This window comes from Suncus etruscus, chromosome 1, assembly GCF_024139225.1.
Source record: "Suncus etruscus isolate mSunEtr1 chromosome 1, mSunEtr1.pri.cur, whole genome shotgun sequence".
Taxonomy (NCBI): domain Eukaryota; kingdom Metazoa; phylum Chordata; class Mammalia; order Eulipotyphla; family Soricidae; genus Suncus; species Suncus etruscus.
Window position 1 is genome coordinate 9,103,515 of NC_064848.1, and position 70,433 is coordinate 9,173,947.

The 70,433-nt window shown below is 51.4% G+C and overlaps 1 protein-coding gene across 8 annotated transcripts; it reads right to left on the bottom strand.

The window, feature by feature from the left end:
* Positions 1-5,044: 5,044 nt before the first annotated feature.
* Positions 5,045-46,179, bottom strand: TLE3 (TLE family member 3, transcriptional corepressor). Of its 8 annotated transcripts, none has more exons than XM_049777808.1 (20): positions 45,963-46,179; positions 44,982-45,082; positions 44,407-44,470; positions 43,456-43,500; positions 26,635-26,697; positions 25,026-25,130; positions 18,135-18,339; positions 16,366-16,382; positions 13,257-13,376; positions 12,892-12,942; positions 12,116-12,268; positions 11,544-11,649; positions 10,826-11,025; positions 10,305-10,381; positions 9,314-9,563; positions 8,947-9,194; positions 8,098-8,245; positions 7,418-7,568; positions 6,841-6,917; positions 5,045-6,060 (listed from the first exon to the last, which is right to left on the bottom strand). In XM_049777808.1, the coding sequence occupies exons 1-20, from the start codon at positions 45,984-45,986 to the stop codon at positions 5,953-5,955; spliced, it is 2,313 nt and encodes a 770-aa protein (XP_049633765.1). In that variant the 5' UTR covers positions 45,987-46,179; the 3' UTR covers positions 5,045-5,952. The 8 variants fall into 8 exon arrangements, with proteins under 8 accessions (XP_049633765.1, XP_049633780.1, XP_049633749.1 ...); XM_049777823.1 differs by having other exon boundaries at positions 25,056-25,130; positions 45,963-46,178; XM_049777792.1 differs by having other exon boundaries at positions 10,826-11,037; positions 11,517-11,649; positions 25,056-25,130; positions 45,963-46,177.
* Between the last annotated feature and the right edge of the window lie 24,254 nt (positions 46,180-70,433).

A 70,433-nucleotide genomic window follows, 5' to 3' on the forward strand; every position in this document is an offset into this window, starting at 1 on the left:
GTGATTTCTGAGCATAGAGCCAGGAGTAACCCCTGAGCGCTGCCGGGTGTGACCCAAAAACAAAAAACAAACAAACAAACAAATAAACAAAAAAGATCACTTTCCTGCTGAATTTAAGAAATATCTATAGTATTTCCTACCCAGAGGACAAATCTTTCTTTCTTATTCCTCTTAATTAAAATTTTATTATTTTTACTTCTCTTGGATTTGGGGGCCTCACCTGGCAATTCTTAGGGTTTTCTCCTAGCTATTTGCACAGAGATGATTCCTAATGGTATTAGGAGACCAATATGTGACATCAGGGATTCCAGCCAGGATTGGCTGAATGCAAGGCAAATGCCATACTCTTGCAGTATTTCTCCACCTCTTATATTTCTTCAAAATGCAACTTGCAAGTCTTAGTCCTTTGCTTTTCATAAATGTATATATGAAATATATATGAAATATATACATAGATACATGTGTATACATGTGTATATGTATATATATATTCATATCAGCTTATTTAGTTACATAGATAAAATTGATTTGAATTTTGCTAGATTGCTGGAAAAAATAGTTTACTTCAATCATCCTATTTTTTTAACTTATTTTTTCTAATGGTATTGACTAGTCTCCAGCACTATATTGGAGAAAAAAGTAATAATGAGCATTATGATTTGTCAATGACTTAAACAAGAATTCTTGTAAAATTTAGCTTTTATCTATATGGGGCCTGCTGGTCTGGCCTTGCTCCATTGTCTGATTAAAGATCCCTCTTCAAGTCCTAATGTGTACTTTAAGAAATGCCATGAATGGAATTGAATTTTGTAAAATGCCTCTTCTGCCCCTTTTGATCAGAAAGACTAAGTTTTCCAAGAGATGCTGCAAAATAATGTGGCCTCTTCAAGAACTGGCTGTGCAGGCCTTTGAGACCACGAATTATGTTGCTCAAATCTATGTCCTTACACATTTCTCTCAGCTTGACCTACCAGTTTCCTTTAGTAGCATGTCAAAGACTCCCATGCTATTGTCTTTCTCTGTGTAGTTTCAGGTACTGTTCTGAGCTTGGGGGCTTCTCACTCTGCTTTGAAAGGCTTTTTCTTTATGACATTAAAGGATCCCTTTCCTCTCTTTCAAGAGAGGATCCTTTCATTTGCATGAAATTAGATGAAAGTTAGTCAAATTGCTTTCATTTAATTTCATGCAAAATATGTGTAAGTCACAGAACTGATGGAAATCCAGTTGGAGAAAGGGTAAACTACACTGCCTGGACTGATTTCCCCAAATGACATTCTCTCTGCTTCTCAGCTTCCAGTTTCCTGAATGAGTGACAGTAGGTAGTTAGAGGAGAGGCCTGAGTCTAATTTCATTCAGTCCAGGGGGCTGGAGAAATAGTAGGTAGGGTATTTGTCTAGTGTGAGGCCAACTCAGGTTTGAACCCTGTCATCCCATATGGAATCCTGGGCACCACCAAAATTTATTTCTGAATGCTGATTCAGGAGTTAAGTCCTGAGCATCACCAGGTGTGGCTGAAAAAAAAAACAAACAAAAACCAACTTCACCCTAGGCTGTGACTCACTAGGTATAAACTTTCAAGTATAAGATCAGGGTTTTAAGATAGATGAACCTTCAAATATGAAAAATATTGTAATTTTAAAATTGTTTTTTGATGTCTAGATTGGACCTGAGGTCTTTTCTGTGTGAAACTCAGTATCTACCAGTGAGCTACATCTCTAACCCTGGGTGCAATATTTTCAAAAACTTCAATGGGCCAGAGAGAGAAAAAGTATAGGGGTTAGGGTCCTTACCTTACATATAACCAATCCAGACATGATCTCAGATACTGCATGGTCTACCAACCACTGCTAGAGGTAAACCCGATGGTGGTTTGGCTCCACCCCAAACCAAAATAAACAAAGGAAAAAGTAAATTTACATGGTTCCCGGAACACCACCAGGTGCAAACCATGCACCCACTGGTGTCATACAAAAATTACATGTTTTGTGGGACTATAATTAAACATTTTTTTTTCCTTTGGGCCACACCTACCAGCTATCAGTTATTAATCCTGGCTCTGTACTTGAGGAACCATATGGGATGTTGAGGATTAAACCTGGATCAGCCATGTGCAAGGCAAATGTTCTACCCACTGTGTTATCACTCTAGTCCTTAACACATTTTCATATGTACACAGAAAACATCAGATGTTAAACCATGAAAATATGCAGAGGGGACCAGGTATGTGGCTCAGTGACTTGCATGAGTGTGAGAACCTGAGTTTGATGTTGGCACAGCAAAATCTAAAAAAAAAATTTCTTAATGAGGGCTAGGGGGAGAAAAGGCAGTAAAATTTGCTACATTCTACATGAAAAGTAAGGTTTATTTGTAAACACTGTTGTGTGTGTGTGTGTGTGGGGAAGGTCCCTCTTGCACATCCCAGGCTTCCAGTTAGCACATAATTCTCTTGCCTTCCTGTTGTCCAGTTGTTACATCCTGTAGTTTACCTATAGATCCTGTAGGTTAGGAAAAACTCTGTTGGGCGAGAGGCACAAGGTACAAGGGTAGTATCCCAGAACCTGGGGTCAGGGCTGGCTAGCTGTTGCCAACAAGACCTGACTTTGTGGCCCATCCATGTGAAGTAGAATCACAAAACCTGGCCCCCAGTCATGCCCTCCTATTACTCCGCCGCACCCCCCCCCCCCAGGCATCACTATGCTTGAGAAGCAGCAGCATGATGGATGAAAAAACTCTTATCAACCTTGTCTCAGTTTCCCTAGCTGGGCAGGCCAATTCACCCAGAACACAGGACCCTCTCCAGCAGGTAGCCAACCATTGAGGTCATGGCACTTCCCTGGACTAATGGCATGAAGCCCTCCACGAAAACAAGTTTAACTGCACAGGCAGAAGAGAAATGATGCTAATGATGAGTAGGAACTTGGATTGGTTTCACAAGAGGAAAATACTAGAGGTGATCCTAAAAGGCTGAGGAGGTAATAAGGCCTCCTGTCATGCTGATGACCCAGGGGACAGAAGCTGGGGCATGAAGATAGATATGGAGTGTCTAGAATGGATGGCCACCAAAAAGAGACCCTCGCCTTAGACTAGTAGAGTTGTGCTGCCAGGGAAAATCACCTTCTACCACTTGGTTAAGGTGCCAACATGGTGTTTATCCTCTTGTATGAATGGGGTTTGGTCCTCAGCACTTTGGAAATAGGGGTGAGGGATGCTGATTTGGCTTTAACTGCGCAAGTGAGTTCTGAGCTTCTGCATCATCCATCCCCAGGTGTAAAGAATTAGTGAATGGTGGATGTGGAGTGTCAAAAGGGAAAGCCGCCTGGTGCTGAGTCAGCGTTTAGAAACTTGTCCAAAGGCAGAGCATTGGGGCCAGTGCACAGGTTGGCATTCACGCAGAGGGGCTGTGTACTGTCACCATGGTGTGATTGTTTTGGCCTTGCAAAGACCACATCACCTCCTTTTCAGAAAGGCAAAGTTGACACAGCATTCCCCCTGTCAAAACTTTCTCCTGCCAGTCCCAACTCCAGCCTCTCATGGTGCTGATAGGCAGATACTGGCACGAATCATTAGACGATTCTATCATAGTGTCCTCAGGCCCTCCACTGCAACGCAGACTTGGAAAATGAAGAGTGGGGTTCAAGGGATATATATTCCCTAAAAATCCATGTAGTGGATGGACAGAGTAGTGAGTTCAGCCAAAGCTTCTGATTCTTTGTGTTACCTGTTGGAGCGCTGAGCCAAGCCTGAGAGCCCCACATGTGCAATTTCAACCCCCAACTTCTATTAGTAAAATCTTTGTTCTGATTGTACGGTTTCAGTGGTTTTGTTTTGGTGTTCCCACGAATGGAACACAGAGCCTTCCTTATGCATGTGCTCCCCTTTCTAAAGGATCTTTGATCCTTTCTGGAGAAAATGAACTTGAGTTGTGGTAACAAAGCAAGGGGTTTCGATTCAGCTTTGTGCCCAGATCTAGGTAACATTCTCTAAAGGGTCCATGAAATCAGTCTGGGTCTACCCTCTGTTTGAGGTCACACCCTGAGCGCCCCCCCTCCAATCCTAACATTTACATTTGTTATGCTTGAATAAATAATGGTTTTCGAGGTCAGAATGTTCACACTTTGTGATGTCAACTTCATGTTTCGTTCCCCAATCCCAACCTTTACTGTACACTTTGGTGTCAACCCCAGCCCTTCCCTTCATACCCAGATGGCATCCCTGGTAAATGCTATAAAAAACTCTCCTATAACTGCTCTGCCAGTCCCACTGGAACATGGAGGGTTTTGGAATGTGAAGTCTCACACTGTGGAGCTGGAGCTTGGGATGCTGGGAGTCCCCAGTTCTTTGGATGGAGGGGAGACTGCATCTCCGTGGGGAGGTCGAAAAGACAATCAAAACACAACAGTCAAGTCAACCTTTAAATAGGAACTTTTAAAAATATAAAAACAGCTCATTACGACTTTTCATTCTGTTTTCTTCAGGAATTGTCTTTGACCCCTGCCCTCCCTTGCAGCCCAAACCTTACCATGGGGTGGGGATGGTGGGCAGGCATGTGCTCAGGAGACCCAGATTCCAGACACTCCCCCAAACTCAGAAAAGCCCAGAGGAGCCTGGGCTGCTCACCCCAACAAGCTCAGCTAAGGGACACAGGTGACATGCCCCCTTCCTTCTCTCCAGATGGAATTGCGCATTACAAAATAATCCATAAAAATGAAGTATAAAAATTCTCTTCCATATGCTATTCCAGAGCCCCACCACCAGAACTCACAAGGTCTTTAACTTTTCCTTAAAATAAAGGGGATGGAGGTGCAGAGTTGGGTTAAAAAAAAAAAAATCAAAGGAGAAAAAACTAAGAGTCCTAATACTTCGGGACAAGTAGCATCTGTAGGAGACTGTGTCCCTTTTCACTGGGCCAGGCCAGTGACACTGACTGACAGTGGAACCTTGGTTGTGGGTCTCAGCTGTGCCCTGCCCTACTCTACCCCCTCTCGGGAGAGGAAGGGGCCAGAGGCAGGAAAGGAAGGCGTTTATTTTATAAAAAGAGCATCACTTCTAATTCTTTTTATTCCAATTAAAAAAAAAATAAAAATCATATCAGTTACTATTTGTCTCTGGAAGCTCCCTGAGCTGAGCTGCTATGCTTGCTTCTAACTTTGTCCTTTTTAAGTCATGTTCCTGATGGGAAAGGGCGGACAGGGTGTTCCCTTGAACTTGTATGTCTCATCGGGAGGAGTGACTGTGCACCAGAGAGGCAGGGGGAGTGGAAGGGGGCAGGCACCTGAGAGCAGGGCATGGCCGGGCGATGGGTGGTGTGGACACGCCCAGCAGAAGCACCGTCCGGCTACATCCACCATCTATTGGCTCCATGTTCCCGGTGCTGCATTGCAGCTGTCTCCTCGGCATCCCTTCTCCTTTGTTCTGCCCCTCTCCCAGATGGGAACTCGTTAGAAAGAAAACACGAAAGCCACCCCACGCGTGGGTCACAAATACAGCAGGCGAAATACACAGCGAGCGATTCTGGTGCGAGGGTCCTCCCCGCCGACCAGTCCATAGGAGTTTGTTATGTACATGTTTCACAGACCAGGCGTGCTGCCCCGAAGGGCCCACGGGAACCCTCTTTCCCAGCACAGAATTGGGGTCCTCTCTGGAGTCCCCAACCCCAGCCAGAGGGACAGGTCAGAGGGGAAGAAAAAAGAGGGATGGGTGAGGGGGGTGGGATGGGGGCTAGCGCCATGAGGCACCAAAAAAGATCTATGGGGGCTCCTGCCAGGACGGTGCTGTGGAGCAGTGACCCATGCAGTCCATGAGGAGTCCAGGCTGGAATGGACCAGATGGAGCCTCTGGCTCAGCCCACAGAGTGCAGCCCATCCCCCGCAGTCTTCAGGGAGCCCTGGCTGGGTCTGCCTGTCAGAGCAAGTCTGTTTCTCCCACAGTCTGACAGCTCTGTAGAGTCCTGGTTTAGTAGATGACCTCATAAACCGTGGCCTTCTTGTCACCAGAGCCTGTTACAATATATTTGTCATCCGCCGAAATGTCACAGCTCAAGACGGAAGAGGATTCCTTCGACTGGAGAGGTAAGGATGGCAGTGGGGGGAAAGAGACACAGATTTCAGGTTACGCCGAGCATCGCCAGTGCCCACTGCCACCCACTCAGTGGGCCCTGTGGCCTTCAAGCATGGCCAGAATGGGGTACTCGGTGACAGCTGGTACCCCACTCACCCTCATGAGAAAAAAGCTCATAACACACCCGAGGTTCCAGGGGTCTCTAAAGCAAGTTTGTTTTCTCAGGGATCATTCCTGCTGGTGCTCAGGGTGGAGCCCAGACCAGCCTCCTGCAAGACCAGACCTTTGTCTGCTGTACTATGGCTTCAGGCCTAGAGCAAGTTTGTAAGTATGATCAGCCCAGAGTTCTTAGGGCAGGGGTCTCTCTGCCTGGGAATATGAGGAGATGGGGCTCAGTTCTGAGCTGCCAACAGTCCCAAGGTCTGGCCTCAGTCTGAGTTGGGAAAGATCCATACTGAGTTTGGGGTGCCTAGTCTAACTGTAAAGGAGATGATGCTGAATGGGCACCAAGGCTAGTGCAAGATGCCCCCCAAACAATCAAAAAGTGGTTCGTTGGCTTTGAATACACACCAAGTGTATACGTAAGATGTATGCATGTGTGAGAGAGGACCGCAAGAGAAATCTGTACAATATATGTACACTGGATGTATGCATAGTGTAGTGTGTGCATGTGAATAGTGTGTCAGGCGTGTGTGTGTGTGGGGGAGGATGCAACACGTCAGGTCCCATGGTACAAACGCTCCCACTCTCAGGCCCCTGCCCTGCTGGTCCTAGCCACTGTACCTGGAATATGCTGGCTCCGTAGGGCGTCCTCCAGGCATTGAGTAGGTTGTCCTTTCCCGTGCTCACAAACCACTTGCCTGTGGGAAGAAGTGATAGACATCAGGCCACCCTATACTGTGGGAACCCCATTCAAGTCTTTAGAGGCTCCCTCCACCTGGGGGAGACACCTGGCAAATGGATTGTGCAAGCACAGGGAGGCGGAGGATGTGCCTCAGTAGTCCAGGCAGGGGAAGAGCTTCGGCTCGCCCAGCCACTGCAAAAGAACCCAGGGGTTCTTTAGAAAATGATGAAGATTGCTCGTACCATCTGCTTGTGGGCAAGACAGGCCTGTGGGGCGAGGTAGCCATCAGGGCTTGTGGAGGTTCTACCTATCTGCCTAGCCAGTGTGAGAACGGCTGGGTTCTGAAGTAGCTCTCTGTCCACAGAGATGCTGACATCCCAATCAGGGATGTGAAATCCTGTGAACATTCCAACACCTGCCCATGGGGCTGGCCCTGCTCAGCAAGGACTGGCTCCGGCCTGATTGGGGGTGGGGGGATATGAGGCCCTGTGCGGTCACTCCCTCTACCCCACTCACCGCAGTAGGCAAACTTGAGGGAGAGCACACAGCTTTCATGTAGGTGCAGCTGGTACTTGTCCGGCTTGGTATGGTGCAGCACCTCCACGTTGCTGCTCTCCATCCCTACGGCCAGCCACTCCCCCGTGGGGCAGTAGCCCAGAGAGAAGATCTGCAGGGTGGACAAAGGGTGAGCCCAGCAAGAACTGGTCAGAAGCACCCCATCATTTCTCTAAGCCCCCCCTCCCCATCCCATCACAATCCAGAGCTGTGAAGTGCCATAGCCAGGACGCAAACTTCCTGCGAGTCTAACGTAGTCACTTTCAAAGTCACTGTCTGCTGGTTTTGACGTTTCTTTGAAAGACACGGGAGCAAATACAACATTTTAATCTCTATGATCAACATTCACAGCTGAGGGACATGACCACATACACAAGGGCATCACAGAACACTTTCTGTGAGCTTCGTGCTGGCCCGATACCATGGCTCTCCTACTCTCCATGAGAAAGGAGCCAGGCATGGGATCAGAACTGAGTGATCAAGTATGGTCACTCCACAGCCTTGCTACTTCCTCCAGGAAGCCTTCTCAGATGGCTCAACTGGGCTTCACACGCACTCGCAATTGCCCATCTCTGTAAGTGGGAGTCCAGGAGGGGAGGGGAGGGGAGGGGAGAAAAGCGGAGGAAGAAGAGGCTACCCACCTGTGAGGTGAAGTCATGCTGCTGCAGCTGCCGGCCTTCCCGCAGGTCCCAGGAACGCACGGTGTTGTCCAGGCCACCTGTCCACAGCTTGGTACCATCGTGGGAAATGTCTATGCAGCTGGCACCATCCGTGTGGCCCTGAAACTGCCTGTGGGTCACAGGAAGAGGAGAATCACCCTGCTCTGGGCACTGCTGACATGGGCTCCCCAAGGGTCACAGTCAAAGTCAAAGACCCACAGGTGAGGAGGTTGTGAGGGCTCTACTCAAGGCACTTGAGGGCTTTGCTCAGATGGAGAATGGGACTCTGCCCAACAGGGGTGCCTGCTCAGACCTCGGTGACTCTGCACTTGCCCTGGAACCTCGACTAGCTGAGTCAGGGCTGGGCTGGCAGCTGATTGGACCCTCCTGCATAGACAGCAGGATTTGGCTTGGCACCATTTATACTTCCATTCTCAGGAACCACCTCATGATGCCCAGTACATATGGGGAAACGGAAGCATAGCTTGCAGGAGGACACAAGAGACAGGAGTCACACTAGTCACTCTGCTACCATGGCCCCATGCTGGACATCAAGCACCATGGTTACTGTCATCATTCTGATGCCCCTTCTGGGGTGTCACCATTCCCCCCGCTCAGAACCAGCCAGCTCCTGGGCCTCACAGTTCTCACCCTTCAGAGCAGCAGGGCAGGCCCAGACATAGCAGAAAGGCCAAGCGGGATGAGACCCAGGACAAGGCCTCCATGGCTCCTGGCCTCTCTCGACGGGGTATGGTCAGACGGGGTCTGTCTGTCTGTCTGTCAATCTGTCCTCCCTCACAAGGTCATCTGTCCATCCATCCCTGTTCTCACCTGACCAGAGTCTGGTTGTGCAGGTCCCACACGGCAATGTTGCCATCGCTGCAGCAGGAGAAGCAGACTTTGGCGTCGGGGCTGATGGCCAAGGCATAGCAGGCAGGCGCAGAGGAGGTGAGTTCAGCCTTGATGCGGGGTGTGGGCGAGGCCAGGTCCCAGATGGTGAGCGTGCTGGCCTCGCCGCCCACAATCAGCGTCCGCCCGTCGGGCAGCAGCTTGCAGGAACGGATGTAGTTGTCTCTGTTCTGGAAGGACATGGAGTAGGGCTGAGTGTCTGAGTGTCTCCACCCGGGGAGCAGGAGGCACCTCCTGAACAAGCCCATGCACAGGAGTGGGGGGGGATGCCCACGCGTCAGGCCCTCACCAGGCAGTCCAGCTGGGAGATGGGGCTCTTGCTACCCGGCTGGCTGATGTCCCAGATCTTCACGCAGCCTTTCCCGCCCGTGTAGACGTGCCTCGTGGGGTTGCTGATGGTTACGGCGCACACCACCTCACCATGGCTCAGCGTGTTGATCTGTCGGGCGTGTCTGGGGATGCCGGGGCCAGCCAGGGCGTCGTGGGGAAAGGGCACAGGCTGCATTTGCCCATCAGCACTCACATGGAAGGAGTAGGCTCTGGAGAGGGCAAGAGGCATCCCTATGCCATCCATTCTGCTTGTGCCTCCCAGCACCTGCAGGTCAGTGCTGCCCCCGGGCCCCTAATATTAGGCCAGACTCCAGGGCCCCTTTCTCCTGCATGGTAGGATACTCCATAAGCCCAAAATCTTTTGTTGTTGTTGGTTTTGTTTTTGGGTTATACCCAGCAGCGTTCAGGGGTTGCTTCCGGCTCTATGCTTAGAAATCGCTCCTGGCAGGCTCGGGGGTCCATATGGGATTCCGGGATTCGAACCACCATCCTTCTGCATGCAAGGCAAATGCTCTACCTCCATGCTACCTCTCCGGCCCCTCCAGAAGCCCAAATTCTATCTCTGCTCCCTGGCCTCAGACACCCCACAGGTGCCCCAGAAGGCCCCTTCCTAGCTCTCCAAGCCTGCGAAGGAAGCAACCCAAATGCCTTCTGAGGGTCAGTGGTATTAGGGAGATATGCCAGCCACTTCGGCTCTAGGGAGCCAATAAGGAGCTCTTGCAGCAAGAGCCCAAAGGAGCCATAGTGGGGGCCCAGCATTCAGTTAGGAGGCCCAGCATCTAATGTGCTTTCCAGTGTGCGTCCAACGAGCCTAATAACCAGAATCAGAACACTGAGGGTGGCCCAAAACAGTGGTGGACACCTCCAGAGGGGTAGATCTCATAGGGATTCAAAGCACGGATACTCTAGGCCCCACCCCAGACACATGTGCAAACTAGAACAATGCTTACGGCTTCCCGCCAGGAATGGAAGCGAGGCTGGAGGGCAGGCCCGTGGCCCGCATGGGGGGATGAGGGTCGAAGCCAACCTGCAAGGTAACACAAGGCCAACCCTTAGCGAGAAATGCCACCTGCATCCCCCCCCCCCACCCGCTTCCTCCCCACCACTTCCGGGGACCCCCGCACATCCTCGCCTCTGTAGAACCCAGGGCAGGGCGGCCCAGCAGAAACAGTAAAATGGGCCCTGGAAACACAACCAGGGTTTTGCAGGGACCATCCACTCTGCCCTGGTCTCCATTCACAGCCCTACTGCCCTCTGACCTCCTGGGAGACAGGAGTGTCCCATTTCCCTGGTTGGAAATAGGCATCTCTGGGTGGTGCTGTGGTTCATATATGAGGGGAGAGTCCAGGGTCACTGGCTCTCAGGAAACCCTACTTCCTGTCCACCCTATTGCATCCATAGCTCACTCAGGGCAGCTCCCTCCCACTCCTTGCCCAGGTTCCCCACCAAAGGAGCCCAAATGCCTACGTACAGCTCCAAAGCTTGCCATTGGCGACCGGCCATAAGCAGCTGCTGCGGCAGCGGCGGCTGCGCTCATCTGGGGCGGGATGTTGTGTAACCCTGCGTAGGCGCTTGGGCTGGTGAGGGAACCATTCATCTCGTGGTGGCTCATCATGGCGAAGGGAGCCGCATAGGAGCTGGTGATGGAGATGGGGGTGCGCAGGGCAGAGGCTGCAAGGAGACCTGTGTCAGTTGGGATCAAGATGCCTGACGGGGGGAGTGGGCCTCGTTCTTTCTTCCAAGACAGTCATGTCACACGGGGCCCACAGCTGCCTCTCAGTCTCCATCTGCCTGCTCTAAGTAGTCCTCTCAGACTGTACATACTTAACCACCCTCTCCCCTTTGCCTTCATCTTCACAGCCCAACAAAGTGTGAGCTGAGAGATGTGCTGCCCCTTTTCAGAGGGCAGGCACCCAGCACAATGACAAGACCATGGTGGTCCAGATTAAAATGTGGTCTGTAGCCTGTCTTCAACTCCTTTCCTCTGATTAATCCCACATGTACTTGCTCCCACCCCCCAACCCCCCATAAATCCCAGTCAGAGATGTCCTCTTCTCCCCAACACACCCTGGGGCTCGGGCCCATCTGCAAGATTCCAACGCGGCCTGGGAGGACCCTCTCCCTCCAGCACAACACAACCCCAGTGTGCCTACCCATTATACCTATCGGGTCCATGCCTGCAGGTTTACCCGGCATTGACCGGAGCCCTGGGGTTGTGCTGGTGCCTGGAGTCGGGGCATCGTTCCTTGGGGTTGGCGTGTTGGACTTGAGCCCAGGGGTGGAGGACTTGTCGTTCTGCAAAGGGAAGATGCATCAGGAGGTCAGCCCTCCATGTGGGGCACCGGCTGCCACACGAAGCCCAATGCTAGCCCTGGTTCTAAATCTTCTGCCATGGCCACAACTCTTGCTCAACTCTGGTCAGCAAAGGTGGCAAGGTTTGTTCCCTTTTTCACAGAGGCAGCAATCAAGGCTTAGAAACAAACTGCCTGGGGTCACGGGACTAGCTCCACACAGGACAAGGAAACTGGAGTTCTACCTTGGCCCCACAGGGTTCCCTGAGCACAAATGGGAGCCCAAAACTAAAGAAACGCTGACTAGTTTGCACATGGCCAAATGGTGAAGCCAGGATGTGAACCCAGACCAAAGGGCAGCCTCTGTCCTTTCTTTCATTGGACCTCCCTGCCTCTTCCATCCCCACCATCCTCTGCCTCACTGTCCCCAGGCCCCCTGCCTCTGCCGGTGACTGTTCTCCCCAACGTACATGGCCCAGGTCTTTGGTCTTGGAGGAAGGAGTGCTGCTGGATGAAGCAACGGAGGCGGGGCTGGTGGGAGCATCCTTTTTCAGGCCCCGGGCCTTGTCGAGCCCGTTTTCAGGGGGAGAGTGTGCAGGGCTGACCCGGGGGGTGGCAGGATCCTGAAAGGCACAAGTGCACACAGGCGCAATGATGCTGCTCGTGGACCAGAGCATCCTGCTGGGGCTGGACAGGTTCCTACTATGTCGAGTCCTCAGGGCTTAGGGCTCAAATCAGGGCTGCTGGGCCTCATGCAGGTAGGTCCCCTCCACCACCCTTTCCTGTTGGAATTGATCTCTCAGAGCCCTGAATGGTCCCCTCAAGGAAAGGCAGAGTATTCCAAGTCCCTTTTAGGCCCCTTTAAGGGGGTTATCTTTCTCTCTTAGGGAACTATCATTTGTGGGGGGGAGGGGTGTCACACCAGTGGCACTGAGGAATTTACTCCTAGCTCTACATTCAAAAATTACTCCTGCCATGCTTGGGAGACCATATGGAATACCAGGGACTGAACCCAGGTCAGTCATGTACAAGGCAAATGCCCTGCCCGCTGTGCTATCGCTCCGGCCCCCAGGGAACCATCTTAGGAGCCCTCAATACCCAACACCAGGCAGCAAAGCCCCACCTGAAGCCAGGGCCTTAGCCCCTGCCACGCTCCTTGGTTATACAGAAGCAGCCACCAGGCCACTTCGGTCAACACCTGGGGGAGCCGGGCCAGCCCGGCTCCGCACCCTGGGCCAGCCCTCACCTCGTTGGAAACATCCACCACCAGGTCATCGCTCTTGTCCCCATCACTGTCCTAAAGGCAGAGAGAAGGCAGTGAGCAATGCTGACCCCATCAAGCCCACCCCACTTTCAGCGGGCTTCCCCCTGGGGCACAAGCATAAACCCTCACTTTCTCCAGCCCCACTCCACACCGTGTTCTGGCCCAGCACACTGGCTTCCTCGTTGACACCTGCCCCTTCGTGTTACTGTTAAAAAGCACTTGGCCAGAACCTCTTCCAGTCATGTAGGCACAAGGAAGTGGCAGGAGCCTGAGCTAGGCCAGACCTCCCACTGTCCCGAAGCTACCCCACCGGTGGGCCCGTTAGGGAGAAGAACCTCCCGACATACATATCGGCTCAGGCTGTCCTTCTCCTCCGCTTTCCGCTTCTTGGCTTCCATGCTGTAGTCAGCGGAGCCCCGGTGCTTCTCACTAGCCCGAAGGCTTTCCGAGGGGGACACGGAATTATTCTGTAAGCAACAAGACTCAGGATGAGCTATCCATGCACGTGGGCCCCGTGCGTATCCTGCAGGCCTCGGCATCCTCAGAACTGCACACACACACAGAGGCTGTCCTGCTCCCAGGGGAGATACAACACTGCCCTAGCCTCCTGTAGCAACAATGCCACTCCTAATCCTACTCCTGGCAAGGAGCTGCAGGCTGCTGCGTACCACCTGGATAGGAGCACATCCTGCTCATCACCCCTTTGTGGTGCCAAACATAGTGAAGTAAAACTGTCCCTGGGCCCCACCCCAAGCTGCAGGACATAAATAATGAGCCCAACAGGAGCGAGACCCATAAGGAAGAGCCAATGGCAGCCAGAGGCTGAGCAAAGGAGATGCTAGTCTAAGTCTACAGAGTGCCGAGGGAAGGACCAAGGCTGGGCAGTGAGTGCCCTCTCAGAGGCCCCAAAGGAGGCCAACATGAAGGAAAGCCAGCTTAGCTTGGGGGAGCACAATTGGCAGTACCTGGGGATCACATGGGGCTGAGGATAGATAGTCCTAGGCCTCTGGCAGGCCAAGCCTTTAAGTCATATCTCAAAAAAAAATCCCCAGTCAGGCCTGGAGGCATCTCCTAAGCCAGGAAGGCAGGCAGGCAGGCAAGGCATCTGGAGCAAGTTCCCAGATCTCTTGTGCACAAGAAACGGGAGACACAGCAGCTGTCCCAGCGTGCTGACAGTGGCCAGAACAGTGTACTCCTGTAGCCATTAGCACTCACATCAACAACCAACAGGGAAGCTGGCTAGCAAATCTCTGTGCTGAGGCTCCTTGGTGGGGGTAGGGAGACTCCTTCTGAAATGTCACTTGCTTAACGCCCCCTTTTCGAGGGGGGGGGGGCTCAAAAGCCCCGATGGAGGACCAAGGGGACTCTCTAGAACCAAGTGGTGCAGATGCCCATCCACAAAGCCAGGCCGCATTGAATGGCAGTGATGGATATCCACAGACATGAAGGGTATCAAAAGGCAGGTGGGAGGAGCCCTGGCTCCTGCCCCAAAGCTGTGGGTTGCAATGGGCACTTGAAGAAAAAGAGGTTGGGGGCGAGATGGGAAGCATCTCAGAACCTCATTTCCCCCCTACACCCATTTCTGGGTGCCCTTCCCTGCCAAGTGTCTGCCTGCAGCGAATTAAAATGGCAGGTTCTCGGGGAGAGGAAAGACAAAACCAGCGGCTCCAACGGAAGCAAGGCCCAGCCTTCCATACACAGCCGCAATTCAATTAGCCGCTGCGAGCGCCCACCGGCAGAAAAATCACCGTCATTTCACTTCATATTCCCCCACACAAGCGGGCCTGCTTCCAGCCTGGGGAGATGTGGCCTGAGTCCCTCCAGGCGGGCGGGTGGCAAGAGGGGGGTGCTCGCGGCTACCCAGTCCGCAGCTCGCACACAGCAAGCTCTTTCTTCTCCTGCAGTCAGGCTGAAAACCCTCCCTGCTACCAGAGTCATGTCAGGCATTTAGCGGCATCGATCCAGCCCGCCTCTGGCTGGCAGGCTGCCAAAAAGCTAAGTATTTTTTATTGCTTCGGCGAGGCAAGGAAATATGAATGAAGCTGCCTCTAATTGGACTGCAGACGGAGCCCGGTGGGACAGCCGCACAGCCGCCAGCCCCGTCCTTCCTGCCTGAGGCCACATCTGTTGACAGCCGGTTCCGCAAGGGCTGCGGGCGGCCCTCTGAACCCCTCCAGTACTGCATGGCACAGCCAATCCTCACGCCAAAACCTGCCCTCGCCCTCTGGCACCCGGGGATGGCTTCTCGACTAGTTCTCACCAACCACACACTCTGTCCGACCCCCATCCATGGCCCCTCTGAGACTCTGATGTGTGTGGAGAGTGGGGGGGTGGAGTGCAGTGGAGAGCTTGTCTCTTCCTGGGGGGTCCCTGGGCTTCTCTGAACAGAGGGCGTTCATGAAGAGCCGGGCACAAAGCCAAAGAGGAAGGAGGGACATAGGGGCAGGCCTAGGGGGAACCAGACTGTCCTAGGCCAGAGCTGGAAGGGGAGGAGGGAAAGGGGGGCATGATGCTTTTATAATGGATAAAGAAAATGAGGCTCATAGAAGCTCCAGAAGCAGCTAAGAGACAGCAAGAGATGGACCTAATGCTATGGGGTGCCCTGGTGCTATCTTCCATGTGGGCAGGGACCCTGCCCCAAATGCCACTTGGAAGAACACTAACAATTTCCGTTTCTCTGCCATTCACCCCAGGGCTCAAAGGTGGGTCTAATTTCTGAGCATGCGGGGTGGTCCAGAGGGGGAAAGAGGAGAGTTGAGGGGGACGGAGCCAGCCTTGGGGATGGGGAGGCAGGAGGGCCAGTGGGGGACTGCATGCTGAATGGTTAGGCAATCGCCTGACCTTCCACGTCCTGCTTCACGGGAAGTGATCAACCGAGCAGTCCCCACAGATCAGCCGGTGCCAGATCCATGGAGGCCATGAGAAATAAACCAGTTCTGCTAATCGCTGGAGGACTTTTTTTATTTTTTTAAACCCAGACTCCACTGTGCTTATTCACAAGGCTCATTCACTTGAAACAGAATCTGAGCCTCAGTGTGATCAGAAAGATTTATAACAAATCTCGGCGCTGGCACACACGCAGGCAGCTGGCCTTCGTGCTCACTCAAACACAGTTCAGGCAGAGACAGAGAGCACGGGGGAAGGGATCACAGAGTCACGGGGGGGATGCGGAGAATCCCTGGGCCAGGGTGCAGACACCTGAATCCCAGTACTGGGGTCAGTCAGTCTAGTGGCTCCCCGGATCCTGGATTAGCCAGTCAAGCCCTTGGGGTTATCACCTTTCATAAAACAGGGCACCGCACGGGGCTCATTCGGCCCACTCAGTGCCTGCCCTGTGAAATACACACTGGGATAGAAGAGGCTTCCGCACCCCAGGGCCCTCTCCTTCTGACCCACATGGTTCTTCCTCCCACCTCCCACAATCACCACTCCAGTGCACCGGGCGCTGGCACTTACCGTACTGGATTCTCTCTCTTTGGATTCAGGAGGCCAGGACAGGAGGGAGTTGAAGGGCGCGTGGCATAAAGACAAAAAGGGAGAAAAGTCAGTCTCCTGCAGCATGTTCCCTGCTTTGCTAAACTCGGGATTTTTCGGGGGAGAAGATGCAATATTCCCCATGGTGCTCAGAATGAAAGTGAAGCCTGAGGCTGTGGTGTTGTCCGAGTTCTGGGCTGCTGGGGATGACTAGAGCTACACCTGGCAAGGCAGGGGGTAAAGGGGATGGGGGACATGAGGTGAAGTTGAAGGAACCTGATTTCCCAGTTCATAGGCTAAAAGCTGAAGTAGAAACTTCTCAGATGGGACATGGGGCCTAGGCACAGCACATCTTGCATGCCAACAAGAGCATCTTATCCAGAGCACTCAGAATTGGTTTGTGTGTGTGTGTGTGTGTGTGTGTGTGTGTGTGTGTGTGTGTGTGTGTGTTTGATGGGCAGGCACACCCAGTTGTGCTGAAGGATTGGTTACTCCTGGCTCTGCCCTCAGGAATCACTCCTGGTAGTGCTTGCAGGACCATACTGAACGCCAGGTGACAGCCATGCAAGGCAAGTGCCCAATTTATACAATACTAATTGCTCTGCAGGGTTTATCTGCTTCAGTTTGGTTTGGGAGTCACCGATAGCGCTCAGGTGTTACTCCTGGCTCTGTACTCAGGAGGCTGCTTTGGGGGATGTGTGGGGGGAAAGGGCAGTGCCAGGAACCAAACCCCAGGCCTCCTGCCTGCAAAGCATGCGCTCGGTCTATTGAGCTGTTTGCCATCCCCTATCGAGCAGTTTTTAAAGCTGCAAGTCTGAGAAGGCTGGTTCTATATGCAGTATCTGTAAACTTGGGATTGCAGAGGACATTCGTTTGGCTTTTCTTTAAATGGATCAATGAATCACAGGAGTGGAGTTTTGGATGCTTTTATTTTGTAATTATACTATTTTGATCCTATGCCAAAAAATAAAAAAGCAAACAGCTAAGGCCCTTGGAAACTGAAGTCTAATTATTTGCCCAAACAAGCACCCTAACTATCCTGTCTGCTATGGGAAGGGCCTCCTCCCTTCTCAGCAGAGGGAGGGAAAAGCAGCCCCCATCTGTGTGGCCAGGACTGGGGGAGGAGTGACATTCCAGGTCATCACAATGGCATCGAATGTGGCATCCTCCTTCCACACGCCCTGGAAAAACATCTACTGGATATCTAACGGCCACTTTGTCTACCTAAGCTTATACAACATTACAGCCATCACAGCACAATAACTGAAATCTATCCCAGGGCAGACCATACAGGGACAACACTGGAAAGGACTGGCCAGAGGGGAGGTCAGGGGCAAAGTACTGGACTAATGCAGATTTTCCTGACCATGTCCTGCAGTGGCCAGAGCATTTCCTTTGTTGTCAGCCACCAAGTCCAGCCTGAGTGCTAAATCCTATCTGGCCTGCCCAGATCAGTGCTGGCCCAGAAGTCTGGTCCTTTGCTCAGAGGACTCCCGAGCTTAGGGCACACAAACATTTCCCAGGAGGGCAGAATCACCAGGCTCACTAAGTCTTAAATCCAGGAGACCTGCCAAGGCCATAAAGGCACCTCAGATAGATAATGCCAGGGACACGCAGAAATGGGGGTGTCCCAGAGCCAGCATGCAACAGGGATTCAACAGCCACTCAGGACTCTGGCTGACCCTTGAGCCCCTGCCCACCCAAGTGATGCCCCCCAGTCCAGCTCCCCACTGCCCAGCTCCGGGCCCCACCTCGATGGTCGAGCTCATGGTGGTTCTTCTCATCCTTCACCGTCAGATGGGCCTGACTGCCCAGGGCCCCAAGCGCCAGCAGCCCAGAGCTACTGCCGGTCACCGGGGGAATCCCTGGGGGCTGCAGGCCTGATGGGTGGGGTGGCAACTGGACCGGGGGACCGTGCGTGGCGTGGGAGAGGTGCTGGGCCTGGAGCTGCTGCTGCTGTAATGAAGTTTGGGGGAGCAGAGCTGAGTGAGGGACAGGGCTCCCAGCTCAGTCCTGTGCTATCTCGGAATAAAGGCAGTTAGCAGATGATGACTGGGGCAGCATTTTACATCTTCATCCTTGCCTCCCCCTCACCCCAACATTTCCCACTACCCTTATTACTAATGCCTAGGTCCCTCCCCATCTTTGTAAACTCCCGTTTACAAAGTGGCTTATGGTCATGACCATTGGTTTCTGGGGTCTATGCCCTAGTGAAGATGCCCACAGAGTTCTCAGAGTCGGGAGATCAAAGCAGAAAGGTCTTCTGAGAGTAAGAGGGGCTCCAGGCCAGAGGAATAAGCTAGTGCACTAGATATTAGAGGGAATACCAGAATGACAAGATGTTTCTTTCCAAATAAAGATGGATATGAAGTAAAAGAAAAAGAACCAGAAAGAAACGAGAAACGAGTTCAAGTACTCGAACTGGTGCTTACTAGCTATGTGGGTGGGTCACTGTGACCATGTGAGTCTCCAATTTTCTTGCCTCAGGAGATGGCAGTGTCCACCTCGGGGTCACTCCCAAGCAGAAAGCAGCTCTATTTACAGTTCACAGCAATGAAGAGCCCCCCTCTTCTGAGGATCACCAACCCAGTGTCAACAGCAGTTACTTCTAGTAGCCTCACAGACTGTATCTCATCAGGTCCAACCCTAGCAAGGACTCTGTGTCCAGCCAGGATGGCCCAGACATTTCCACCCCACACGAACTTCAAGGTCTCCTCTTTACACCCTTCCTCCTGCCATCCCCTTCAGAAGTCCACATGACTGGACAGCCTTGGCAGTCTCCCAAATGCCCATTTGTCATTTTATGACATGGTCAAGAACCACAGGCTACAGCAGGTCCAAATACTTCTTAAGGAACTGCAGCCCCATGATAAATCACACCCCTACTGACACAAAGCAGCTCTCAGCCCGCACGAGAAAAAGGACCCCCAGTTACTACTCATATCACCCCAAGAACGTGACTCAAGGAGGCCTTCAAAGTGAGAAAATGGGGGTCAGGGGTTGAGGAGGCACGGGGGTAAGTCAGACACGAGAGCGGCAAGGAGTCAGAAGCAAGAGTCTAAGAGGAGGAGCCAGCTATCAGGATGAATGCAATTCCCCTCCCACCCTGCTTTCCTCCAAAGCTGACCCACCCCAAAGCCAACACTTTTGATGGTGTTCAGGGGACCATGCTGTGGCAGAGATTAAGCCCACCAGGGACCCCCACAAATACATAGTCCGCACTCAAGTCCACTGAGTTCTCTTCAAACTCTATCCTTTCTTCCTTGACATTAGAAAATGTAATACAAAAAGCAAGTTACATAAAGCAAGAGGCATGTGCACTGCCAGGAGAGAGTATGAAGTTTTTTCCTAAAACAATCACCCTTCAGGGCGGGAGAGATAGCATGGAGGTAGGGTGTTTGCCTTGCATGCAGAAGGACAGTGGTTCGAATCCCGGCATCCCATATGATCCCCTGAGCCTGCCAGGAGCAATTTCTGAGCGTAGAGCCAGAAGGAACCCGAGTGCTGCCGGGTGTGACCCAAAAAACAAAACAAACAAACAAACAAACAAACAAAATGCCAATACCCTTCGATCCTTCTCCCTAGAAGTAGATTCTATAGTTAATCTGTCTTAATTCTGTTTTATAAAAATCTACACGTGGGGCCGGGCGGTGGCGCTAAAGGTAAGGTGCCTGCCTTGCCTGCGCTAGCCTTGGACAGACCGCGATTCGATCCCCCGGCGTCCCATATGGTCCCCCAAGCCAGGAGCAACTTCTGAGCACATAGCCAGGAGTAACCCCTGAGCATTACCGGGTGTGGCCCAAAAAAAAAAAAAAAATCTACACGTTTCAAATATATTTCTATATAAATGGGTTCCTTCACATCTCTACTATACAACCAGACTCTAACTTAAATATTCTGAAAAAGCAATGGGTCCTTGTTACTTGCTCAAGGCTTACTCCTGGCTCTATGCTCAAGGGAAGTGGTAGGGGACCAAAGGCAGTGCCAGGGATTGAATAGGAATTGGTTAGGAACAAGGCAAGTGCCTTAACTCCTGTAAAATTTTCCTGGTGGCCAATGTGTCCTTTTTATTTATTGCATTGTTTTTGGGTCACACCCGGCGGTGCACAGGGTTTATTTCTGGCTCGGTGCTCAGGGATCACTCTCTGTGGAACTTGGTAACCATCTGGGATGCCAGGAATTGAACATGGATCAGCTGCCAGGCAAATGGCCTCCTGGCTGTACTAGCATTCCAACTGCTCCTTTGAAAAGGCTACATAGCAGTCTCCAGAGTAGCTGGTTTATCCAACTATTTATCTAGTTTTAGTGAACCTTCACCAGGGAAGTTCAGAAAGGAGGTCTGACAGTCCAACACACTGCAGCACATGCTTTGCATGCAGGTCAGGATTTGATCCCTGGCCCCAGGAGGCCTTCCAAATACTGCCGGGAGCAATGCCCATACACAGAGCCTTTGAATACTACCAGATGTGGTGCCCAAACAAACAGAAGGGAGAAAGCCAGAACGGACCTATTCATCTACTTTTTTATAACTTGTTCTGATGCAGAGACTGAACTCACACAGACATACAAGGCCTGTGATCTTTCACTGAATCACAACCCAGGCTCTTAGTCTACTTTCATAGTGCACAGCCCCAAGAAAACCATAGGGAGGAGAAATGGGAGGTGTAGATCTCTCTGCTATTCAGGATGAGAATGACTCTTCCCAAAACAGAGTTTACAGGAGAGGCTATGCCCCTGGAGAGCCATAGTTGAATGGATTCAGGGCTCTGACTTTGACTGTTGTATGGAAGCATTTACCCCTAGTGTCCTAGATCAATGCCACTTCCTAGTCCAGTTCAAGAGTCCTAGCAGACACCCAGGTTATTCCTGCAGCATTGGCTATGACCTTCAGTGAGACCATCACTGCCCTAGCCTCAGTGTTCCCATCTGCACAGTGGATGTCTAGGCACAGTTCATCTCTTTAGGAATACTACTCAAGGGAGGTACAATGAAGAAAGAAAAGAACTATAGAGCAGCAGCACAGACCACAGCATGGGCCACAAACACATAGGCCTCCTCTCCTTGATGTGAAGATGCCTGGCAACTCCCATCTTCCAAACAGGTAGACCCAAGTCTATCCACCCCCTGTGTTCACATGGAGCCTGATACCCTAGAGGTAAGTGAAACTCCAACAAGGTCTATGCAGGAATGCTTGGAAGCAGGAGGCTCTGACCCAAGCTCCATGAACCTCCAGCCCACTGAGCTGTGGCTACAACAGAAGCTGGGACAGAACGTCCTCCAAAGGGAACCCAGTGATCGCCACAGTGGCAGGAACTCAGGATAAAGGTGACACTGGCTGTCAACGCTGCTGAGTCGCAGAGACAGACTAGCAGATTAAATCCCAGCCATGTGTGTGCCGAGGATAAGGGTCTCTCACTTGAGAGAAGACAGGAAAATTGCATGTGACTGTTGTTAAATATGAAATGCATCCATACATAGCTGGAAGGGATTTCCCAGAAATGGGAGGGCACACAGCAGCCTCCAAGGCTCTTGAGGGCTCCAAGGAAGTCTCACTTCCTCACTGGCATGGTTGGGACTGCTATAGGGCCCAGTGGCCTCCCTATCCTCACTGCAGCCCAATCCAGACCAGCAGACAGGACCCTGGCCAGTCTCAGGCTGCAGTTCCAGTCTCCAAGATGATGCCCAATTTTGTCGAAGGAGAAACAGATCAGGCCTGCTGTACTCATGGTCACAGACTCATTTCAGAGTGATGGAATGTCTCCATGCGTGATAAGAAAGGAAGGGACTGGAGGCCTGGCCCCAAGCCCACCAATGAGGGTTCTTGCCTGTGCCCTAGTGGGTCCAGTGGGACCACCTCAGGGCGATGGCCTTGTGTGCTCAGAGGCTCAGCTGCTACCAATGGAGCTCAGAGTTAGGGGACAATTCTAGCCGGCATCACACACAATTGGAAGCACAGTAACATCCCCTCAAACACTTCCAGGGCCATGTCACATTGAGTAAAGATGCAGGACAAGGCCACACAAACTCTATTTTTTTTTTTTTTATCATGAGGGGGGTGTTAGGCCATACTTAGGGATGCTCAGGGGTTACTCCTGGCACGCTCGGTGGACCATATAAGATGCTGGGGGTTAAACCCGGTTGGTCACGTGCAAGATAAATGTTCTCCCCTTTGTGCTACTGCTCCAGCCCAGGGCTGTACTTTCAAATGGCACAAACAGCTCGCTCATGTTCCTTCCTTCAACCTCCTGCAGCCAGAGGCTCCATACTAAAGCAAACTCATTAAGACTGGAGGACAGGATAAGAAACACCAGAGATAAGAAACACCCACCATCATTCCTCCCAACCCATTTCCTTGCTGCCCCTCCACAACCCACTGCCCTTTCCTCTCATGCATGCTATGACCCCTATTGATGCAATTCTCACCTGGGCCCCATTATAATATCCTGAGGCCCACAAAATGCTGCTCATGAGCAGGAATCACCATCCTTCCCCTGGTACCTTCAACTCCTGGGTCCAGCTCAGTCACCAGACCACCTGCTCTTTCCCAGCTTCTCACCACTCACAAAGGGGAGAAGTGACCAAGCCACCAGCACAAATCCCAGAGCTGGAATCTCACTCCAGTGCCACGGGGATGAGGAGTAAACTGGGAGGGCTTCTTGGACCTTTCCCTAAACTGGCTTTAATAGAGGCCCCTACCCTATATTACCCAGAGAACACTACCATATGCTAAGGAACATTCCTGCCTACACTTTCACAAGCTGAGAAACACTCCTCTCTGTATGCTGGGTGGACACTCCAGTCCACGCCATCCACAAGCTTCCCACAGCACAGCCCCTCCTTTCTCCTCCAGGCTGCCCGGGAGGCGATCGGCATGGGCACCTTACACAGCCACTGTCAGGAGCAGCAGCGATTAGGCGATTAGATGGCTGCCTGCTTAATGACAGGGCTAGGACGGCATTCACTTGGAGCCAGAGAGGCAATTACCTTGAAAATGGGGGTCACTAGCCCCACTCGTTGGCTTTAATTGAATTCCAATATCTGCCTTGAGCCTCCTGGACCTAACTTGTAGCTTCCTAAATACGACTTAAAGGAAGTGGAGCTAATCCTCATCAGTGCTGCTTCTACCAATTCCCCACTTTCCTTAGAAGGTCTCCAAACTCCCTTCACAGCTCCTGAATCTCTTAAGAGGCAGCAGCAAAGAGGGAGTGCTGGGTTGTGGGCACAAGAGAGGTGAGGTCTGGAAACCCTGGGGGTGTCTGGAGGTGGGTGGGGGCCACAGGTATAGCCGTTCACCTTGGATGGCCCACCCTGTACACCTCTGTCCCTGTCCCTGTCCCTGGATGCAGAACTAAGTCAGAATCTAGTGACCAGACAGAAGTCAGAGGCCCCCAGGTGGGGGGCCAGAGGCACTTCTAAATCTGTTTTCTTCCTGCACAGCTAGTGACAAGAGTCCCACTGCTCCTGAAGCCACATCTGGAGATATGTTGTTTCGGGTACCCCTACTCTGTTTGGGCCTCCAACCATGGGACAGCCCCCTACAAATACCCATATTCCATACTGCAGAGCCATACAGGACTAAGGAGAAGCCGCACTTTCCTGGGCTTCAAATCCTTCAAAGGGTTTCACTGTCCTTTGTTTATGCTCTCCCACATCCCACACCTAAAGGGAAGCTGTCCCCACTCCCAACCAACCCCATTAAAAAACCTGTTCCCTGATTCCATCCCTCTCAGCATTTAGCAGCTACCCCCAGTTTGAGCCACAGAATTATCATTAAGTACCATCAGCAAGACAGAGGGTCACTGGCATCCCTCCCACAGGTGTAGAGAATCCCAGGACAGAGAAACTAGAACCAGAAAATCAGGGAATCAACTAGAACCAGAAAATGCTCAGGTAAAATGGCCTCAGGGCACCCCTTATCCCACCAGCTACAAGAACATTCCAGATGTCTAAATTCTCCCTTGAAATAAGGACCTCGTGTGAGAATTAAAAAAGGAGATAAAGAGCAAGCAGGACCCTAGAATGTCAGGGCCAAGGGGAGCTCAGTCAGCAGTTTCACTGCTTCCATGCCCAAGTACCCTTTGGAAGGATGCAGAAAGGGAAAATTCAAGAGTCCCACGTAAGGGAGATAAGAATTGTGGGGGAGAGACTCGGGGCCTAGTACTCCTCCCTCAGGTGCCTGACCCTGTGGCCTGCAAACCAGGGAGAGCCCAAGGGGATCACAAAGTACCCCATTCCTCACAGCAGTGGGTCTTCAAGGAAGTTAGGGAGGCCCTGTCTCGCTGCAGCTGCCAGAATCCACCAACTCCCCACCACCACCCAGCACGCTCCACCACCCACAGCACAGCAGAGACAGTTCTGACCCCAAGCAGCCCAAGAGGGGCAGACCTTCCTTGATAAGGGGCTCAGGCAGGCCTGAGGGGGAACCAGCACCCACTGGAAGAGATTGCTGGTGGTAGTGGTGGCGTGTCTGGTGCTTCTGACCTCAGGTCTGAGGCAAGGGGTAGCCAGTGAGGAGATGGGGAGCAATCCTGTGAGGTAGTGGGCATGGGAGGTAAACCTGGACTCCGCCATTCTTGGTGGCCGGCTGAGGTCAGGGCTGTCTCTGCTATGGCAAATGAGAGGAATAAAAGGGCTATACACACGGTAAGAGGCAGATTGGGGAGTCCACGTACCCCGATGATGGCGTTCAGCTCTGTCATGGTGACCTGCTTGGCACGTTCCACAGCCTGCGCCACCTGCTGCTGGTGCTGGAGGGAAAGAGGCAGGGTTAAGTCAAAGGTCAGATGCAACACACACACACACACACACACACACACACACACACACACACACACACAAAACATGGAGGGAAAATACCCAGAGTCCCAGCAGATGAAGATTGGGGGCCCCTCGCTTTCTTCTTTCAGTCTTTTCCAAGAAGCATACAAGACTCTTGTGATAAAACTTCCCTTACATGGTGTTAGGTAAAATTAGGCAGGAAGCAAGATCTGGTGCTCTGGTAGTAGCCTTGCTCCACCACCTTCACCCCCAAACCCACTTTACACGCACGAATAGGACTGAGCTGGGTCCCAGACACTGACTGATGATTAACAGTCAGTCCACTTGGAGTAGTAAGGGGGAACGTGTCTGCCTGAAGAAGACACAGCTGGGGGAGAGAGGAGATCTGAGGATTGCACATTTGGGAGAAAACTATGCCATGATCTAAATTAGACCACAGATTTCAGATCAGTTTATCTGAAAACTAGGGCCACTAAGAAGTATAGGATGGAGGGCACTAGCTCATCATGTAGCCAATCCAGGTTTGAACCCAGCACTCCAAAGGGCCCCCCCCCCCCAATCCCCTCCAAGAGTGATTCTTGACTAGTCACAAAATCATCTCTGAGCACTGCCAGGTATAACAAAACACCCCCCAAATCCCAATCAAATCCTGTCCACTAAAAATAAATGAGGTGACATAAACTCCAAGGTGTGGCTACCAGGAGGAGAAGGTGTGGGCTGGTCCCTGGTTAACGATGCCCCTGGGGAGAGCACAGGGAGGCAGGGCAGGACTGGGGACTCTCTGACCTTCCACTCAGTGTTGCCAGAACCTAAAATGGCTGAGAAATCCAGTCCCTGAGGAAGCCTGAGTACATCTGCTCCCTTCAGCTGAGGAACCTGTTCCACTCAGCTGTCTGCTCAAAGAGCTGAGCATTAGAGCTCGCAGCTGACTTCCGTTGTTTACATATTTTTTATTGGGGGGACTCAAAAGAAGCTTTCAGGCCTAGGGACTCCACATGGTGATTCGTAGCCAATCTAGCCAAATATCAACATGAGGGCATGAGGACCTGATGTTGGGGATCACCTGAGGCACCCAAGGACACTTGGGGGGGGGGGGGAGGCTGTGATGCCAGGGCTCACGCAGGGGCCACGACCCCATTTGGATATGGTGCAATCATCAGGTGCAATCCTTTCCACTGGCCAGGGCACCAGTTGGCTTTCTCTAGCTGTGTGAATTAGGACACATGGAAGCCAAGACTTCCGTGGATGGACTTGGGAGCCAAGGACACTTCCTGTCAATGACTGGCCAGTCCTAAGCCTCCAGAAACGACATGAAGCAAACACTCCCTATGCCCCACATCAGCTCCTGAAGGAGGCTCAGTAAATTCAAGCATGGGTTGCCCAGTGGGGCTGGGGCGCTGCCGATAACCCCACCAGCCATCAGCGCTGATTGAGAAAGGAAAGAAAGTGACTGTCAAAGACGCTCTTTCTTACCTCTTGCGACAGAAAAGGCATGATCTGTGCTAGAATCGTGTTCAGCCTCTTCGCGATCTCTGTCTGTGAAAGAAGAAAGACTGCGTGGGACTCAGGCAAATACCACTCACCAGAGTATTACACAGATGTGGAGGGCACATTGTCACCATATCAGAGACCCACCTCTGCCTGGTCACCTGTGGGAATCGGGGGGACCCACAATCTTTACCACCAGGTCTATGACCTCTCAGAGGAGAGACAGAGAGCCTGGGGCAAGCCTTATTTGTAGTCATGAGAGGAAGAAGGGCTCCCCCAATTTTCACTGCTGACAATCCGCCCAGGCCAACCTGCCTATGTTGCACACCCCACCAGTCCCACAGGTGGGACTGGTTGCCTCTGCCATGCAGAAGCAACTCAGGAAGACACTATGTGACCTTTCATTCAGTATTACCAGAAAGACAGAGCCATTCTGTTTACCTAAAGTCCCAGAAAAGCTCCTATGTGAACCCCAGTTGAAATAAAAGGGTTGAAAAAGAACAGTGCTAAGCAGTTAAAAGGAGTGGAGAGAGAGAAGCCAGAACCAATGACAGGCAGGCAAGGCTCAAAACTGCTTTTCTTTTCTTTTCTTTTCTTTTTTTGTTTTTTGGGGTCACACCTGGCAGCGCTCAGGGGTTCCTCCTGGCTCTATGCTCAGAAATCGCTCCTTGCACGCTCAGGGGACCATATGGGATGCCAGGATTCAACCACCGACCTTCTGCATACAAGGCAAACACCTTACCTCCATGCCATCTCTCCGGCCCCCAAACTAGTTTTCTTAGGGGCTGGAGAAATAACATGGCAGTAGGGTGTTTGCCTTGCATACAGCAACCCAGGGCTGACTTGATTCAATCCTGGCATCCTATTTGGTCCCCAAGCCAGCCAGGAACGATTTCTGAGTGCAGAGCCAGGAGTAACCCCTGAGCACTGCCGGGTATGGCCCCCAAACCAAAAACAAACAAAATAGAAGAACTGCTTTTCTTATCTCCTTCTGAATCCCCCAGGCCTCATGAGGTCCCAGAGCTGGCCTCAAAGCTTGCATCAGCCCATAGCTATTTCAGGGACAAAACCATAACAACAGCCATTAGAAACCTCTGATCATCTGCAGGTCAAAATGATTCTGGAGGAAGAGATCCATTTGCACTTGAAGCCTCACACACAGATGGGGGGCGTAGTGGAAAATGAGGGCAAGCAGTACCCACAATCCACCCCCTACCTCCAACCACGTGCTATATTCCTGAGGCTACTTGGGCCCTCAGGACACTTCGGACACAGGGCTTTGGAGCACCCTAAGGGCAACAGCTCACCCACCTCATTGGAGTTCCCGAAACACCCCGACCTCTGAAGAAAGGGGTCAGGACTACCCAGAGGGCACACCACCAGGCTAGACCTTTGGGACAGAAAGCTTCTTTGCTCTCTGAAGGATTATTCCCTAGTTTTTCAGATTCTGTGTGTCCACTGGAGTCCCTGATTCCAAACTCCTGGCAGAGGCAGAAAGGGTACCAAACCACACCTGCACATCTGGAGTACACACAAGCAAAGATGCGGCATCGCTCCACCTTCTGCAGCCTTAGTGTTCAGGCAAGGGGGCAGGGGGCCAGAGCACTCAGGCTGGGTGGGCGGCAGGCAGCTCTGGCATTCCTGCTCGAAGGAGCCTGGGGAGGACACCATGAGAAGTCGGGGCTGGGTGACTCATCTCGGGGAGCAGAGCGAGAGGAATTCTGCTCCACAACAGGCTCTATGCTTCTGTGCCTTGTCCTCCCCCACACAGATGAGAGGAGAAAGAGGAGGAAATCTGAGCACGGAGGTGGTGTTCACAGAAGTTCCAGAAACAATCAGCCCATCCGTGTCTCCATCCAAGCTGCGGCGGGCAAGCCACACGGCTGCTCGACAGTCATGCACGTTTGTGCCAAATAACAGAGAGATCCAAAGAGAAACAAGCAACAATCAATGAAACGAAAGCAGGTCTTGGATGCTGAGGGCACCCGTGGCTCTGAGCTCGCGCTAAAGATGGGACGCAAAGACAGATGCCGAGTGGTGCCTGGCATCTAGAACGTGTTCTGACAACAGAGGCCCCAAGAAGCCAGCCACACGCACTGCACTTCTCCCAGCCCCACACAGCAGCATCTCCTGCCTGGCCAAGGACCTGGGGCTATTCTCTGGGTGGGGACAGACCAAGCCCATTACCCACGAAGTGGTCAAGTCAGACTCACCACAAGTCACATCATGTGTGGTCTCTTGCCCACTGTCCCCACCCCACTGTTGGAAAGGAGGCTTCATAGGCTCTGCGCTTCCAGGCCACTCTGGGGTGGGTGGTTACTGAAGAGCTCCCAGCTAGCCTCCACTTCCTCCAGCAAATAAGCTCAAGCTTCTAGAAGTGAGGCTCTTGCGTGGCTGAGCAGCTCCCACCAAAGACACATCCTGGCCTCAGCATTTCCTCTCCACCCAACATTCAATTACTTCAACTATCAGCACCACTCCAGGAACTAAGTGCTGGTGCTCTCCTCTTCCTGGGGGCGTGCTGCAAGGCAGGGAAGCTTATCTCAGCTGCTCAGGGCAGAGATTGGAGGCTTGATACAGAAGAACCTTCAACAAAAACCCAGGCCTCCTTGCCCAAAATGGGGCTGTAGGGATGAGTTCTTTCCCTCGATCGTGGCTGTACACAGCACAGGATGCTGGTGAACCAAGGAACCAACGAGAAGAAAAGAGCAGAAAAGCAAGAATGAAAGCTCTGGCTTTTGCTAGAAATCCAGGTTTCAATCCCCAGCACCTAGGACCCTGTGAGCCTCACAGCAGGAGTGATCTCTGAAAGCAGAGCCAGAATTAAGTCCTGAGCACTGCTGGGTATAGCCCCTAAACAAGCAAACAAACCAAGAAAGAAGTAGTTAACTGTTGCTCAGATTCATTTCTTTTGTTTTTGGGCCACACCCAGCAGTGCTCAGGGGTTACTCCTGGCTGTCTGCTCAGAAATAGCTCCTGGCAGGCACGGGGACCATATGGGACACTGGGATTCGAACCAACCACCTTTAGTCTTGGACCGGCTGCTTGCAAGGCAAACGCCGCTGTGCTATCTCTTCGGGCCCTCAGATTCATTTCTTAAGCTTTTTCCTTTTGGGGGGGGGGGATGAGGAGTGAAGGGTGTGGTACAGGGAACTGTCAGAAATAGAAAGCAGGCCAGACAGATACACTTTGGGGAGGGGGGCACATCCAATAGTACTCAGAGCTTATTCCTCTTTCTGGGCTCACTACTGGTAGTTGCTGGGGTGATCCTATGAGGTGCCAAAGTTTAAACCCAGGTCGGTCACCTGCAAGGCTGATCTACCCGCTGTACCAGCTCTCCAGTCCCAAAAAGAACAACTTGTCATGGTTACAAGGACCACCATCAAGGTCAGAACTGCCATCACTTTCCACCTGTAGCTCCTCATCACCAAAGGGAACAGATACGAAGCTGGCCACCATTTTTCAGGCAAGGAAACTGATGCCCACAATAAAACTCCCATACCAAACAACTTCCTCCCAAGAAGCCAGATCCAGACAGAGATTACAGACAGATCATTACAGAGAGCTTCAAGAAGCATTTTTCAATGAAAAACTACCACCGAGGTTAATCATTGACAGCATTTCCAATTAGAACAGCTGTTAAAACAGCATTTGATCCAATTCAAACACGCTCTAAACATCAGTGGTGAGAACGGAAGGGGGAAAGGAGGGACCACATGGGACATAGATGGGGACAGGTCACTAGTGTGGCCCAACCTGGAACTAGATCAGAGGCAGGGAAATGCCTGAGAGCAGCTCGGGGCTGTGTGCTGCCTCAGGCAGCTGTGGCAGGCGAGCCCCCTCCATCGGAGCCTCAGCGTGTCCCCAAGCTGCCACCAGCTTTGAGCCGTAGCCCTGGACTTCAGAAGGGGTGCAGGAAGGTGGGAAGGTGGCTTCCTTTGGAAAAAGGTGTTTGGGGAGCCTGCTGCGGTCTTTGAACGTTTCTTTTCAAGTGTACTTCAAAGAAGGCGGCTTTGCTGGTGGAAAACGGACACCTGACGAAGGAAAGAATCTACCAGACACACAGAGATATGAGCTGAGCTGCCATGGATGGAGGGGGTGGATGCGGGAGTGGGGTTCGGAGTTCTTGGGCAAATTCAAGAGCTGCCTTCCCAACTGGGCACTGCTGGGACTAACATCTGCCCTGTGTGTCTGTCGAGATTGTTAGGCAAATAAATGAAAGGCAGGAAGATAGTGGGGGGCAGTGTAATTTCCCAAAGAGCAATCTGCTCAATGTGCCTCAGCGGCTTCCATTTGCAAGCTCGTCTCCTCATTAATGTAGGACCTCTCAATGGGGAACTGTAAACTGAGGGTACACCTGAACAACCTCAACACCCTTGTTAGCTCCTCTCACCATGTCCCATGCTCCAAGTAGGGTGGTAAAGCCTTGCCCTGGTCCAGGAGTGGAAACTAAGAGATGGATTTGGGTAGGCTCTTTGGTCCTAGCTGAGCTTTAGATTTTGGGTGTAGATTTAAGTTGATTACTCAAGGTATAGTCAATAGCCAACATCACCAGTCTTCTCAACTTTAAAATGTCTCATTAGGGACCGAAGTGATAGCACAGCAGTAAGGCGTTTGCCTTGCACACAGCCAACACAAGATGGACCCCGGTTCGAATCCTGGCATTCCATATGGTGTTTCCCTCTCCCCCACAGCCTACCAGTAGCGACTTCTGAGCACAGAGCCAGGAGTAACTCCTAAATGCCACCAGGTATAACCCCCAAACAAACAAACAAACAAACAGACACAAAAATGTCTCAATAGGGCCAGAGAGATAGCATGGAGGTAAGGTGTTTGCCATGCATGCAGAAGGTCTGTGGTTCGAATCCTGACATCCCATATGGTCCCCTGAGCCTGCCAGGAGCAATTTCTGAGCATAGAGCCAGGAGTAACCCCTGAGCGCTGCCGGGTGTGACCCCAAAAAACAAAACAAAAAAAAGTGTCTCATTAGAGGGCCACACAATAGTATGGTGAGGAGAGCACTTGCCTTGCATGCAGCAGACCCAGGTCCAATCCCTTGATACCCCATATCGTTTCCTGAGTCGACCAGTAGAGCCAGGAGTAAGACCTGAGCAAGTTGGGTGTGGCATACAGATTATAAAAATCAAATATGGGGGCCCGGAGAGATAGCACAGTGGCGTTTGCTTGCAAGCAGCGATCCAGGACCAAAGGTGGTTGGTTCGAATCCCAGTGTCCCAAATGGTCCCCCGTGCCTGCCAGGAGCTACTTCTGAGCAGACAGCCAGGAGTGACCCCTGAGTACTGCCGGGTGTGGCCCAAAAAAAAAAAAAAAAATCAAATATGGGGGCTGGAGTAATAGCACAGATGTAAGGCGTTTGGCCTTGCACAAGGCTGACTTGGGATGGATCCAGGTTCCATCCCCAGCATCCAATATGGTCCTCCAGGCCTGTCAGGAGTGATTTTTGAGCACAGAGCCAGGAGTAACTCCCGAGTGCTGCCAGGTATGGCCCAAAAACTAAAATAATAACAATAAAACTAATTAAAAAAAAATGAAGTGTCTGGTTATCTGCTCAATCCCAGTGCATTCACTTGAACCCCAACCCTAGTAGAAATAGGAGAAAGCTGTCATTTGGAAGTACAGAATGCCCAAAAAAACCTAGCATGGATCTGGCCTTGACTTCTAACTCTTCCTACATATAGTCAATAGCTTGGGGCCAAGCACCTCCTTTCTCTGGCTTCCACTTTGTGGCTTTCACACAAGGAGACGTACCAGGCATCAGATCTCATCCCAGGACGACCACTGAGCGTTTGGGAGCACTAACTGTTCCTGCACTGCTGTGAGGCACAGAGCACCTGGCCAAAAGTTCCAGGTTTCCACACAAGAGGCAGGAGACCATGAATGGGCACTCTGGTGAAGTACAGACCAAGTACAATATGGCCCAATGACAGGTCTTCTCAGTACAGATAAACATTTCCAGGAGTTGCTCTGCAAACCTGCACATTCAGGTCACAGAGACCAAGGTCTGTCCTATCTAAACTAATGCCAAGTCCTCCCTACACTCACGCTGGTTTGGGGATTTCCAAAGAAAGATAGGCCATAACCTTAAAAAGAACTGGGCAAAACCCCCAGCCATCTCCAAGGTGCCTCCTATAGCGGAAAATGTAAGCAAACCCTCAGAGATGAGATCAATCAGATGCCTCTGAGGCTTGAGGTTCCAGCTTTCACTTCCTTTAGGAGAAAAAGGGTTGGGGGGGAAGGAGGGAGGGAAAGTCTAGATACCCACTGCGGCCATGTGGGAACAGACAGACACGGAGGAGCTTGGTCTGACCTCCTGTCATTCTTTTGATGTTTAAGGGAGGGACTAGGTACACTGCAGGCTCCTCAAATTTGCAACTGGTTTTAAGGACCCAGTTCTCAAACTCACATTCAAGGGTGTTCCACATCCATGTTGAATCTGTGCCATCCTGACTTAAGTCCAAGGGGCACTGACAGGGACAGGGGGCAGAGGAGGTGGGAGGATGGTACAGACAACTCGCAGCTGTTAGGAGTTAGCATCACCCTCCCCGAGCTTGGAAGAGCACAGAACCATGTGCCTGGGCCCTTTAAGTGGTGCATCCTCCACCACACTGGCCAAGCAATTCCAAATTGATAGGCCCTCAATTACTGGACTGCAAGATGCCATTCCCTGCCAGGTCAGGTTGAACTTGGAGAGCGAGTAAGTGATTTTTACTGCTGTTGGATGGCAAGTCCAAGGATAGGGAGGAACATCATCCTCACTGGAGAAAGCCCAAAAGCCCCCATGTTCCATTCCCATCACAGCTGCTGGGCCCAACAGTGCCACCAGGCCTTTCAAGAAGGGAGCAAATAAATGACCCACTTAGCAGCTGCGGAGATAATGACCCCTGCTCCCTCCCAGACCACCCAGTGATAGGTGAGCCTCCTTAAAGCCCTTTTAGCACTGACATATTGATCAAATTATATATAACTACAACGCCATTAAATATTTACGGCTTCCGAGGAAGCCTGCTGAATTCTTTATGCCAGGACTGGGAACAAGAAAAGGACCAGCCCTGGTGTAAGCCTAAGGATGGGTCTCTCCCAGGGGAGGAGAGAGGGGTGTTGGCAGGGCTGCAGAGAAGGGTGGGGCGTGGGGGGGGGGGGGGCTGTTCTTTGCACAGGGTGATGCCTCACGCTCGCCCCCTGCCTGCTAGGATAGTGTAAGGGCAGGCTGAAAGTGGGGACACTAAGGGCTGGCCTGATTCTTCAAGGCTGTGCAGATCTGACCCCAGCAGAAAGTTCACAAGTCCAGGGAGGAAGGAAACTGGGAGTGAGAGAAGAGCTAGATAGAATGGGAGAGTGGGGTGAGGAAGCCAGGCTCCAAGACCCCAACATTACTTGCCCCAGCACCCGTGGACCAGCCACCTTGGGGACCTTTATTTAAACCTTGCTCTCCCCGCCTTCCACTCACCCACACACCTCCAGAACTGGGCCCACAGTCTGGATCCCCTCTGGGTCTACTCTGCCCTTAGTACTCAGCGTCTGCCCAGAGGAGGAGGCAGATTAGGGTATAATTTAAGAGGAAGAGCTGTAAAAATGGGCCCCCAAATACAAACAAGCGCCCCAACCCTGGCCCCTGGAGTACCCCACAGCACAGCTGCCCGACCCCCCACCCCATGCTGAGACTCACATTGCTCTCACTCTCCCTTTCCCTCCACCGGGGCTTCCTGTTAACAAGATCCAATCTTTCAATATTTGCTCACTTTAATTTCTTGGTTCCCAAACACATTAGACTCTGCTGACTGCCACCCCCACTCCCTCCAGAGGAGCCCAGTCAGAGCTGCCCTGAGGCCGGATCAGGGAAGGTCTTTTCAGATCACAGGGTCCCCTACTGCCAAATCACCCCAGGCTGCCACCTGCCCCTCCTCCACCTTCCCAGACTCCCCAAGCCAACTCCTGCCTGGAGGAAAATTCTCAATTCATCCCTGAGGGGTTGCCATGGCAACCCCCAATCCCCCTCGAAACGAGAAGACTTTCCCCTGGTCCCTCTGCAGGCAGTGAGCATCTTGGCACCCTGCAGAGGTGGCAGCCTCCATTTGGAGGGTCTCCTCACAGGTCAGCACAACAAACGAAAGGATTGACATGATTTTGAGAGGACGGAGGTGCTCTGGAAAACAGTGGATAGAAAGAGAGCCCCATTCCTACCACCTGTTCTCCACCAAAGGGCAGGTAGGTCCCCTTCCTGACCTCAGAAGGGTGATCTGGAATGTCCTCTCTCTAGATCAGAAAAGGGGCCAAAGTCTCCAAATAAGTAAGAAATGGGTGTCACTGGTGGTCAGTCCCTCTAAGACCCTCACAACAGTCAGCCCTTTCTTTATCAGGCCCAGTGGTCACTCAGCAACTCTGAGGAATGACCCAGAACCCCAACACCAGAGCAAGACTCTTGTCCGCTAGGGACCTCATGGTTCAGAGACATGAGGATGTCTCACTGACCAGCAGGGTGGAGGGTGGAGACCCAGGGTAGTAAGCATAAGCACCCTGTGTGCCTAGGAACTCCCAGGCAAAGGTGATTCAACCTCAAAGGTCAGCCTGTGCCCCAAAAGGAAAACACCAGTGGCTCATGGTCTAGTGTGTTGGGAAAGATTTTCTGAGGAGCTCCTAGCCAGAAGTCCAAACATTGACAGATTGGTTTCTGATCAGTGCCTGCCCCTGGTCTTCAGGGCAATGAGCAGTGAGGCAGGTGCTCAGGGGTCCCCCCTCTGAGGAGGGGACTCCAGTGTACAGGGTTGGTCCAGCAGACTGGCTGGGGAGGACAGTTCACCATGTCCTAATGCCACTCCTCACACCTCACAGTGGTTTTCAGGAAACCTCGTTTCCCTGCAATGCCATGGAGATGCCCAGGATTGAGAGCAGGAAGGATCACCTTGGTTCCTGCCCAAGACTTCTTTTCTAGCCAGGCGGTCTGATTCAGCCCCAAATGAAGGCCTGGCACCCCTACCCACCATCTGTACATTCTCATCCTCTTCCACAGCAGAAATCACATTGTCTTTACCAAGAACAGCCCTGGTGGGATGGTGGAGCTCAAACTCAGGACCAGGCAGACTTACAGAGGCTCCTCTGGGCAAATGTTCAGGAGACCAATTCCTCCATCCTATAAGTCCCAGCTGGGAGCAGGAGCCAGAGATAGAGGGATCAATCGGATGGGCCAGGAAGGAACAGCTCCCCTGCCCTGCTGCTCTTGCAGCAAAGAACCAACTCTCAGTCTTTCAGCTTTCAGTGCCAACTAAAACCCACATGACTCCCCCTAGGCTGGTCTAGCTTCCGTTCAGAATTGGAAAAAGAAAAAAAAAAAAAAACTAGCACACCAAGCAGGCAGGAGCAGAGCTGTGCGCAGTGGTGAGGAAGAATGTCTGGGCAGTGAGAGAAGGCCTCTGCACTTGGCACTGCCTACCTAGAGGATGCCAGACAAGAGCACCATCCACCACTGACCTCTGGCCTCTGAGTCTTGGATCCTGACTTTTATTTTATTTTATTTTTTTTTTTGGTTTTTGGGCCACACCCGGCGATGCTCAGGGGTTACTCCTGGCTGTCTGCTCAGAAATAGCTCCTGGCAGGCACGGGGGACCATATGGGACACCGGGATTCGAACCAACCACCGTTGGTCCTGGATCGGCTGCTTGCAAGGCAAACACTGCTGTGCTATCTCTCCGGGCCCCGGATCCTGACTTTTAGCTGCTCAGTTCTTCCCAGCATCCAAAGGCTTCTCTTCTTCCCCACCCAAGCCCTTCACATCTCTGCTTCAGCATCTCTCTTCCCAAGATCTCTCTATATCTGTCTCTCTCTCTCTCTCCAAGATATCTCTCTCTCCCCCTCAAACCCCCTCTTCTCTTTTCACACTTAACTACCCACAGACTCAAAAAAAAAAAAAAAAGAGAGATCTAAGTCATAGAAAGACACTTTAAAATAAAGGACTGGGCAGGGAAAAGGCTCAAGGACTAGAGGGCATGCAGGCCAGCAGGTGGGAGCTGCTGGTCAGTCCATATGGTTCCCTAGCACCACCAGGAGTGACCTCTACATCTCCTCCTCCCCCCAAACATGTGGGTTCCAATCCAACTTTGCAGCCTGCAAGCCTCTCTCAGAATGTCTTGTATCCCTCCCTGGAAGCATCATGTGAGTAACCTGTGTTCCTGAATTTTCTATACTGCTGAGGACCGGCGGCAGAAGTCCACTGTTCCAGGACCCAAATGTACTCTGGCTTCTCTGCCCAGCTCTGAGGCTCATCTGGTATCTGAGCAGGATGTAAACCCACATTACTTTTGGCCTCTATGATGAAAATGTCTAATCTGCTTTGCAAACAACCAAGAAAGTCAAAGGGTCAGTCAGCAAGATCAATAATCTCTGGAGATGTAAAACCATCGAATTCGTTGAAGGGCCCCAGGGGATCATTTGGCCACAGCAGCCCCCCCCCCCAACTAGAAACCCCACCACCACATCCTTAGTCATCATGCCTGTGAGTTAAGGTGAGGGGGCTGCCTAGCATATACCAGCCCAGTCCAAAACCAAGAGAACCCACTTCTTTCTTTACCACCACGTGGTAAAGGGGTCCTCTGGGATGAAAGGGGCTTCATCTCAAAAGGCTGCAAGGATACCGGTTGGGGTGAGAAAGTAAGAAGCATTCTCTGCTCTCTGCAGTAAATGGGGGTCCCTGATTGGCCTCCTAAACTCAGGATAATACTGAGTCCCAGCCAGTATAAAACCTCAAGGTTTCCAAAAAGCTCTCTTGCATGCTGAACTACCTCTTAAAATCAGATTGAAGAGGGGGCAGGGGTTGCTCTCCTAACCAGTCCCCCCTAGGGAGCATCACTCCACCCCAGTCTACCTCCAGCTGCCTGAACAGCAGGGCCCAGCGGTCAGAAGACAGCTGACCCCTGTCTTGCTCTCTGTCACTGCAGACCCTCCAAGAGCACACCAAGACTCCTTCTGTGGAGATAGGTAAGTCTCCTTCCTCTAAATTCCACTGGAGGAGGGGGAAGAGTGCACAGAGGAGGAGGAGGAAGGACGGCAGGCAGCTGAGAGCCCTGTGTTGAAAACATGAGATTGTCCCTTTAAGCATATAAAAACACGGCCCTTGAGCGCGCAGTTCTCACTCTGGTACACAATTATGGGTGCTTTCAGCTGTCTAGCACTACTTCAAGTGCTCTCTTAAACCAGACTGTCAATGGCATGTTGAAAGCTATTTTGCTGGCTGCTATCATTAATAGCAAAGTGGAGAGCTGGGCTGATGGGAATTAAATATGGGGGAGGGGTGGGTCAGAACCCCGTCATTAGGGAATTACCCAAAAGGAGAAAGGAGACCCAGCCACTTGGGGGAAGAAAGGTCAACTGTGCCCTCCCCAGAGGGGGGGGGGGGACGACGACAAGGAGGTAGGCAGTGGAAATCACAGCTGGGCTCCACCCTCCTCCCAGGCACATGGCCCAGGGCCAGCTCTGAAGAGCCTCTGGGGACAGAGGGAGGGACAAAGAGAGCCATGGAGAGGCTGAGAGCTTGGAGATCACTTCCCCTACAAACTGTCATAGAGTCCTCTCTCTCTCACACTCCAAGGAGTGTCCCACCCTTGATACCGCACCAACACAGGCCTTGGGAACTCCACCCCTAATCACCAGCCCCGCCAGCCAGGGACCCCTGGCTCAAGTGACACCCAACACTGAGAGGGGCGGAGACATCACTGACCTCCTCCCACCCCTTGCCCCAGGAAGCACAGGCCCTCCAGTCCCAAAGCTCCTCTGGTGATGGCGACACATTAGCAACATTAGCACATACTTCACTGCAAGGTGATGACTTATTTAAATGGCTCCCTCCCCGTGGCGGATGGTGTCTGGTAGTCAAGTGTCACCAGCCCCCAGCCCCCTACAAGTCCCAGGCCTCTAGAACCAATCAACCTAACTCCCCTCATTTGGCTGATTAAGAAAGGGGTGCAGGGCCTGAGGGGCGGTTCAGCGGTAGGGTGTGTTTGCCTTGCACTTGGCTGACCTAGGTTGGCCTAAGACAGTTGGCAGTTTGTTGGCAGCTTGATCCCCCAGGGTCCCACATGGTCCCCCAAGCCAGGAGGGATTTCTGAGCACATAGCCAGAAAGGGGTGCTGAAGGCTGGTGGAAGAAACCAGCAGTTGTATCACAATCAACATCCTCATAGGGCTCATCTGAGCACCCCAGAAATGAAAAGAAAGCAGGTGCCTTCCCCCAAACACCTATTCTGGGCAGAGCAACATGGGGAGAGGAAAAGGACAGAGAGTAGGAGTGGGGGAGATGGGGAACCCCTGGGAATAAAGGAGAAGAGACCCTGTTTGTACCAGGTGGGGGAGAATTGAGAGCTCTGTTAGGGGAACCCAGCATTCTTGCAAACAGACATCAGGAAGCAAAAACTGTCTAGAAAGGAGACCCCAGAGGGAGGAATTTCTCCTAGATCCACATGTGCCACACACTTTTAGATGCTACAGGTGTAGACTCAACCCCTCTTCAACTTTTCCCCAACACGCATGCACATATTCATCTCTGGGATCTACAGGGATTCCCAGATCTTTCTAGCCCCAGGAACAAGTCACCCAGCTCCTGCTTCCTGAGTTCTCTGGTAAAGTTCCTGGGTCCCTGCACTTCACCTGGAGGGGCTGGGGGGATTGCACTGTTTATGGTTCTTCTCGGGCCAATTCATTTGTTATTCAAATAGCCGGCAACTGGGATGTGGACTGTAGGCCAAGATCATTATACAACCCAAATGGGGTACTTTGGACTCTGGGCCTAGCCAGGTTCTTTGCTTCTTCAGAGTTGTTCAAGGCTCTGAGCTCAGGCCTTCACTTCTGGAGTCAACTAATAGGTGGGTTGGGGTACTGGAGCAAAACTATCTGCCTGATGCCCCAGCACCTCTCTCTGGACTCAGCTTCAGGCTCCTTTGAGAGATTCAGGAAGAAAATCAAAGAGCTCCTCAGTTCCAGGAGTCAAAATTAAATGAGAAAGATAGAGAAATAGTACAGCAGGTTCATCATTTGCCTCATAAGCAGACGACCCGGGTTTGATCCCCAGTATGGCCCCTCCGGCACCACCAGGACTGATCCCTGAGCGCAAAGCCAGGAGTAACCCCTGAGCACTGCCGGTTGTGACCCAAAAGCCAAAAAAAAAAGGAGAGAAAAAAGGGTCATTCAGGAAGGTGACTAAAGTGATGCCCAGACACTGTGTGACCCCAATATCCAAAACACCTCAAGTCTTCCCTCCGAACCAGGCCTCAGGCAGAAGGTACTGTGTTATCCAGAGCCCTCAGCTCACTGCTCACAGCAACAGGGCCCCAAGGCCTAGGCTTGTAGCAGCCCTAGTGTGGGGGTGCTGAGGGGGCTCCTTGTGGCCTTTGTCTAGAGCCGCTCGCACCCTGGACCCCCTCAGTTGCACTTGCTCAGCCCTGGTCTAGGAAGCTAAAGACTTAGAGGAGGTGAGTGACCTTTGGTGTTCATGGCCAGGCCCTGACAGTGATCTTTGCTTTCCATAATTAGGCAGGGAGGCGGAGAGTGGAGGAGAAACCATTTATTACTTCTTTGGGATGTGGCAGCTTAGAAGCAGAATGAGAGGGAGACAGAAAAATGGGCAGGAAAGAGGCCGGCCACCAAGAGCTGCAGCTTGTTGTGAGATGAACTGGGCTGAAGGTACCTCTTAACTGTCCTGTTAGCCCTCTGACCAGCTGGCTAGAATCACCCAAGCTTCCCAACCAATAGGCATTTCCCAGGGTGCCCACAAAACAGCACTTTTAAGAAAAAAGTGCTGGTTGGGGTCGGAGTGATAGCACAGCAGTAAGTAGGGCATTTGCCTTGCACGCAGACGACCTGGGACAGACCCAGTTTCAATTCCCAGCATCCCATATGGTCCCCCGAGCCTGCCAGGGGCGATTGAGCCAAGAAGACCCCCTAAGTGCCGCCAGGTGTGGTTCAAAAACAAAAACAAACAAAAATAAAAACAAGCAAGCAAACGAAAAGTAAAAATGGCGGTAAGGAGAGCCGAATGTGGGGTAGATGGTGATGTGGGGGGCAGAGGTAGTTAGGGGGTAGAACTGGATCACCCCATTCCCCTAAGTGCTTAGCTCTGTATATTACATAAAAGTACAGACAGTGGGCCGGGCGGTGGCGCTAAAGGTAAGGTGCCTGCCTTGCCTGCGCTAACCTTGGACGGACCGCGGTTCGATCCCCCGGTGTCCCATATGGTCCCCCAAGCCAGGAGCAACTTCTGAGCACATAGCCAGGAGTAACCCCTCAGCATTATCGGGTGTGGCCCAAAAACCAAAAAAAAAAAAAAAAAGTACAGACAGTACTGCCCCCCACCCCACGCTTAAAGAATCCAGCCTGTTTGTTCCAGGCAGATGTAATCACTCGAACAGTCAAGTCTAGAGGGCAGGACAGTGCATGAATAATTCAAGCACTCCAGTCACTTGATTGTGTGTGCAGATAAAACACCAGTCAACCGCTAAACAGGTCAGCTGATAAACTTGTTTGCTCAGGCCTAACCACCATCCGCCAAATGCACCCAAGACCCACACTGCAATTAGTGGCAGGGTTTTCTTCTCAGGCCCAGGGAGTGGCCTGCCCCATTAGGTTAGGCCACGGCTTTGCAGCAGGCTAAAGTTTCTTCACCTTCTGGCTTCTTTGTTCCTACACAGCCTCAAGGCCATTCACTAGCTCAGAGAGGGCCAGAAACAGAGGCCTGGACTCCCTGGCACAACCCTTCCCCAGAAGCTTGGGCTGCTATAAAGGGGGGGAGGCACAGCCTCAATTCCCCCCAGGAAGCCTGAGTTTCTATAAAAGGGAAACACAACCTCCTCTCCCCACACTGGTAGCTGCAGGCATTACACCAGACAATGGAGCCAAACCTCAGCCATTCTCAAGCACCCCTGGGGAAGACACCGCACAGGACAGCTGCTCAGCGGCCCCACGAATGCGAACACAGCAGGTAAAGACACTTTCCACGCACCCCCCACGCACAGTTCAGTGTCCCCATGACTTCATCAGCAGCTTTGCTCTGCCAGCCGAGGCGGCTTCTTCATGCCAAGGAACCATCCACTCCCAGGCTCAGGGAGCAGTGCCCAGGCAGCCTTCGGCATGCAAGGACACAGAGCACCCTAATTATGAAGCTCTTGGAATAACTGCTGCTATAAATTTTAAACCTGGGTGCAATTACCCTCTTTAAACACACCCAAGATACCAAGAACTGAGGAGGGGGGAGGGGGGAAAACAGGCACCTTGCAAAACACCTTCAGGGTCCTTCCTTGTCTGCCTGGGAACCCTTGTTTTTACATGCGTTCCCCAAGACCCAGGTACTCAGGCAAATGAGCCTGAAGTGTGGCAAAGCCTGGTCCCAAAGCGCTAAGGAAAACATTCATTCCCACGTTGCAATGTGGGGACCGAGCGAGGGGAAACCAGGTAGGATTCAAGCGTCTTCCTTAGGGGTAATCCTTCAGGAAGCCACAAGCTTGTTCCCACAGGGCTCAATAAACCCCCTGCCCCCCCCCCCTTACTGGCTGCCTTCCACCCAACCCCAGGTTCCCTCCGGGGAGAGAGAGAGAGAGAAAGAAAATTCTGTTGCCACTGAAAAGGTACCAGAGTGCACCGGAGTTCACTGGTGTTCCAGGGCTCACTGCCCTTCTCACCTGCCCTGGACCCTGCCCACCTTAACGAGCAAAATTTAAACCTTGTAAACGGCTGTTAATTTAGAGCAGAAAATCCATTCAAGTCACGATCACCAAAGGCTAGAATGAGTCAACAGCCTTCTGAGATTTCAAGAACACCAATTGTTAAAAAGACCAACCGGCCTGCACCATTCATACGTGCCAAGTCAGCTCTAATCGCCTGGCCGGGCCAAATTATAGGCGGCCTCTTCTTGGAACACAAATACACAAACAGGCCTCTCCCACAGGCCTGCAGAGTACCCCGACTAGTTACTGATATGCACTGAGATAAAAGGTGTTTGTATTTGCTTGGTTTGAGGTATACTGTTATTAGAAGAGTGACAAAACGAGGTAGTTTACATATCCATCAAAGGCCACCACACTAGCTAAACTGGTTTGACTTCAGGATTTCAAAGCTGAGCTCAACTCCCAGTCATCTCAAAAGTCCTGGCGAGGCGGGCCCAGGGCAAGTTAGCTCGCCTAGGCTCAGCTTCCTTCTATAAATGGGACCAGGACTGCCTTCGAATTAAAATTGAGTTCGGAAAAACTGCCTTGTTTAAAAAAAAAAAAAAGGCAAGGCATTCCAGTTGCAGTTCATTCCGGCTTTATATTTTTAAGCAATTAATGGGTTGTCCCTTGCATTTGGACAACCTAGTCTGGCTTTTAAGACTCTTGAAGTTCAATCTTATCAAGGCAGAACATCTTATTTTTTGTGTGGCAAGAATGCCTCTTCTTTCTCTCTTGTACTCATTCATATACCTTCTCCCTCAAGAATTTCCTGCAGGGATTTTTACATATAAAACAGATCAGCCTGCCCCTTCTAGGTTTCAGGAGTCTGAAGATACATGTTTCCCTTCCAGCCTTTATCTTCCAACAAGATCCAAACTCAGGACTTACTTCACCAGTTCTAATGCTGAAGGCTCAACATGTCCCAGAAACGCATCCAGCCTCAGATGCATCTGCATCTCCGGGGCTGACCCTTTTAATCTCCCAGCTAAAGAGCTACACACACTTGGAAAGCAACAGGGCCAAGAGAAAAAAAAAAATCTGTCTGTTTCCTTAAAAGCAAATCTACTTTTTCTTTGTTTCTTAGAATGAGAAAAAGCACTTACCTGCTTGTGCATTTCAATGTTCAAGCCATAAGACATTTCGTAATACTAAAAATAAAAGAGAAGTGCCATTAATAGAAGATATTTGCCTTTCAAAGTCAGCTCCTATGGGGGAAGGTTTGGGCCAAATCATCCTTTTAATGCTATTGCTTCGCTCAAGTAATTTCTGCCAAACCCCAAAGGCAGTGACAGAGGGGTTCAGAGGGGCTGGTTGTTGGCTCTCCTCACACTAGAACGTTCTATACGCAACAGGAAGGCGAGTTAGGCCTCCCTCCCACCTGCACTGCATGCGCTCTCTAGCCTGTTTACAAAAGGTTCGGTTCAGCCAGGAAAACCTGTGTACATGGGACCCTCTTGTCCTCTGAGAGGCATTTAGCAATGTGTGAAGGCCTCTTATGTGGAAAGCAGTGCAGGGAGCTGAGCCTGAGAGCTTCCAATGGGCTCTCGCACAGAGTAAGATTTACCTAGTGGTAGCAGACAGTCTACCTATTGCCCCAGGGCTGAGGCTCAGCCCAGGGAACCCTGCAGAGCGGAGCCCCACAGCCACCTGCACACTCAGAAAGCCCCGGGGAAGGAAAGCTCCAGGCAGAAGGGCTGCTGCCCAACTCTGGCCAGATCCCAGGGCCGCAAAGCAGAAAAGTTTCCAAACACTCCCAGGAGGTCTCTCGGGGAGCTTTCTATCCAAGCCTGCCGTGGACTGATTCAATCCGACTTTATTAGCCGAGGGAGGGCATGGCAGCCTTCTGGGAAACCAAATCCCAGGATTCAAAGGGTGCAAAGGTAGCAAAGGATGGTGGTAACAAAGGTCTTGACCCCAGACCCTCTCTCTCTCTCCTTCGGGGCCTTCACTGGCCACCCCTTCCAAGGAACTAGGGGTGCAGCAGCTGAAAGCAAGACAAGGGACGGGCCCCTGGGGTCACTCGTTAGGCGCCCGCCCTGCTGCTGGCCACTCACCATCACATAATGGCGCTGCATCTCCGTCTTCTCGTTGGCCAGCTTGTCGTACTCCACTTTGAGGCTGCGAGAGCAAGGAGGAGCTGGCTCAGGACTAGTGCCCCAACCCCAAGGGCCTATGAGCACCCCTTTTCAACCATGAGAAAACCCCCCACGGCCATCACCCTTGAGCCTCCCAGAGTGGGGAGGAGAAAGGGGCAGACTCTGGACAACCCTCCAAAGTGGGGGGGGGGGGAAGGACTAAAACAACTGGAAACTTCTGTAGTCAAGCCAGAGGCCTCCTCCTCCTCCTCCACCTCCTCCAGCCAGGTCCTGCCAGGTGGGGTAGCTCAGAGCCGGGTGGGGAAAGCGATTCCAGACATCTGGCCCTAGGAGGCCCAAGACCCAGACCCGCCTCCCCACTCCGCACACCCCACACTGGGGGCCCCCAGGCTCCGAAGCTGCAGGTAGCAAAGGGTTAAGGCGCAACGCTGGGAAAAGTGGAAACAAAAGGCGGAGGCCCCAACGGGGGTTGAAGCCTGGTGGTAGGTGGCAGAGGGGTGTTGGGGGGCATAAATCCCCTCCACCCGTCTTACCTGTGATACTGCGCTTGCAGGAACTGGAATTCGTCTTTGATCCTGTCACAAGACTCAGCCACCGTGAATTTAAATCCCGGCTGCCCAGGTTGATGGGGAGCCTGGAGGGCGCGAGGAGACGAGACAGGAGGGGGCGACGGTGGTCAGCGGGGGGCTGCAGTCCGCCTGCCCCTGGGGGCCCACACCGAGCTGCCCCGCCTGGCCTGGCCTGGCCTGGCCCAGCCGCACCAGGCCCAGCCAGCCACCCTCCCAGCCCGGGATCCCTTCCTCCTTTCCTCCTTTCCTCCCTTTCTTCCTTCCTTCCTTTCTCCTTCCCTCCCTCCCTCCCTTCCTTCCTTCTTTCCTTCCTTCCTTCCTTCCTTCCTTCTTTCCCTCTTTCCTTCTTTCTTTCCTTCCTTCCTTCCTTCTTTCCTTCTTTCTTTCTTTCTTTCCTTCCTTCCTTCCTTCTTTCTGTCTTTCCTTCCTTCCTTCTTTCCTTCCTTCCTTCCTTCTTTCTGTCTTTCCTTCCTTCCTTCTTTCCCTCTTTCCTTCCTTCCTTCCTTCCCTCCCATCCCAGCAAGTTTCTCCACTCCCCAGGTCAGGGAGAGAGGGGAACCTCAATTGCTCCCCCATGGGCCGGAGCGGGGGATCCCAGTCCCGGGGGGGAGAGAGCAGCGGGCGTGGGAGGGAGGCAGGCAAAAGCGGTGAATGGGGATAGGGAATAGGGCTGGGGGTTGGAGGAGAGGATCGAGGGGTGTGGGGGGGGGTGCAGCCTTGCAAGCAAAACAGTCTCCCCGCACCCCCCCAGAAGCCGAAGAGACCAACCTCCTCCCAGCACGGCGCCCCCATCCCCATCCCCATCCCCTTTGTGTGAGCGCACGCACATACACACACACACACACACACACACCAACACACACTTGCAACCCATAAAATGGAGGTGCCCGGCCCAGGCTCCAGCCGCCCCCCACCCCGTGTTGGCTTTAAAGCCCGAGCGCTCACCGGATGTCTGCCTTGCGGATACATGGCAGGGAGCGGTCGCGGTTCCGAGGGCGAGCCGGCGCCGAGCGCGCGAGCCCCAGCCCGGGCCGGGGCCGGGGAGGCGCGGGGGACGGGGGAGCCGAACCCCAGCAGGGGCCGGCCGGCGAGGCGAGAGCTCAAGCTCAAGCTGGAGCTCGGCCCCGGCCCCCCCAGCGCGCTCTCGCAGCGAAATCCCAGAGTCGGGCGCAGACAAAGAGCCGCGGAGAGCGCTGGCCACCGCGAGTCGGCGGCCGGAGGGCGCACGGGAGGAAGGCCGGGCGCGCGGGAGCCAAGCGCCGGGCGGGCGCGGGCTTTGTGCGCCTTAAGGCCAGCAGCCGCCTTCCCCGGGCTGCGGGGCGCGCGTCAAAACGGGGCGCCGTGCGGGCATCCTAAGTGTCCCCCGCAGGCGGCTGGGCCAGGCGCGGGGTCCAGACTCCGGCGGGGCCCTTTCGGAGCCCCTGAAAGAATCACTCAGCGCGCGGCGCCGGGACAAGGCGCGGCCCCAGCATCCAGGGACGAGGGCGCTCGAGTTCGATCCCTAGAAGCGCGCTGTCGGCGATCAAGGCGATCGGGCGATCGGACTCCGGCAGGGCGGCGAACCAGGCTCCGAAGCGAGGCGAAACGAGGCGAGGCGGCGTCTTGGGGGGCAGCGATCGACGGGCTTCGACGTCCCCCTCTTGGAGAGCAGATCAGATCAGAGCCTGCAGTGCGCCCACGTCTTTGCAAAGCCCTTCCTTCCCTTCCCGAGCTTGCAGGAAAGGAAAAACAAAAAAAAAAAAAAACAACAAAAATACAACTCCGAGCTCGCTCAGGAGGTGCAGAAGAAACGTCCGGGCATCCTAAACTCCAAAAGCGGCACTTCTGGGAAAAAGCCTGGGCGAAAAGTAGAGGGGGAAAGAAAGGATGATCCTGGCTGCTTGCAAGTGCTGTGCGCTTGGGAAGCACCTTGGATAGGATAGGATAGGACAGGATAGGGGAGACGCGGCCGAAAAGAAACCCAGCAACTCCAAGGGCTTCTTCTTCTTCTTTTTCCTTTCCTTCTTTTCTTCCTTTCCCCCTTGGCTCGTCTCTTCTCTTTCTCTCCACGGCCCGACGAACCCCCAAAACACACACAAACACACACACACACACACACACAAAGTGGCCAGGACCAGCGGATACCACACACAGACAGGCGATGGGGACGAACACGAGGTCTGAACCGCCGCGAGAGCCAGTTCCAAATAGAGAGGGAGGGGGGGGGTGGACGGAAAAGTATCAAAATAATGTGGCAGCTTCGCCCCGAGCTGGCCAATGAGAGTTTGGGGTGCCCACGTGGGGCCACCCGTCTCGGCCTGCCACTGGGCGCCGCTGGCCGCGACGTCACAATGCCCTCTTGTGTCTAAAACTATGCATGAAAAGTAAGCAATCAAGGCCCGCCCTCCCTCCCTCCCTCCCCGCCGGTGACTTGAAGCTGGGGAGTGAAAAACAGCGCTCCTCGGATCAGGAATTAACCGAAAGACATATAATAAATAGATATATATTATAGTTCTGGGATGCTGGAGAAGTAGGGGTTTCTCTCTCTTATTTTTCCTCCCACGATCTCCTTCCTTTCTTGCAAAGATTGGTTGGGAGGAGTGGAAAGAGAGAAGAAGAAGACAAGAATAAACAACAGAAGAGAAGAGAAACTGGACTAGTGCTCCAAACCTGTAGCTAGCTAGCTGGCTGGAACAGATCCCCTTTTTATTTTTTATTTTTTTTTATTATTTTTGTTCCTGCAGTGGCTGGCCAACTAAAGGTTTAGGCCTCCTAATCCCATTAGGCCTGCAAAGCAGCCCAATTAGATACTCGAATAAAAAAACAAACAGAATCACTTTGTCACTGCTAGGTTGTTGTTGTTGTTGTTGTTGTTGCAGTTTGCAAGAGGTAAGGCCCATAAAATGGTGGCTTGCCCCAAAGTTGCTTTCCCACCTTCTAACAGTCCTTCAACCCTCTGGGATGGACCGAGGGAAAGAGAGGACAGACTCTTTTCTTTTTTTTACCCTTTTCTCCAGCGCCCCACCTTTCCCCGTTGGGCCCCCCCCACCCCAGCTCGGCTTTTTTTGTCCCCCCCCGTTCTTGCTTTTCTTTCCCAAAGCCAAATAAACAGCGTCTTTTGAAGCGAAGGCCGCTGCTGCCCAGCTAGAGAAGTCGAAGCAACTCTTTTCGCCTGGCTGGCAAGAGCAGATGGAAGGGGCCGGGCTGCCAACGGACAACCGCTTCGGTTGTGTGTCCCCCCCAACAAACCCCCCATTTCAGAGCTCCATACCCCCCCCACAAGGGGAGACAGCTACGCGTCGCCAACACAGCCGGGGAGCAGCGGGGGGTTTGGCGGCCGCAACAGCTCGGAGGTGGCCCTGGCAGTCCGGAGTTTGAATTCGGGGGGGCTTTCCCTGGGCTTTGTGTCCCAACGTCTGTGGAAGCCCCCAGGAAGAGGGGGGTGGTTGGGGAATAAGGGGGTACCCCGATCAGCTTGCAAAGTCACTCGCCCACCCCCCAAATGCTGAGCCTGGGATTGCTTGCTGGAGCGGCTCGGTTGGGCTCTTGGGGGAGCCGGTTAGCCCGCAAACCCCATAGATAACCCCCATCTCCAGCGCTTGGGGTTACATCAGGGCAGTCGGGAAAGGAGCTGAGCAGCCCCGCAGGGGGTTGGGGTGCATGCTATCCCCCCCTTAGGGTCGTCAGGGCCCAGGGGATGGGAGTAGTGGGCGCCCCAAGGAAGTCTCCCCTAATCCTGGGCTGCAATGCAAACTCGCACCCAGCGTTGGCCATGCGCGCGCGCGCGATCGGGAGCTAGCTGCTATTTTTTTCCCTCATTAGGAAGCGGGGTTCGCGTTTGCATTAAAGAATGAGGAGCCCTAGAGCCCGGGGATGGGGCGCTGGGATGGGATGGCCAGCTCGAATGCGGGGTGTTCCCGGCACCTCTCTGTCTGAGCCAAAGCATTCTTGCCACCTCCTCGCGCGCGCCCTGAACCGATCCGACTTGCGCCTCTTCATTTATTTATTCTCCTAAATAACAACATAAATCGTGTGTGTGTGTGTGTGTGTGTGTGTGTGTGTGTGTGTGTGTGTGTGTGTGAGATGCGCACCGGGGACAAGAAGCAAGAAGAAGCCCGGCTCGCCAGATGCGCGCATCTGGCCGCAGCCTCCATGAGACACAAAATGGCTCCTCTTTGCAAAGCGGCCTCGCCCTCCCCACCCACCCACCTCCCGCCCCGTCGTCGGGGCCCGCCCCCTGACGTCACGGGTGGGCGCACCCGCTCGCAGCAGGCACCGCCCCCTTTCGCTCGCCCTTCCGCACCCCCCACGTGGGGACCGTAAAGCCACGCCTTCCTCCCCGAGCGAGCCAATCCAAACGCGCGCCGGGAGCTTTTCCGCTCCCGATTGGCCCAAGCGCCCCGAGCTGTCAGTCCGCGCCCCGAGCTGTCAGTCAAGACCACGCGGGGCCCGGGGAGGGGAGCCGCTGACAAATGCCGAGGCTTCTGAGCCTCCCGCTTGCAAATAGTGCTTGGAATGGCTGCTTAATTAGCTTTGAATGGCTTTTCCTTCCAGCTCAAACAATCTGTCACTACCATGTGGTAGAAAGGAGCCATGCATAAAAAAGTAAGCAGAGGCTAAATATCAATTTGATTTTGTGTATCAAAGGAATATTTTATTTTTTTTCTCCCTTCGTAATGAAACGTATCCATTTAAATAATAAAAGGTAAAAAAAAAAATAACACACACACACACACCATAACCCCCCCCCTCAAATATAGAAAGGGAAAAAGAAAGAGGGGGAAATAAAAAAAAGACCTTTTAAACTCCTTGGTTTTTTTTTTTCCCTATTCCTGGGCCTGCCGGGTCATTTCTAAGGTCCGTGTTTGCGAGCCAGCTTCAAGATCCAACCCCCCTACCCCACCCCACCCCCTTTAAAGCTTAAATATTTTGTTGTTGACCTCTAGAAGTCTCGGAGTGGTTGGGGAGGGGTGCCCTGTAAAAGGGGAAGGGGGGAGGCCGGGAAGGGTGGGGGGCGAACTTTAAAGGGACTCTCTTTGAAGCTCCTAATCAAAGTAGAGGGAAGTTTAAGACCTCCATAAACTGGGGGTCCCCCCCCCCCACAGCAGGTCTCGATTTGGGAGCTGCGAGGCGCGGGGGAGTTGGGGGTGGGTGGAGAATGGGGTGCCCGTCTCGCCCGGATTGATTAAACACAATGCCTTCAAGATGATGCCCGGAACGCGGCGCCGAGGAGAGGCTGGCCTGCTTGGGCCCACTCCCGCCGACTTGGCCGACAGCCGCCCCTTGGCTCCGATCGGATCCCAGAACGCTGAGGCCTTGCCTCCGGGGTAGCCCCGGTGGACGGAGATCCTGAGCTCGGGGGCACTGCGGGGTCCCTAAGAAGTCACCCAGAGAAGCCTGGATCCTCCTGTGATCAGCTATAGCTGGGCCTGGTCGAAGGAACCTTCGAGAAGGAGGGACGCTGCTAACTAACCTAAAGGTTAGCAGGAGTCCTTGGAGTGAAGTGGCCGGGCCAGCAAATCCCCCCATTCCAGGGAGTAAAAATGGGGCAGAGGTTTTAGGGAGCAGCTGGTTGGGCTGCCTTTGCTTGCAACTGCAAGGCCCATCCATGCTCGCTTTATCTCTAGAAAAGGCATTCATTAATTCCTTCATCATCATTCATTACTTCCTATCTCTTTCTGAGGATGAGTGCAGGGTCACAGACCTGGATCACTGCCCCCCTCCCATCTTCAGGCAACCCCTCCTTTGCCCCCAGCACCCTTTTCCAGTTTTCCTGGGAAACCTAAGACCAGTTGGAGGGGCGGGAAGGTAACTTGGCTTAGCCAGCCAGCACCCCATTAAACTCACTCCCGCTTTATCCCCTATTCCCTTGCCGCCCCACCAATTAGAAAAAGCTGGAGGAAGGAAGGAAGGAAGGAAAAAAAAATTTTTTTTCTTGTATGCTCGAGAAAGAGAAAAATAAAATTAAAAAACATGTATACAACACCCAGTCCAAAGCGCTTGACAATTATTTTTACAGAAGGAGGGGAGTGGGGAGAAAGAGTTCAAACGTCGCTGTCTCCAGTTCTAATTGGAAACGTTTCAACTGTTTATGTTACCAAAAGTGTCAGGGTCATTAGCTACCGGAGAGCTGACTTTTCATTGGATGCTTAATTGACTACCTCGGAGTCCACCCCACGTGGGAGAGGAATTCCTGGCACATTAAAATAAAAAAAAAAGTCACTTGGTGAGACAGAAAGCCCGGTCTGGAATTTCTATCCATGCCCCTTATTTTGGGGTGCCCTGTGGTTTGTTTGCCAAAGGCAAGAATCGCTCCTCTGCTCTTCAAGATGGTCCGAAACTTTATGTTTGACAGTGTCAGCGCATGCTTTCTCCTTTCTTAAGAATTGGAGAGTCATGGAGAAACAGTTCTGCTGTGGCCTCCTGTTTGAGGAACTGAACCCCTGCCTCTCTCTCTCTCTGTCAGGCCTTTCTTTCCCCCAACACCCTCTGAGAACTTGGGTTTTCTGCCTCACTGGACTCAACTTGTCACGGGTTGATTCTGGAAGGCCTTTGACTCTAAGCAGAAGGCAAGGCTGTCTCCCTCCCTGCTCACGCCTCATGTCTCTCATCATCCCAGGCCTTCCTCTGCAAGCCAGTACCCACACTTAGAGCCAGAGGAAAGAGAACTGTTAGTTATTGAACAAACCGACACAGCGCTTCCTCTGTGCCAGACACAGTTCGAAACACTGGGTAAATATTAACACACAGTCTCCTTCCAATGAGAGGGGTGGGTAGGATCTGCATTGCCCCCCTGTTACAGAGGGGGTGATTCGCCCAAGGTCACTCCACTAGACTGATGGACTTGACCCTTCTCCATCACTCAGACATCTTCCCTGCCACACCCACAGCTACGCTTTTGGCTTTCCCTGGAATGCAGACCAGACCAAGGGAGCTGCCTGGCAAACCACAGGAAACAGCCGCCCTAAGAAGTCCCAAAGGGAGGCCCAGGGCCTCAGAGAGTCACCAAAAAGCCACCTCATTTCAGGGAAAGAGACTGAGTTCTGGGAGGCCGAGGGACTTGCCACAGCCTCCCAGCCCTTCTCCCAGTTTCCTCGCTGGGCCCTGCTCTGCCGCTGAGCTTATTTCGTCTTCCTAAGCCCCTTTTCTTCGCTGCAGAGTCAAGAGAGCCCTGCAACCCTCCTCCAAGGTTTGCTCTGAGGATCGATAGGATAATGCATACCATGTCCTTAGTACAGAGCCTGGCACATTAAGTGATCAATAACAGTTAGCTATGGTGGCCCTGATGATGATGTAGTACCTTGGGTTGATTCAATGCCTCCAATATTTCCTAGCCGCCTGCATAGAGAGGAAGGTCTCCAGTCCTAAACCTTGGGAGGAAGCACACGAGGGAACAGCCCTAAATAAGCAAGACTTGGTCCCTCTGCCCTGAGCTCCCAGCACCCTCCGGAGGTCATGGGATCTTCCTCTTCATCTTGGGAATTTCCACTCTTCATCGTGGCCCTGAGATGACTTCAGACATCTATAAAGATGCCCAAGGCTCCTTGTGGTGTGTGGGGAGGGGCTTCAAAGAAAGCCTCCGAAGGTGGGTGTGGGTGGAGTGGGGGGGTCCAACTTTTTTCTAAGAAGACCAGCCACAAGCATAAATACAAAGAAACTTAGTACAAAGGAAAGAGGTGGACAGATCTGAAGTGGGCTGAGCCACCAAGGGGAGGGGGTTCTCCCAGTCAGAACTTGCTGGAGAAGTGAGCTCAGCCTAAAGGGAAGACAAGGGAGAGTGACCAGCTCCAGCCCTCCCCCTCCCACACACCCCCACACACACGTGTCCATGAATTTGCACGCACACACGGCTGGGGTGATTTCTGAAGCTTTGACTCCTTTGTTTTGCTTTTGCAAAAATCCTACACGAGTTCCTAAAACTCTCCAGATCTCTTGTTCCCATACCAGTAAAAAGGTCAAGTGGTCTCTAGTGTTTACAAAAACCGAGTGGACATCAGGCCCTACTGCGGTCCCCAAACCTCAGGGAAGTCCCTTATCCTTCAGTACACAAGGCCACACAGCCAGGCTAGGTTTCAGCAGGGTAACAGTGCCAGGGGGCTTGCCAGGAGATGGAGAGAAGAGATCCCATATCTCTCTCTCTCTCTCTCTCTCTCTCTCTCTCTCTCTCTCTCTCTCTCTCTCTCTCTCTCTCTCTCTCTCTCTCTCTCTCTCTCTCAAAAGCCATGGTGGTGTTGCTATGATTTGCCTCAAGTCCACTGGGTCATTTTTGGGGTGTAGGGGTGCAGAATGGGCATGACCCATACTGTCTGGTTTTTGCACCTGTCTGCAGCAGAAGCAGGAGCCAAGGCCTCCCTGCTCCAGCCGCCCCATGCAAAGCCGCTGCTCATGTCCCGCTGTTCCCAAGGTGCACTTGGCTGACCTCTATTGACTAAAGGCACCGGTTTCCATGCCTCATGCTGGAACCGGGTAAATATTTATTGAAGTGATTGGGCGTTCTAATTAAGAGATTTGTGCCATTTCTTTCTTTCCTTTTTAAGGATTCAAAGCGGAGGCTTAGGAGATTAAGAAATATTTTGCTGGTATTAGTGCATCCAACTTCACAAGGGCGAGGCCCCAAGCTGCAAGAATTATCTTGGTCAGGGAGCCCAGCCTGGGAGGGAGGGAGAGGAGGGCATTCAGTGATGATGGGGGAGGGCTCAGGCCTCCTGTCTTGGAGGGGTCTTTGAGGGGAAGGGAGAGCAAGTAAAGAGGTGTTTGTTGGGGCCAGAGAGATAGCATGGAGGTAAGGCATTTGCCTTGCATGCAGAAGGACGGTGGTTCAAATCCCGGCATCCCATGTGGTCTCCAGATTTCTGAACTTGGAGAGGAACCCATGAGCACTGCGGGGTGTGACCCAAAAACCAAGAGAGAGAGAGAGAGAGAGAGAGAGAGAGAGAGAGAGAGAGAGAGAGAGAGAGAGAGAGAGAGAGACGTTTGTTTGCCTGACAGTCTTGTTTGGTTTGTTTGTTTCTGGGTCACAACCAACCATTGGTGCTTAGGAATTACTTCTGGCTCTGCTCTCAGGAACCACTACTGGCAGGTTCAGGGGATTATATGGGATGCCAGGGACCAAACCCAAGTCAGTGACGTGCAAGGCAAATGCCCTACCCTCTATACTATGACTCTGGCCCTTCCTGACAGACTTGACTTGATTCCCAGTTCTTCCCTAATTCTATGTCCTTTCTGACATAAAGTTAAGAATGTTGTAGATAACACTACAGAACTTAGAGAAGTTTGCTAGGTTCTTTATCATACAGATATAAGTGATTCTCAGCTGGAAATGATTCAGGCTTCCAGGGGGAAAGTGAACAATTTCTAAGGACATTTTTGATTTTCTGGGAACAATTCAGGGGAAGAGTGCAACTGGTATTGTGTAGGTAAAAGCCAGGAAGATCTGGTACCTTCCAATTGCTAATACACTGAGGCCCAGGCATATAATCTATTTTCATCCTAAGCAGTTGGGACTTTTACTAGATCCCTAGTGGGCAGATGGACAAAGTGAAGTGAGAAGGAGGAAGAAAAGGAGGAAAGAAAGAGTTTGAAGTCATACCCTCTGCTCAAACCATGAATCCAACAGGTCTTTTCTATTCTCTATACTCTTCCTCCACAGGGCAACTGAAGCCAGCTAGCTCTGGGCCCTACCTTAGGTAGAGCTGAATCCATTTCAAAGGTTGCCCTTTGAATTGCCTTTTGATTGACATTGATGGAAGCATTCTGATGAAGACTTGCTCAGAAGGGTTGGCACTAGCCAATGTCCTGGGATCCCCAGGGTTTTCCTGCTAGCTGGGGTGCCAGGCCTGCTCCTTCCCACAAGGTACCTGTGATAAACTGTGGAATGGTCACAAAAGTAGTTTCTGATAAGCTCTGGAACAGCTCAAAACAATTTAGAAGTTTAAATAAAATTAGGTTACATGATATTTAGTCCAGGAACAGGGAGGGACACTTCCACTGAAGGGAGGCACTTCCCAGAGTTGAGTGTTGAGGGGGACTGGGGCCCCCAAAGAAGAGTGGTATGGAAGATAGGAGGGGGTACAGGAGAATAGGGGTGCACACCATATGAAATCTTGGGATTCTGGAAACATGAGCAAGCGGGAGGGACCTTTCTTGTAAGAAAAGGGGAAATAAAACACATAGATACAACTGAGTCTACAGTCATAGTGGGAATGCAGAAAATATTCATTGTACATTTTTTTTTTTACCTTTTTGGGCCACACCAGTGATGCACAGGGGTTACTCCTGGCTACAGCTCAGAAACTGCTCCTGGCTTGGGGGGCCATATGGAATGCAGGGGGATCAAACGCAGTCCAACCTAGGTTAGCCATATGCAAGCTAAACGCCCAACTGCTTGCGCCACTGCTCCTGCCCCTGATTCATTGTATTTGTTTGTTTGTTTGGCTTTTGGGCCACACCTGTTGACGCTCAGGGGTTACTCCTGCGCTCAGAAATCCCTCCTGGCTTGGGGGACCATATGGAACGCCCGGGGATGGAACCACAGAACGTCCTAGGCTAGTGCTTGCAAGGCAGGCACTTTACCTCTAGCGCCACCACCCCAGCCCTGATTCATTGTATTTTTGTTTTGCTTGGAGGCCATACCCAGCGGTGCTCAGGGCTTACTCCTGTCTCTGCACTCAGGGATCATTTTTTGGCAGATTCAGACAACCATATGGGATGCTAAGGATCAAAGTCAGCTCCAGGGCTTGCAAGGCCAATTCCCTAACCACTGTGCTATCACTTCAACCCCAGAAAAGACTCATTTTGAAAGTTTGGAGACCCAACCTCTTATTTGATCCCCGACCTTCTCTAAAACATCCTTAGAAGGAAGAATAGTGAGAACCCAAGCAAGAGTATTTAATGCCTGGGCTTTCAGCTTCAAGCTCAAGCCTATCTTCAGATTTGACACAACAGGCCAAACAGTGTCTTCTCCCATTGTTCAGGTAAAGACACCAAGTGTGGGCGACCGTACACCCACATATTCAATGGATTTTTCACCGCTGCCTGATTCAAGCCATAAGTTTGCATAGCCCTGAGCCAAAAGAACCCTGCAAATAAATTTAGCTCACCACAGAGAATCTGGCTTAACTAGATTCCTTAAATCTTTCCATGGAACCTGTTTTTGTAACTGCTCTCATACAACGCAATTATAGATAGGTTTTTGTAAGGTTTAAACTGTAAGATCTATTAAGGATTTGCTTCCCCTCCCCCCATCCTGCCAGGTTTCTCCTTATCCTTCCCGCCATCAAAATGTGTCTGCTCCCATTGGTTAAAATCGTTGTACCTGTACAAATCTGATTGGTTTAAGTTTCAATCCTATGTTTTTGCTCCTCCCACTGAAGCAGGGCATAAAAACTCTGCTTGCTCCCTCAATAAACCTCTTGACAGGAACTCAGCTTGAGCGTTTTATTAACTTCTACGGCTTAATTTTCTAGGTGTTCACAAAAGAGCTTAACACTTGCGAATTATTTGTATTCGCCTTCTACCTTCTGTCCTGGTTGAGAGAAAGCTGCTGGCCGGAGATCTCTCCCATTAAAGGGCAGAAGCGGAGACGAGTACAACCAAGGGCCTACGAGAGAGAGAGCAATGTTAGTGCACTGCCACTCACGACAACAATGGCAGTTCCAAGCAGCATGAGACATTGTGGCACTAGAGTTTAGGCTTCTATTTCAGAAATAGATATGGGGCTTCTACTGAGCTCTCAATAAGTGTAAGGGTCTTAAGCGGGGTCTGGAGAGGTACAGGGCATGGAAGCAAAGAGGGACTAGAGAGGTCCCTTTAACAGGACCACTTCCAACGATTTTATAAGTCCTACAAACTCTTTTGACTGGGGATCTTGGGTCATTTTTCTGGAGCAAGAGAAAAGGTTTGAAACTTACATCAAACTTCTTCTGTAGTTTGAAGTTTTGAAATTTTTCTGTGTTACATACACCCACCCAGGCTCAGGTTCCTAGACATGACCCCAGAAATTCTACTTAGAAGAGTTAGTTGCAGCATTCACAGGAGTGGCAAGGCAGGATGGGAATGATGGCGCTCCAAATGTTGCCTTCACACTAGGGAGTCTCTTCATTCTTACTCACCATCGTGTTTGCTCTGGGAGAAAGAACAGAAAGGCTCAGGCCCTCCATCCTGAGAAAGTTGATCTTCCCATCACCTCACAAATACCATACCCCCATGCATACTCCCTCTTCTTGCCCTGACTGGAGAGAGGAGCAAAGGGAGACCTCAGGATCATACCACTCATGCCTGAAAGACCCAGGAATGGACATCAGGCCTGTCTAGATGCAGATGACACTCCCTCCCTTAACCACTGCACCTCCTCTTGATGCCACACTCTGCTTATTCACCCACACTTCATGCTTGGGAAGTTGCCCTTGGCTTTAATTTAACCAACTGCCTCAAGCCATGGTGCGTACTCTGTCTTTTAGTCTCCTTCCAGGGCTCTGCTGGCTTCATAGAGGCTGAGGGTGGAAGATGGGAATGTAGCTTCCTAATCAGAGGCTGGCAAACAAGATTGAAAATAGTATTCTATTTAATCCCTCCGGGGGCTACCTCAGATGGCACTAATGGGTGATGTATTTGGGGAAAATGGTGGGCTTCTGCATCTAGGTTTTAATGTCTAATCAGCAGCTTGGTGATATCAGGCCTGAAATTTGAAATTTTAGATGTGACTGTACCCCTGCCCTCGTGTGTGTGCCCCAGAATCACCATCTCCCCAACACTCCCAGCAGAAAAGAGGGGGAAAGCTGATTCAAGGCCTGTCAAAGAAACCAACAACAGAGTGAAAATGATAGTCTAGAGAGGGGAGGGGAGAAACTATTTGCAAATCAAATATCATGTCAGGCTAATATCTGGGACAAATGCAAAATACCTCTAATTATGCCCCAGAAAGGCAAAAAAGATAGCTTTAAGAAATGGCAAAGGACTTGACTCGACACTGTGCCCAAGAAGGTATCACATCCCTTATAAGACTCAATGACCAACAGGTTGTTCATCATCTCTAATCATCAGAGAGTTGGCCATCACACTGTAGTGAGGATCATCTCCATTCCTTTTAGATGGCCACTAAGGAAAAGGAAAGAGAAAGGAACTAGCAAGTGTTGGTAGTGCTATGAGGAAACAAGGATCCTGTATGCTGTGAAGAATGCAGATGTGTAGTCATTTGAAAAAACAGTGTGGAGTTTCCCCTAAATACAATAGAACTATGATAGAATTATCCTTCAGCTAGGGGCTGGAGAGATAGCACAGTGGTAGGGCATTTGCCTTGCACACAGCAACCAGGATGGACCCAGGTTTGATCCCCTAGTATCCCATAAGGTCCTCCCCTGCCCGGAGCCTGCCAGGAGTGATTTCTGAGTGCAGAGCCAGGAATAACCCCTGAATGCTGCCGGGTGTGGCCCAAAAAAAAAAAACCAAAAAATTTAAAAAAGAATTCTCCTTCAGCTAGACCCCCAATTCTCAGGGTGCAGGAGCCTGGAATTAGTTGTTTGTAGAGAGCAAATTTGTTGGATGTTAGTTGCACATTCATGGCATTATTGCACTTTCTCGGGGTGTTCATTGCTGACAATAAAAGAAGTAGAAGCTGCCTTAAATATCTCAGTGCCAAGAGCTAGAGAAATGTGATGTTTACACACAAAGGAAAACCACTCTGCTTAAGAAAGAGAGATGGGAACTGTTGGCTACACCTGGCTTCTCCTTGAGGACATCTGCTGAGTGGGGAAAGAAATTGTGGCTTCCCCTGATGGGAGTTAGGAGAGGAACAAACTCAGGAAGCAGAAGGTGGGGTGGGTGCCAGGGCCCATGGGAAGGGAAACAGGAGTCAGTGATGGTTAATGGTTCAGGCCTTTTCAGTTTTGCAAGATGCAAACGTTTTCCAGAGACCTGTTGCAGCGCACTGTGGGTGACAAGAACATAACCGAAATGCACGGTAAGCATGGTAGAGACTATTTAAGGTCAAGAGCTTTCAATCCTCAAGGAGAGGGGCCCTTTTCACAGTCTTATAGAGGGCCAGGCAGAGATTTTGTAGACCCAAAGCCCACCCTCTTCTCTGACCCCCATATCATAGCTGAGTGATTGTAGCTTTTTGCAAACTATACTGTGGACTGGTTCACCCCTGCTTCTTACAGCACATCTCAGCCCAACTACGCTTTTAGGGAATTTGGTCTTTCCTCTCTGCTTACCTGTCACAGAAGGATAGTGATACTAAAAACAACAGTGACTCACTGCTATGATGTCAGAGTATAAACAGACAAACCCTTGCACATTTTTGTATGTTTGTTTTGTTTTTTTTTTTTTTTTGGTTTTGAATCCACACCCAGCGATGCTCAAGGGTAACCCCTGACTCTGCACACAGGAAGTATTCCTGGGGACCAAATGGGACAACAGTCAGTTGCTAGCAAGGCAAGCAACCTACCCACTGTACTACTGCTCCATTCCCAAACTCTTGCATCTTTGACAAGGTGAGGTGAGCAGATTTTGGGAGAGGGATTCTGACTCTTCAGCACACACACACACACACACACACACACCCCTTTTTGGGTGTGGCTAAGTTTCAGTTTGTTCATCTGTAGAATGGGGCAATCACACATGTCTTCCAAGAATCATCAGGATTATGGGCTAGAAGCTGACTTGCTTTGATTGTTCACGAGCAGTTTTAAGGAGGCATATTAATGTCTGGGAATCCATGGGGTTCAGACCTCTCCATCTCTTTTTGTTGTTTGTTTTGGGGCCACCCCAGGACTGGTTAGGGGTTACTCCAGGCTCTGCACTCAGTGATCACTTCTTGTGGACTTTGTGAACTATATGGGGTACCAGAGATCAAACCCAACTCAGTCATGTACAAGGTAAGCATAGTACCTGAGGTACTATGACTCTAGCCCCTTTACTCTAAGAATCAGATTCTCTGCTTCCAGCAGCATTTAAGTGTGTGACCCCTGGAGTGCAGATGTGTTCCAAAGGTCAGAGACTCAAATGCTGGAGGTAAGTGTTAATCATGGGGAGAGGGGGTCATGAGGTCCTTGAAAAGGGAAAATGTTAGGCCCGAAGAGATAGCGTAACGGCGTTTGCCTCGCAAGCAGCCGATCTAGGACCAAAGGTGGTTGGTTCGAATCCCGGTGTCCCACATGGTCCCCCGTGCCTGCCAGGAGCTATTTCTGAGCAGACAGCCAGGAGTAACCCCTGAGCACCGCCGGGTGTGACTCCCCCCCCCCAAAAAAAAAAAAAGAAAAGGGAAAATGTTGGGAGGGCGTGCAGTGGAGGGGGTATGTTACATTACAGAGCCATTAAGAACCTGACCAGGACTTTCCACTTCCTACCAACTTGCAGCCTTCTTTCCCCAAGTTGTCCCTACAACTAACATGCAGAATTCTTCCAGCCAACCATGAGCATATCCTGGCCTGAGCATTAAAAAAAACTGCCTGCTCAGACTCCAGTGAGAGGGAAGAAACATCCCCTGGTGACAAGGGAGCCCAGGCAGAGACATTCTGAGTAGACACTCATTCAGCTGTGGAGGGGATTTGGAAACCTGAAGGCTGTAGTAGGAGGTGGGGATTTGCTGGGCCCCACGTGGGGAGCCCCAGGTGACATAGCCCCAACTGTGCTATGGCCTCCATACCCAGGGTTGTTAAATCAACATTTAATGCTCCAAGAGCTGAGGAAAATGAGCTGAACAGCTCACTTGCACCAGGTGGTTCATGGCCTTGAAGGCCAGGCTTGGCGACCTATTGTTCACTGGACTGAGGAGTGGGGAATTTGAGAATCATTGAAAGGAGGTTCAGGCCCTGTTTACTAAAAAGCCTGCTCTACTAACAACCCTGCAGGCCTCAAGCCCCCAGGCCTTAGCTGCTGGGAATTTGGGGAGAGGACTGGGCTAATTGGTGCTCTTTTCCTAGAACTGCACTAGGCATAGGAGAACCCCCTTTCTCCAGCTCACACCCCTGAAAAGGAGCCAAAATTGAGTGATGGGTAGAGATGGGGCTCTGTTGCAAGGGGCAGGTACCCAGCCTTTGGGGGGCAACTCTGCAAGGCCAGGCCTTCCTGTGATCACATAAAGCCCTGCCTCTCTTTGCCCCCTCCGAAGCCCTGTTTCAGGGCTGAAACACTCAAGAAATCCCTTCTCCCCTTCATTCCCGCCTCCATAAAGTGTGTGTGTGTGTGTGTGTGGAGATTTACCACCTTACATCTGTCAGATTCAGCAAATAAACACAGGCCACAATTCAATCTCAGCGGAACAACAGGTGCCGTTTTACAAGTAGGTCCCTTATAGGACTTGGGTTGCGCTGGGGTAAAGGACCCTTCATGGTTCATCTACAAAATTGGCTGGCAGCCTTGCTCCATCTCTGAGTCTTCGTTGAGGGGACTCAGACTTATTACAACCGCTGACAGGGGGAATATCATTGTTCCCTCTTGACTTCTAAAAGCAAAAGTGAACTTCAGTGTGGTTAGTCCTCAAGTGATAAAACTGCTAGTTTTTGTTTCAGTTTTTTTTTTTTTTTTTTTGAGAGGGGGTGGAACTAGGCCATTTTCTTATTAAGTTTCTTTTAAATATCTTTTTTTAGCTTTTTATATTCGCTTTATTTTTTGTTTGGGGCCCCAGCTCGCCATGCTCAGGGTACTGTTTGGGGTGCCATGGTTGAATCCGGGTTAGCTGTTGTGTGCATGACGTGGCTGAATTCTCTCCAAAGCACCACCTCACCGGATCTTGTTCCTCCCCGGGTTTTCCAGACAGCTTTGCCAGGGCTGGGCTGAGCTACCCCAGGGAAGGACATTTTAAACAGGCACCTTGTCTCTGCCTCTCTTGGCCTTTGCTTTCATTGTCAGAGTCTGTGTCAATAGCTGGAGATCCATGCAGCCACACCAGCAGACATTTCGCTCCTTCCCCAGCAGAAAGCTCACAAAGGGCAGGCTCCCCTCTTTATAAAGAAAACAAACAGGTCTCCAGGCTCCTGAGGGGAGGGGGCTTGGGGGCAGGGTCCAGGGTAGCCAGCTGGTTCAGTCTGGGGCTCCGACCCTCCAGGGCAGCACACCTCCATCTGCCTCTAACTGGTTCAAACCCTCCTCTCTGCGAAGAGCAGCTGGCTCCAGCTTGGGTCTGGCTCAGCAGGCCCGGCGGCCATTGCGCCCCAGCCCTCTCTAAGAGCTGGGCTGATTTCTAAAGCCAAGCTGGTCCTACCAGTCCCTTGCCCAAACCCTACCAGAATTCCTTGTGGCCACATGCCAGGGGTGGCCACACCTTGGCCTCAGGCCAGCGGGACCCTCTCTCTGCTCAGGGGATCCTCTGCCCCAAATACTAATTTTCCAGGCCCTTTTATAGTCTTCCTTTATTGCCCACCTGCTTCTGGTACTGAAGCATCTTGCATCCCTCATGTCCCTCCGCTGCCCCTGATGATTTGGATGTGTGCAGGACAACACACCCCAGCCCTTCCCACTTCCTGCCAACCTCTCCTGGGCTGGGAACAGCCACTGGACCTTTGTGTTGCATTTCTAGTTCATGAAGTCACATTCTCAGGCACAGTCTGTTGTAACTCCCAGCTAGAGGCCCAATATACCATTTTACTTATTTAGACTTTGGGCCACTCCTGGCTGTGCTCAGGGTTTACTCCTGGTTCTGTACTCAAAGATTGCTCTTTCAAGGGATCTGGGGTGCCAGGGATCAAATCAGGGTCAGCTGTGTGAAAGGCACTGAACTCCCTTACTATGTGTGGCAAGCTTCCTACTAGCGACTAGTCCTCCTGGACTAGCCCCATTTTGAAGATGATGCAGTCGAGGCCTGGAAAGGTGCTAGGTGTGCTCCGGGTCAAAGCTTAGAGCTAGAACTGTCTGGTCCCTTAGCCAAATCCAGTGCTGTTTCCTGACACAGCTGTGTGCACTTGCTTGTGATTCTCCAGCACAGAACCAAGTCGGAGCTCCACAAATGGAGTGATTAAATGTGAGAAAACCATCTTCTGCCAGCAGCTAGGAGTAAGGGGTGGTGGCTGGAAACATCTCGGGACTCTCGGGAATACTGAAAAAACCCCTTTGGCCACTCTCCCTTCCCACCCCGAGGCCACCCCAGTTCCTGTGATGAATGTGGGGTGTTGGGCCACTTCCCATGCTGCCTGCTTCCTCAGCGGTGACAGGGAGGTCACTCATGAAATAGAAAGTGCCATAGTTATGCCATCAATGCTGAGTCCAAGGGGAACTGGGACAGGGACCTGCACCATCTGGGAAGGGGGAGGCAGAGAGGGTGCTTTCCACCCCTGGGGGCCCCCCCCGCACCATGGCTGACCTGGGAAAGCCCCACTCTGGCAGGCAGGCAGCCCTGAAACCAGGATATGGGTAGAGTGTCTTTATAGATGCCTAGGGCATTTATGATTGCTCCTCAACTCTCCTCTTCTGGACCCACTATACCCACAAGGAGCCCCACAGCAGCCACTCTTACCATATCTTCTCCCCTGTATCCTTCATGATCACACCAAAACATTGAGGTCTCTATCTGGGGACAAGCCCAGGCCAGCCATGATTGCCCCACCCCCCCAGCTGTTGCTTCACTTTTTGATCCCCTTCTTTGTGTTAAAAGTGCCTTTAGGGGGCCCGGAGAGATAGCACAGCGGTGTTTGCCTTGCAAGCAGCCAATCCAGGATGGTTGGTTCGAATCCCGGCATCCCATATGGTCCCCTGTGCCTGCCAGGAGCTATTTCTGAGCAGACAGCCAGAAGTAACCCCTGAGCATCGCCGGGTGTGGCCCAAAAACCAAAAAAAAAAAAAAAAAAAGTGCCTTTAGGCCCTTTCTCCAGTTGTTCCTTCTACCTAGAAGTTCCCACCTCCCCAAGTGTTATAGGAGGCCCACCTTCTCAACAATTCTCAACAACTCTGGAATCCTGGAGTCAGTCCCGGTCTGCTCCTCACTACTGCTATACCTCCCCTGTCCCTTTTCTCCTTACCATCAACACCTTTTAAGGGGTTAAGGGTATTCCTTAGCAAGCAGGAGTCCAGGAGGCCCATCCTGGCAATTTTTAGTCCAGTGGGCCTGAGGATGCAGTGCTGCATGGGCCCCGTGGTATTGGGGAAATGACCCAGACTTTCCTGCAGTATTTGGGACCATATGGACCTGGGGATCGAATCTGAGGGTTAGCCACACACAAAACATGAGACTTACCCCTGTACTATGTTTCCCGTTCCATCTCCTCCACCTTGTTTCCAGTGTGCCTCACTGGCTATGTCATGGATTGCCCATCCCCTAATGGCAGGGACTGCCTGGGTCATTATTGGCCCCCCAAAACAGAGCCCACATATGTCCCAGTTATGCTTTGTTCTTGTTTCTTATGAGTACCCCAGCAGGGGAGAAGAGAAATTCAGAGTGTCAAAAAGAACCCCATGGTCACCTTGGTGGGGACCCATAGAGGCTGGAACTTGCACAGGAGGTGGCCAACAACTTTGCAACTCACAGTTGCTGAGACATTCTTGCAAGAGGTGAAACACTTCAGGATGCTCCTCAGGCATTACCAGATGAGAGCTGAGAGGCTGTGGAGAAGCAGCTCTGTGAGTGAGAGAAACCAGTGTAGAAAGACATCACAGAACAAGATTCCCGCCATGTTACAGGATTCCCGCAATGTCAGAGGATTTTCATCATGTCACAAGATTCCTGCCATATCACAGGATTTCTTCCAGGTCACAGGATTCTTGCAGTGTCATAGGATTTCCACCTCAGCCATTCTTGAGACTTCCAGACCATGATGCCCTGACCCCATCACCAAGAAGTGGGCAATGCCCATGCTAGAATGGACCGATTTCTTCTGTCCTGGTTAATACCTAGAATCTCTGGGTACAGGATACACCAGACAGAGCTCTGATGGGGACAAGGAGATATAGCAGATCTATGACTATGGAATTGTAGGTGGCAGCAAAGACAAAGACAGTGGATTGAACCAAAGGGGTCATTGCCAGCCCTATAAGGGATAAGAATTGATTCACAAAGTGCCCCTTACCCTCATTGGCCCTGCTCCTAATGAATCCCTTAACTTTAGAGTTGCAGCAGGAAGTAGGGCTCAGCTCTCTCCCTATTTTGCCCAGGATGGAACTGAATTTTGCACAGGGTGTCAGAGGAATAAAGAGGTGACTTTTGATGACCACACCCCATCCTTGTTCTTACATAGCATTGTCAATTTAACCGTTTGGCATTAATGTTTGGGTGTGAGTTCAGGGAGGGTTGCCAAGGCCAACGTACTCCTAACTGGACCTGAGTAATCATATACAGTTCTAGAACCCTAGACAGCAGATGAGATTCCCAGAGATGAGATCCTGTGCATGAATCATTTCTGATCATTTGCTCTGGACCAGACCTTGGGCACCATCTGTCCTTTGGGCTGTGCCTGTCCTCTGGGGTGTGCATGGATGGTGCAGGGTGGGGACACACATAGCAACTTCTTGTTTTTGGGTCACACCCAGCAGCACTCAGGGGTCACTCCTGGCTCTACGCTCAGAAATTTTTCCTAGCAGGCTCGGGGGACCCTATGGGATGCTGGGATTCCAACCACCATTTCTGCATACAAGGCAAATGCCCCACCTCCATGACATAGCAACTTCTTAATCACAGTCACAAACTTTAGAACTGAGCCCAGAAGGATGCCAGCTAGGGTTTTGGGGTTTCCTCCTGCCCCTCCCACCTGCTTTTCCTATACCTCTTGCTGAAGGCTGAAGGCTCTCTCTGAGTAAAGGAGTACTGGTCTCTCTTCATCTGGGGCTTTGTTTGCTGGTAGGGACAGAAGCTCTCCAGAAAGGGCCCTGCAACCAGGGACATCCAGGGTTCAGCCTCTTGGGGTCTGTGAAGGGGGTGGGGAGTGCCTGCCTGCCTCTGTCACCTGGTTACAGGGTGTCCATTCTCCACCATTACCAGCCACCAGTGCCTCATTATTCCTGTGGGAAGCCGAGGATAATAGGCCACCACTTGAAGGCTGCTTTTCATCTTTGAAGCCCTAGGCAGACTGCTAATTAGTCCTTTCTGGCTTGTAAGAGATAGAACTCAGTGTTCTTGAATCTGTAGGGGAACCCAGTGAGGAAGCCAGCTCAGGGGCTTCTCTGCAGGGTGTGGTGTAGAGCAAGGCTCAGAAGAGTCCTGACTTCTGGACTCTTCCAGTGGCTTCTAACCTGTGGAGCTCATCCCCCTGGGAGCTGGGTAACTTCACTAGCCCTCATGCTGAACATGGTCGTACAGGCTTCGGAGCCTGTTAGCCCCAAGTTGGAACCCAGCATCCCAGGAGAGTGTGGTCATGTCTTTGCATCACAAGTGATTGGTTGGCCTGCCTTTTCTTCTCTGTAAAATGGAAAGGAGAGCGAGACCTTCCCCATATTATTTAGGATAAAGCAGAGCTCAGTAGGAGTGTTTGCTGAATTAAAAAGAAAAAAAAAAGAGAAAGAAAAAAAACACTGACTGGAATACAAGACCACTCCTTGGTTCCTCGTGACTCCTATTTGAATGTGGTGTTTTCTTTTTGTTTGTTTATTTGTTTTGGGGTCACTCCCTACAGTGCTCAGGGGTTACTCCGGCTCTGCATTCAGGAATTACTTCTGGAGGTGCTCGGGGGATCACATGGGATGCCAAGACCCAATTCTGGTCATTGTATGCTTGGAAAACAAGTGTTTTATCAGCTTTACTATTTCTCTGGCTTTTGAGTGTGTTTCCTCTCAAAGGTCCATATATCCTGAAAGCTTCATTCCAGGCAGATTCAAAGGTCTGGAAGAGTTCGGAACTATTCCCATTCAGAGTCTCCTCTAGAGAGTCTGAAATTCAGAAAGAAGTTCCTGCCACAAATAATTTAGCCAATATGAGAGGATGTGGGTGGCCTGAGGCCAGGGCTGTGGTGGGACTGTGAGCTGCTACCAATACCACTCTAAGAGAAAGGCTTGTCCCGGGAGCAAACGTGGTCACCCAGAAAAGGGCCCTTTGGTCCCAGAAGGAAGAGGAGGAACATCCAGGTCAGCTGCTGTGTAGGCTGCAGAGATGTCACTGGCCTGGGAGACAAGAGGTCCATTTTCACTGAGAACTGGGTTTCAGATCAAGATTTCTGATCATCCAACCTCAATCTTACTTCCCACAGCTGGTTTCCAAGGCAAGAATAGGATTCAGGACGTTACAGAGCCTGCCCCCACCCCTATTGCCCTACTTTCCTGATCTGTGAATTGCTTCTCCGGACTTAGACTTCAGTACGAAGCTCCAATTCTCATTCTGGAAGGAAGCCTCTCTGTGAGCATATATGAGTATTTCCAAAAACCTCTTTGCCAGGGAATGCCCAGCTTACTTTGTGAACTCAGAGCTCTTGCTCACTCACGTCTACCCTCCGGAGTGTAATTCTTTTTTTTTTTTTTGGGGGGGGGGTCACACCTGGCAGTGCTCAGGGGTTACTCCTGGCTGTCTGCTCAGAAATCACTCCTGGCAGGCACGGGGGACCATATGGGACGCCGGGATTTGAACCACGGACCTTCTGCATGAAAGGCAAACGCCTTACCTCCATGCTATCTCTCCGGCCCCCGGAGTGTAATTCTTAACATAAAACAATTGGTGTGTGTGGGGGGAGATAGCACAGCGGTAGGGCATTTGGCTTGCACACATCCAATTCAGGACAAATGGTGGTTTGAATCCTGGCATCTCATATGGTCCCCCATGCCTACCAGAAGAGATTTCGTTATTATTTATTTATTTATTAGGAGAGATTTCTGAGCGCAGAGCCAGGAGTAACCCCTGAGTGCTGCTGGGTGTGACCCAAGAAACAAAACAAACAAAACCCCCCAAAAAACAATTGGCAGGAGTGAGAGAGAGAGAGATAGACAGAGAGAGAGAGAGACAGAGATAGAGAGACAGAGAACGAGTATGAGAGAAAACAAATAAGGCAGGAGGCAAGAAAGCAAAATAATATAAACAAGGAGGGTAGGGAAGAATAGCCCACAAATTATCCAATAGGCCTGCATTTGGGCATCTTTTTATTTTCAGTGCCAGCACTGTTACTCATGTAAGCATGATCACACTTAGCACTTGCAACAACTTTCCCCTTAAGAGAAAAAAACTCATATAGTGTGTATGTGTGCGTGTGTGTGTGTGTGTGTGTGTGTGTGTGTGTGTGTATGTGTGTGTTGCTAACAATTAAGCCCAGGGCCTCACATATGCCAGATAAGTATAACTAGTATAACTTTTGCCCACTTACACAATTTCTCAGATGCAGGTTTGTGGGGGTCATTAGAGTTGTCATCTGTACTTGTATTTCTCCTCCTCTAGAATACAGAGTGGAATTGTACTTCCTAACCTGCTATAGGTCTTTCTGCCTGTAAACTTGTGGAGGAAACAAGTTCTGCCAGATTGGAGGATACTTCTTTTCCTTTCCAATGTAGTGTAACAGGTCAGCAATCCTGAAAAAAGTGACACTTGGTGGGTCTACTTTTGCATTTGGTATATTGAGAAGATATTCTGGATGACTTATAACAGACACCAGTGCTTAACCAGAAGAGAAGACAAGCTGATCGCTCAGAGCCACTACCATTTGGGGCTTGCTTGTTACTGCAGAATAACAACCTTACCTGACTAATACATGTCTTTATAGATGAAGAAACCATATCTGCATAGGTAGGGCAGGAAGGAACCTGCAGAAGAGGCTGAAGCTGGGTTCTTGTTGAGCCTGGTGCACAGACTGAATGATTGTTGAGGGCTTGGAAAACCAGGCAATTGACTGGTCCTTTTTAACTTATCCATTTTTTTTCTTTTTGGACACCTGGGCAATGCTCTGGGGAGTCCGCAGTCCTAGGGGTTGAGGCCAGGCTTCTCAAATGCAAAACATACACACAGCTGGTTGGGCCCTGTCTCCCATGCCCCAGAGGGTTGGTCTTTATGCTTTTATCTCTGAAAGGTTGGACACAGAGGGACATGGCAGTCATGCTTGGGCTTTGGCAGGATCAGCAGGCTGCTGCTTCTGGCTGACAAATCACTTTATCCATCTGGAAGGATTAGTCCTGAAGCCCCTGACAGCCAGACTCAGCTTATGCAGAACTGCCTGGGCCCAACCTTTGGGGTATCTATGATCCTCAGCACTGGGACAGGCTCTCTGTGACTCAGCAAAACCTAGTGAGACAGCGAGATGAGTGACCATCCAGGAGAGACTTGTTCCCACCAGGGCAGCGGCCGTGGCTCCGTGTCGGTTTAAATGACCATAAAGCAGCACAGAAATGAATGCAAACTAACAAGGTTAAAGGAGCCTTAAAAAAACTAATGATGCCATTTTGTCCCCCCAACTCACTGCTGAGTAAAATTTGTCACTTCAGTAAGCATTTTATTGGTAATTACAGAGTTACTTTATTTGCATATTACAGAACTGCTAGCAGCTCTAGTGAAAATGTTTAATGTCGCCGAGCATCTTAGAAGGAATTACTCAACCCAAGGAGGGAAAATTTAGTAATTATTTTCTTAAAACTGGAATTTTCTAATAACTTTGCAGTCCATCACTTTGTGCTCCCCCAATACAGCAATGGCATTATAAACAATTATGTAGCAAAGTGAGTCAAATTTGGTAACCACCTCCAGATAACTCCTGAGTTGTGTTCTTTAAAAGAAGAGTTCAAGTTAATGCTTTGGCTTCTGAATCTCAAGGGAATATCTATTCTTCTAGGAACCAATTGCAGGGGATGGTGCCAAGTGTTATTTTTTTCCTCTGCAGAACAGCATGTGGCCCCTTAAGAGGGTTGAGATATATCCACACCAAGGAGGAGCTGGTTGGCTGGGGCCAGAGATTTAGTGTGGGGATTCTGAAGTGAAACCAGTTTGGAATGGAGACTGGACAGGGCCTTAAACAGGGGCCTAACCAACTCCCTCCCCTTTGGTTCCCATATTTTACTTTGTGGTTGAGACCATCGATGACATGTGGATTGGAAGAATAAAAACTCAGAAGCTAGTAAATGTTCTGTGTAAGTACAGCAGATGCTTGAATAATGCTATGATAACTTTGAGAAGGAACAAGAAAAATCCCAGTCAACTTTTCTCAATGCTCTTCCACTTACCTTTTATGTAATATTATGTTATGTCAGTGCTACATCATTTCACAGAACCCACAGGCCATACTAAGTGAGAACTACAGCCTGTATGGTCTTTATGCCAGAGCCCAGGTCTCCTCCAGTTATGTGAGGGGATGGGACTTGAATGTCAGTTCAAGTGCAGACGCTGATCTGGTGGCAGTGGAAAAGGTAAAGAAGACACCAGTTATCCAATTCATTGTCCAGCCATGAATCCCAGCCCTCCCTGTGCATACTAGCGCCAGCTTACTCTGAGAGCCTTGGGGTGCCTCACCAATAAACAGGGGGTTGTGTTGCCAATTGTTTTTAAGGAAATGAGGGTCTGGTGTTCAACACAGACTTCAGTCTGTGGTTCATTCAGAATCATTCAGAATTCTTCCA

Excerpts from the sequence above, each read along its gene's own strand:
- TLE3 (XM_049777765.1), bottom strand. The coding sequence starts at position 45,986 with ATGTATCCGCAAGGCAGACATCCG. Across the intron at positions 11,650-12,115 it reads AGACCAAAGACCTGGGCCAT|AACGACAAGTCCTCCACCCC; the intron begins GTACGTTGGGGA and ends TTCCCTTTGCAG. Across the intron at positions 9,564-10,304 it reads TCCATTCCTGGCGGGAAGCC|AGCCTACTCCTTCCATGTGA; the intron begins GTAAGCATTGTT and ends TGCCCTCTCCAG.